This window comes from Triticum aestivum, chromosome 7B, assembly GCF_018294505.1.
Source record: "Triticum aestivum cultivar Chinese Spring chromosome 7B, IWGSC CS RefSeq v2.1, whole genome shotgun sequence".
NCBI lineage: Eukaryota > Viridiplantae > Streptophyta > Magnoliopsida > Poales > Poaceae > Triticum > Triticum aestivum.
In genome coordinates, this window is record NC_057813.1 from 682,849,634 (window position 1) to 682,921,722 (window position 72,089).

A 72,089-nucleotide genomic window follows, 5' to 3' on the forward strand; every position below is an offset into this window, starting at 1 on the left:
ATTTTACGATTTGGTTTTGCTTATTGAATGCTCATATTGGAAAAGTACTCCTACTTTGAAGGCTAAAATTAAAGAGCACTCTATGCAGAAATCTAGGAGCCCCCTCCATCATCCACGCCGTCGTGGTGGTAGCTTCTCCTTCATTCTCGTGTGCTAGACAATTTGGTGTAATAATGCACTCGGGAATAAAAGGAGGAGCTGTGTACCATCAACGATAGTCAACCCGTGATTAATAATAATGATCTAATTTAGGCTTTTTAGTACATATATTTAATTGTACAAGTTTAATATTTGAATTATGAACTTAGGCCGAAAATGTCGTACTCGGACGATGAAAACCGCCCAGGGGAGTGAGACTGGTACCACGACGACCGAGGTATGTGCGACAGGTTCATTAAGCTCGAGGAGACCTTCGATGTTCATACGGTACGCAATGACGACAATAGTTTTTTTCATAATTAAGCACGACTTCAACTATTTTAACGTGTATTTTTCATCTTTTACAATTCGACTAGCTTATCCCATGCTATGCATGACGCTATGTCTTGGAGAGGATGGGTTTTGAAGACCATGAAAGTATGGAAACCAAAACAATTTTCCTAAGGACCCATCATGGTGTGGATTTTAAAGTAAAGATGTACAATGCTGAGAGTGTAACCCATTTTGGTTGCAAAAATTGGGAAGCACTTTGCAAGATGTATGGTTTTGATGAGGGTATGCTTGTCACCATGGATCTTGGTGATCCTACAATCGAGCAAGACAATATGGACATTTGTGTCCTTGTGGTTACACCTCCAATTCTCCCCCCCATGTGAGCTTAACATAGTTATTAAGTAATTTATACTGTTTATTTCAAAATAGTTAACAACTTATTTCCATTGATAGCTTATTTTCATTCTTCAAAGAATGTGCGGAAGATGGTAGACAAAACCCACTACACCGATGGCTCCGAATTAACTTATAAGGAGAAAAATCATGTGATCGCATTTTGTACTGATCTTGAGAATTACAATGTCTACAATCGAACTACTCAACATTATGGTCAATACGTGCCATTAGTGCACGTGTTGAACTATGGTAACTTCCATGGAGATACCCTGGTAAGATTTTTTACTATTACGCATCCCTGCATCTTTTTAAATACTTCTAAAACTAGTACATCATTGCTAACTACGAAGTTATTACTATGTTTTGCAACAGATAGTCCCGAATGATTGTGTGCCTCATCTGATGTATACGCACGGTCGCCTTGATGTTTTGAACATACAACCAGGTCGTCCTACGAATGCCAACTATCCATACCGGATTTCTAAAAGAAGTGGAGACATGACAATCAAAGAATGGAAAAAATGTATGGACAGTCGTAAGGAGATTCTTGGAAGCAAAAGGAGGCGAAGCGCAAGAATTGGAGACATGATGATATCCATTCTTCATAATGGAGAGTCAGGGTCTATATTGTTTTATGCTATTTTACCTTAAGGGTGTTTAGGTCCTACCTGATACTGATGATCATGTGCTAAGAACAATTATGTAGGGTTGGGTTCGATGACTATGAGGATGATGATCGTATGACTTGTTATTAATAACGAGTAGAAGTTGTATGATGATGCATGATTAGCAAGACTTGTTATTATATATGATGATGTATGATGCGAGCATGCATGAGTTATTATATATCAGCGGGTGAAATGAGCATAGAAGTAGTGTTGGTAAACCAAGGACGAAGATATAAGAGAGGACACTTCTCTCTATTAGCTAGCTAGTAACAACCTAACATTAACCCCCAAAACCCCTAAACCAGCCACTTTTTTAAAAAAAAAAAAAAAACGTCAGCTCCAGCCAGTTGCTGACACGTGGAAGCCTTTTGGTCCTGGTTCATGTCACCAACCGGGACCAAAGGCCCCTTTTCCTGGGCAGCTCGCAGTGGCCACGTGGAGGCCCATCTGTTCCGGTTCATGTAAGCACCGGGACTAAAGGGGGGGAGGCATTAGTAATGACCCTTTAGTCCCGGTTCAAGAACCGGGACAAAAGGCCCTCACCAACCGGGACAAATGCCCTGTTTTCTACTAGTGAGATGAAATAATGGGGGCGAAAAGTAGTAGAGACTAGCTATCAAACTGGTCTCTAGGTCTAATAGGGAAATAAAGGGAAACGCAGTACAAACTCAATATTAACCCTATCTATTGGTTGAAAAAGGAAAGAAAGTGAGAACTGGGGGACAAGTCAATAGAGTAAGTCTAGCACTAGATTTGCTAGCCTCACACAGTATAAGGTGGCTATACCGAACAAAAATGAGACCAACCCAGATATCCTGTTCTGATGTTTGTTCCCCCGAGCCACTCTTATGTAATGCCACTGGTAAAATGTAGCAGCTGCACTGTTAAAAGTAAGGACACGTTAAACCAATGTTGTTTTCAATGTAATGCCTCCAGTAATATGAATCAATGGCACTTTTTTACATGTCCTGCTAAATTTCCCACTAATATAAGTTGGTTCTTTCAGTTAGAAATGAAACCGTCCTGGTCCGCCTACTCTCCCATGCCCAAAGTAATGTCTTATTTAATGGTTGTCACAGTTAATCCTAATGCCCACACTAATATCTAGCAATGCCACTACTTTAGAAATTGCTACTGTCCTTGTAGGATTGCCATTCAGATAAGGAACATGCTTCTTTTCATTTGATGCATGTTTCATCACTTGTTAGTCACCCTCCTTTCCACCTTTTTTGTGCAAACAGAGATATACATTTCACGCTCGATCTTAGTTCAACTGCACAAATGATATCCAAACTATAGTTGAGCATTCCAGGAGCTTCACAACCAACCTTGATGTTGCTCAATTTTATTGCAACTAATGAAGAAGAAGCTTTGTGGGTTTCGTTTTCTAATGGAAATGGAACCGGGGCTGGAGCCAGTTTCTTAAAAATTGAAGAAGAAGCTGCTAGATCATGGGACATTGCTTCATTTTAGGTGAACTGCACCAAAAGGTCCCATGAATTTAATCATCCATGTTGGTGACTGAAAGAGCCAGCTTCAGCATCCCAGTCTAAGCACCCTCGGCCTCCATCCTTGCAACGCATGGTACACCTCGTTTGCCACCTGCTCGACCCTAGTGTCACTGATAAAATGAAGTAATAATATAGTTAAAATAGAGCGAGTGTCATCTCTATCATTTCATGTCCAATGTAGATAAAGAAAGTGCTTCTCTTTCTTAATGTATGTTTCATCAACTAGTCCCATTGTTAATGTTTAAGCGTTTCTGCAAACTGGGGTGCTTAATTTTAGTTGATCTGTACAAAAATAGAGATTTGAATGTCTCAAGGCGCCTCCTTGTACTACCGCTATACACCGATGTTCATCACTGGCAGAAGGTGTATCTGGGAGACTTGGGATGATGTCCAGTATGAGGCGTACCGTATGAGGCGTCGCAGGGCCCATCTCGCCATCACAACATGGCATACTATGATACTATCGCAATATTTTCTTCTATTTATTTTGTGTGTTTCATCAACTAGTGCCACTATAATGTAATCACGCTTTTTCATTATCTGTGCAAACAGGGTTATTCAGCTGCATTTTGGTGGAACTGCACAAATGTACGTATGGAACCGGCATATATGCAGCGTGCGAGGTGTGCCATGTAAAAATTACCGACACCAACCATGTTGCATGCACGCATTGGCATCCACCACCACCAGTGGGATGTGTGGCACTATCTGTGGACGGATCTTTCTCGGCAGCAAATCCTCTAACCAAATACTAGTAGATTATATTGGCAGTTTTCTAGGGAGTACTCTTTTCTGAAAGAAGCACCAATCTATTTTTATTTATTTGTACATTGTGCCACAACTTTGACCCAAAGGTCCAGAGCTATTTTAGGGTGATTGGCGTAGTACTCGGAGACTGATTGTAAGCATGATTTTCATTAGCTGTCACACTGATTGTAAGCATGAGCAGGTGGAAGATTAGGTTAGTGCGAAGCTTACCTTAAACCCTACCGCCGCCATTGAAACTAGGCGAGCATCGAGGGAACCATGGAGAACGGCGGGGAAGCGACGTCGCACCATCCGGCCTCCTCTTGCGGTGGGAGAATGAATACTCATGTGGCTCCGGCTGGCTTTGCACCCTCACGAACAGCACACCATACTCGATCAATTTGTTATCCTCTGGGTGCTCGACCTTCGACCTGTACGCCCACCACCTCCGCTTGACTATCGCCTCGGGCGAATCCGTCTGTTCCATCACCCAGAGGAGACACTCGATGAACTCAGAGGACTGTGGCGTGACTGCCGCCGAGGAGTACATGTACATCGCCGCCCTCATCGCCACCGTCTTGCTCTTTCACATACATTGCCACATGGACCGCACCGTCATCGAAATCTCTCACTCATTGTCAAACCAAGTAAGGATCTCCTTCAACCTGGCTAACTTTGCCTGGTCGCCGCCGGCGATCTGCCTAATTCACTGCTGCATCCTCTCCATAGATGTCCTTCTGAGTGGTCCGGTGCTAGCTTTGGAAGATGGGAGGAGAGACGGTGGTCTTGCAATAGATAAGAGGGAGAGGCGAGACGGTGGTTTTGGAATGGACATGATGGAGAGGAGAGGAGGTGGTTTTGCAATGGAGAAGATCAGAAGAGGGAGAGGCAAGACGGTGGTTTTGGAATGGAGATGATGGAGAGGAGAGGAGGTGGTTTTGCAATGGAGAAGAGGGAGAGGAGCGTGCAGCAGCGATTTAGTATTAGACGAGAGGGCCGGTGCGCTGTGACTAGATCAAAATCAAAATCAATTTACCCTTCAATTAAGAAAGCGACCCCACATTAACTGGTCTCCCTTTTATTCTGGGTCATAATTGACCATGATTTTCGCACATAAAATATATGTTATACGTTGCAAAAATAATATAATTTGAAAGTACATTCAGATACGAACCAAATGATACAATTTTTGGTGACATAAATTCACATTTTGCTTGTCAAATACAATACGTGGTCAAACTTTGACCCAAAATACGCAAAACAACAAAAAAATACTTCCAAGACCAGCGCCACTCTTCCGCTCTTCTCCTCTTAAACCACCGCCACTCCTCTCCTGTTCCAATCTAAATCTAGCGTCGCTCCTCTCCTCTTCCATTTGAAAACCACCGCCCCTCCTCTCCTATTCCAGTCCAAAACCAGCATCGCTCCTCTCCCGTTCTAATCCAAAACCAGCACTGCTCCTCTCCTCTTCCATTCAAAAACCAACGCCGGCGAGTGAAGGTGCTGTGGAGAAGTAGATCGATGGAGGAGTATAACCGATACTTGAGGATCGCAGACGACAACACTATGAAGCTAGCTAGGATGTTGGAGATACAGTCTTGGTTTGACAACAAGGACCAACTAGCGGCGACGGCGACATCCATGGACAAATATCTGCAACAGAGTGAAAAGGCGGCAATACTCCCGGAGGGAGTCGCGCCGGAGTACATAGAGCTGCTCCTCTGGGCCATGGAGCAAACAGATTCACCGAATCTGATCATGAGGGAGCGCTGGTGGGAGTATCGATCCCAGATGGAGCATCCACTAGAGATTGAAGGATCGTGCATCTATAGGGTGCCGTTTGTGAGGGTGTCCTGCCAGAGCGAGCCGGTGGAGTCTTCATCGACCGAACCCAACTGCAAGAGGAGAAAAGCAGTTGGCCCGACGACGCTTCCCTTCCATCCTCTCCCTCACCATTCACATCGCCTCATAGGGCGGCTGTCTGCTGCCGAGGAATAGGAGGAGACTGCCCCCCCTGCCCAATAGTCGGGCAGGTTGTGAATTGTCAAGAGGAGCTTAGGGTTGTCAGTATTTGCAGGTTGTGAATTGTGTTTTGTCTTGTGTATTTTGAGAGTACTTTTAGATATGAATGTCTTTTGAATTTTAGATTTGCAGTATTGAGCATATGAAGTATTTTATGAATACTAGAGATCTATTTCTAGCACTTAAAGAAATGTAGTTTCATAGGAGTATAAAAGTGCAGACAATGTGATTCTCAGAGAAGAAACTGCAAGTTTCAGTTTCAGATAAGAAACTTCAAGTTCAGTTTCAGACAAGAAACTGCAAGTTTCAGAGGCAGAGCATTTATATTAACACGGCCTTTTCAAACAGGGTTAACATCATGTTCGAAGTTTTATTCATCGTTGAAAATGGAACTACCAGCCAGTTAACATCATGCTGATCAACACTCATGCATAGGACATCTTCATATGATGCACAATCGAAATGCCCACACAGTGTCGAGTGTGCGAAACACAGAGAAAACGAGGGACGAAGTTTTGGCAAGTGTTGGACGTGGTGTCCGTAGATGACAATGGGGACCCACATGTCAATAAAGGAAGAGGCAAAAAATTTGGAGATATCTTCCCTGCACTGGTGGAATCGAACCCGGGCGGAACAACTGTCGGGTAGTATCAATTGGCCAATAGGCTAGGTCAGTAGTTTTGTTAATAATAAGGCACTTCCTCAGGTGGTCGGATCCCCTCCTGCGCCTTTGTGTGCTCGCCGCGATGCCATTGTCTGCCGTTGTGAACATGCTGAACAAACAAGAGGAATTTGGAGAGGACTGTACGTGGAGAGGCGGACAGTTGGGACCCACCAGGTGTATGGCCGTACGCAAGCAAGTGCCTCATCAAAAAAAATACTTCCTCCTAATGCTATACTGACATTAGGGCCCATGGGTTTGTCAACATAATTACATTTTTTGAGGTGCTTCAACGTAGTTACTATAGGTGATAAATTCACAACAAAGATGGGGAGGTGGCAGGTATCATTTATTATCACTGGGGCAGCAAGTATCAGCTGGGTTTTGGGCTGCCCCGTATAGGCTTTCATTTTTAACATGCGCAGCCCACGTCCATGGATGGGAGGTCCATAGGCCTGTTTGTATTTTCTTGAGGGCCATCATGTATCGACCGGCCTATGGACCTCCCATCCGAGGTTTTATTTTTCCTGAATATCGGCAACCCAATTTATGTATTTTTTTGAAGAAAATGCACGGGTCTGTTCTGTTTTTCTATATAAGAATAGGAACGCCAGGTCCAACTTATGTTTCCCTTCTAACTATATTATATATATTTAAATTATTTTATATGTTATTGTATATTATTTTTATTTTCATCATATATTTAACAGATAATTACATATGTAAGAAAACAATATCCCACATCTTATTAACTAATAAAAATAATTGCTTAACAATAAAATCCTGGATTGTTTTGGCACGAAAATCCTAGTGATTGTGTACAAAAGCTTGGTAAGATTTAAGGACAAATGCAATAATATCACTTATTATTTAAATATATTTATAACAAAATGCTCAACCCCTTTTTGTTTTTTGATAACATTGCTGGCCCAACCCAACATTATAATTAGAATCAGCCCAGCAAAATCGTGTATTTCGAGAAAGTGCAAATGGCCTGTAATTTTTTAGGAAATAAAATAAATGGGCCGCATGGACACTACATTATCTGTTCACCCAGCCCAACTAATGGTTGTAATTCATAAAAAAAGATGAAATTGACTATAAATTATACCACGCAAAAAAAGACTGTAAATTCTGAAAAAGTGGGTTGAATACATGCCACATTTTTGGAGGCTGAAATGTGGGCCAATAGGTCGAAGCCAACGCAAGTCATTGTCAATTTAGTCAACAAATTATTCTAACATGTTAGCCGTTGGATTTACATCCAACGACCGGCATCCATCTTCAATCTATCGTCTTCTTCCTCCAACACCGTCGAGACCACCTCCCGCCTCCTGCTGCTAGCAGCTCTGCTCAGCATGCTTCTCTATGAAGCGCTACTCCACCGTTGGCCAGGCCATCCCTGCACTCCTCCACACCTCCTGTTCTTCTCCACCGACTACCGAACCACACCGCACTAGAACCAGTTAACCCTCGTACACCTCTCCATCTGCGACTCTACTCCCGCGTCTTCCCATCTTCGGCTCGTTGCTGTCCGGGGCCTCGCCGTCGTCCATCACCTTGGATGCGATCGGCGCGGCGTGGTCAACATGGTCAACGAGCGACACCATCGGAAGTAGACTGTGCATGGAGAGGCCGACAGCTGGGTCCGCGGCCGCACACAAGGAAATGTCTCTTTATTACGTGCAAAATAATGATTCCTCCACCTGACATCTGGGACCCACCGGAAGGGCCTCTGTATTTCATGAAAAAAACGTGCCCCCCGCTGACAGGTCGGACCCACCAGCTATCTTCGCATGCAAGGAAGTGCCTCCTTATTACGCACAAAAAAATGAATACTCCCCCTGCCAGCTGGAACCCAGCATAGTGGGAGGCTGACTTGTGGGCCTGCCGGGTTGACGGGGATGGAGGGCTTTGTCAACTTAGTCAGTACGAACGATTCTAGCTCCAGTTACCGTACGATGTTCATCCAACGGCCATAGTGCTTCTTCAACCTCTGGTCTTCTTGCTCCAGCCGCCCAAACCAATGACGGTCGTGCCGCGTGCTCCTGCCTCCCGTGGCCGGCTGTGATGCCATAGAAGCCTCACCACCCCCTACTACTCCCACCGCTGGCCATGCCATCCCTCTACTCACCCACACCCCCTGTTGTTCTACAGCAACAGCAGTCTCACGCCCAGCCGAACCAGTGAACCCTCGTACTCCTCTTTGCATGGGCATCCACGGCTGCGTCTTCCCTGGCTCCGCGTCGTCCCCTTCCTAGGCCTCGTCGTCGTCCACCGCCGTGGTGCTCTCAGCGCGACGCGGCGTGCTCCTGACAGCTGGGTCCACGGAAGTCGCAAGTAAGTGCCTCCTTATTACGCTAAAAATAATTATTCCTCCACCTGACAGCAGGGAACCACCGGATGGGCCACTGTATTTCACGAAAAAAATGTTTACCTCTGACTGCTGGGACCTACCAGCTACATCTTTGCATGCAAGGAAGTGCGACCATATTACGGGAAAAAAAATGATTCGCCTCCTGACTGCTAGGACCCACCAGCTACATCTTCGCACGCAAGGAAGTGCGTCTGGGCAAAAAAACAATTTGCCCCCTGACTGCTGGGACCCACCAGCTACATCTTCGCACGCAAGGAATTGCCTGACAGTCGGGACCCACCTGGTCGAAGCATACGAAGCGTTGTCATTCTGGTCGCGAACGTGTGCGTACATACTGGTCGCTGTAAAGGCGCGCACGTGTTGTAGTACACGTACGTACAACGGCCAGGGTGCAAGGAAGAAAATACAGCCACGTACGTACATACGGGCGGGGTCTCGAATGCCTACTCATGCATACGTACGGCCAGGGCTCGTGTACATGGCTGGGTCGGAACGGAGAAACCGCGTCGTCGTCGTGTTCATGGGGAGGCAACGAAATGCGTCGTGTTCATGGGGAGGCAACGGAATGCGTCGTGTTCATCTGGAGGCAACGAAACACGTGGGAGCCAACCGGCTTGGACGTAACAGGCGATGGAAACGAGGCCTGGCATACCGCAGAATGGAGGAAACGGCCTTGTGTTCGACCGGCCACGTTCGAAACGGGATCATGTTCATTGGGAGGGGTCGGGTGTATCGTAAAACAGAGGAAACAGACCTCCTACATTCGAAACGGGGATCCTGTTGATCGGGAGGGGTGTGGCGTACCGCAAAACGGATGAAACGGACTTGTGTTGGAGCACTACGGTCGAAACGGGGGTCCTGTTCATCGGGAGGGGTGTGGCGTACCGCAAAACGGGACTCCACGGGATGCTGTTCATCTCCACCGTTGACCTCCTCCAGCCTCCACGGGCTATCGTCGACCTCCTCCAGCCTCCACGGGCTCATGTTCATCCAGCCTCCACTGCGCGCTACTCCACCGGCTACTGTTCAACCACCCCTCCATGGGCACCTCTCCACCTTCTACTGTTCATCCAGCCCTGCGCGGGGTCATCCTATTCATCCAGCCATCCACGGGATCATGTTCATCCAACCCCAACCGGCTCTATCGAGGCAACGCCATGGGGTCCTGTTCATCCACCCCCACCGCTCATTGTTCATCCAACCCCCCCCCCCCCCCCCCCGCAACACTCACTGTTCATCCAGAGAGGCAGCATCGATCGGCTTCAGTTAGCAGCAATAGCGAAGGAATCGCTCGATTGGGTTCAGTTAATAGCCATCGATCGATCGCTCGGGTTTAGTAACGCGTAGCCTGCAGTGCAATCGCTCGGCTTTTGTTAGAGCCCAACGCCTCGCTCGGGTTCAGTTAGAGCCAACTCCTCGCACACACGCACGTACGTGTACGAGAGAACGTGCATCGCTCGGCCTCCGAGCACTCACCGTAACCGGGAACTCCCCGAAATTTTCCTCGCCCTCGCTTCTACCACGGTTTTTTTCCGTCATGGACGGCCGAAAGAATGTCATGTGGCTGCATCTCCGGCTCACCCAGGACGAAAAGCCCATTTTCTGTCATGATTTTTTGTCATAGAAGTAGGAGCCCACCACATCTATGATGATACCGGGTTTTGTCACAATTATCGTGCTAGAAGTGTCAAAAGTATGACATAATTTTTTTTCGTCCAACCCAAAATGTCATGGATGTTACTTTTTTTGTAGTGTATTGATGTTGCTGCCTCCGTCTATCAGCACTCGGACGAAGCGGCAATTCCTCCTCTCCGTTGCAAAGGTTGCCTCGAGCATTAGGGCGTATGAACCCGGGTTGGGCATCATAGTCTGGTAGTCAGCTTGGCTCCAAGTGATGGGCTTCTCGGACCAGTGCATGTGGGTGGGAGCTTCTGTACTGACAGCATTGACCTCTCTGTGCTACTGCCGCCTGCTGTGCCTATCGCTGGCTTGGCTCGTGAAGACGATGTAAGCGGCGTGCTCTTCAGGGAAACTCATCTTGAATGGTGTCGACTGGTCGGGCTGCCTGCTGCTGAGCAGCTGGAGTTGGAGGGCCGGCTGGCGGGGGAGGCGGGAGGGCCTTGCCCTTGGCGATCCGAGCTAACCAATTGCACTTCCGAGTGGTGTGGTTGGACGGCTTCGCGCTGCTGTGGAACTTGCATGGGGCGTCAAGGGCTTGCTCAAAGGAGAGGGCGGGAAGCCATGCTCCCTTGCCAGTTTTCTGCCTCTTGATGTTGGGCTGAACACGTGGCTGCTGATCTTCGACTGCTACTACCTGCCGTGCTGGAAGCCGGCTGCTAGGCCTTGCGCTTATTGGCGTCACCGCCGGTGTTTGGGAAGCCGGAAGGATCACCTTCCCAGACGTGTCCACTCGGAGCTCCAACTTCATGGAGGAGTCGGCCGTGGCGTACTTGTCCGCTATGATTAGTAGCTCATCAAGGGTTGCTGGCTCGTCACAGAGGAGCTTGTGTTTGAGCAAGGTGACCTCTCGGCACCCGGCCATGAAGTACTCTATGGCCTGCACCTTGTGCACCCCTTCGCAGGAGTTGCGCAGCTCGCCCCATCGTGTTAATTAATCGCGGGTGGGCTCAGTCGGGCCTAGGACACACATGGGGAGTTGGCGAGGTTTGGGGGCCGCTTGCACGGGCTGGTGAAGTTGCGGATAAACACTTCGGTGAAATCCAGCCAGCTGTTGACGCTGTACAGCTTGAGGTTGTTCAGCTATGTCCGGGCCATGCCCTAGAGCATGAGCAGAACATACTTCACGGCAACACGCTTGTTGCCGCTTGCTATGTTGACTGCGGTGGAGTAGTCCACCAACCAATCCTCCAGCTTCACGGAGCCGTTGTACTTGGGCGTATCTTGTGGGAGCGAGAACCCTTTGGGAAAGGGCTCATCGCGTATGCGGGGGCCGAGCAAGGCGGGCTGACTACATCTTCTTCTTCTATCGCCAGGGATCGAGGAAGTTGGTGAAGGAAATATGCCCTAGAGGCAATAATAAAGTTATTATTTATTTCCTTATTTCATGATAAATGTTTATTATTCATGCTAGAATTGTATTAACCGGAAACATAATACATGTGTGAATACCTAGACAAACATAGTGTCACTAGTATGCCTCTACTTGACTAGCTCGTTTATCAAAGATGATTATGTTTCCTAGCCATGGACAAAAGAGTTGTCATTTGATTAACGGGATCACATCTTTGGGAGAATGATGTGATTGACTTGACCCATTCCGTTAGCTTAGCACTTGATCGTTTAGTATGTTGCTATTGCTTTCTTCATGACTTACACATGTTCCTGTAAATATGAGATTATGCACCTCCCGTTTACCGGAGGAACACTTTGGGTGCTACCAAACGTCACAACGTAACTGGGTGATTATAAAGGAGTACTACAGGTGTCTCCAAAGGTACATGTTGGGTTGGCGTATTTCGAGATTAGGATTTGTCACTTCGATTGTCGGAGAGGTATCTCTGGGCCCTCTCGGTAATACACATCACTATAAGCCTTGCAAGCAATGTGACCAATGAGTTAGTTGCGAGATGATGTATTACGGAATGAGTAAAGAGACTTGCCGGTAATGAGATTGAACTAGGTATTGGATACCGACGATCGAATCTCGGGCAAGTAACATACCGATGACAAAGGGAACAAAGTATGTAGTTATGCGGTTTGACCGATAAAGATCTTCGTAGAATATGTAGGAGCCAATATGGGCATCCAGGTTCTGCTATTGGTTATTGACCAAGAATAGTTCTAGGTCATGTCTACATAGTTCTCGAACCCGTAGGGTACGCACGCTTAAGGTTTCGATGACAGTTGTATTATGAGTTTATGAGTTTTGATGTACCGAAGGAGTTCGGAGTCCCGGATGAGATCGGGGACATGACGAGGAGTCTCGAAATGGTCGAGACGTAAACATCGATATATTGGACGACTATATTCGGAGTTTGGAAAGGTTCCGAGTGATTCGGGTATTTTTCGGAGTACCGGAGAGTTACTGGAATTCGCCGGGGAGTACATGGGCCTTATTGGGCCGTACGGGAATAGAGGAGAGAGACCAAAAGGAAGGAGGCATGCGCCCCCCTCTGGTCCGAATTGGACAAGAGGCGCAGCCCCCCTTTCCTTCTTCCTCTCCCCCTCTTTCCCCTTCTCCTACTCCAACAAGGGAGGTGGAATCCTACTAGGACTAGGGAGTCCTAGTAGGACTCCACACTTGGCGCGCCCCCTCCTAGGGCCGGCCACCTCCCCCCTTGCTCCTTTATATACAGGGGCAGGGGGCACCCCATGACACACAAGTTGATCTACGGATCGTTCCTTAGCCGTGTGCGGTGCCCCCCTCCACCATATTCCACCTCGGTCATATCCTCGCGGAGTTTAGGCGAAGCCCTGCGCCGGAAGAACATCATCATCGTCACCACGCCGTCGTGCTGACGGAACTCATCCCCGACGCTTTGCTGGATTGGAGCCCGGGGAACGTCATCGAGCTGAACGTGTGCTGAACACGGAGGTGCCGTACGTTCGGTACTTGGATCGGTCGGATCGTGAAGACGTACGACTACATCAACCGCGTTGTCATAACGCTTCCGCTTATGGTCTACGAGGGTACGTGGACAACACTCTCCCCTCTCGTTGCTATGCCATCACCATGATCTTGCGTGTGCGTAGGAATTTTTTTGAAATTACTACGTTCCCCAACAGTGGCATCCGAGCCTGGTTTTATGCGTAGATGTCATATGCACGAGTAGAACACAAGTAAGTTGTGGGCGATACAAGTCATACTGCTTACCAGCATGTCAGACTTTGGCTCAGCGGTATTGTGAGATGAAGCGGCCCGGACCGACATTACGCGTACGCTTACGCGAGACTGGTTTCACCGTTACGAGCACTCGTGCTTAAAGGTGACTGGCGGGTGTCTGTCTCTCTCACTTTAGTTGAACCGAGTGTGGCTACGCCCGGTCCTTGCGAAGGTTAAAACAGCACCAACTTGACAAACTATCGTTGTGGTTTTGATGCGTAGGTAAGAACGGTTCTTGCTAAGCCCGTAGCAGCCACGTAAAACAGCCATGTAGTTGTCGTAGAAGCAATAGATGGCGTAACGACAATGATGCTACGATGGAGATCAAGGTGTCGTGCCGGTGACGATGGTGATCACGACGGTGCTTCAAAGATGGAGATCACAAGCACAAGATGATGATGGCCATATCATATCACTTATTTTGATTGCATATGATGTTTTACATCTTATTCTGTTTTGTTTGACGGTAGCATTTTAAGATGATCTCTCACTAATTATCATGAAGTGTTCTCCCTGAGTATGCACCGTTGCGAAAGTTCTTCGTCCTGAGACACCACGTGATGATCGGGTGTGATAGGCTCTACGTTCAAATACAACGGGTGCAAAACAGTTGCACACGCGGAATACTCAGGTTAAACTTGACGAGCCTAGCATATACAGATATGGCCTCGGAACACGGAGACCGAAAGGTCGAGCGTGAATCATATAGTAGATATGATTAACATATTGATGTTCACCGTTGAAACTACTCCATCTCACGTGATGATCGGACATGGTGTAGTTGATATGGATCACGTAATCACTTAGAGGATTAGAGGGATGTCTTTCTAAGTGGGAGTTCTTAAGTAATATGATTAATTGAACTTAAATTTATCATGAACTTAGTCCTGGTAGTATTTTGCAAATTATGTTGTAGATCAATAGCTTGCATTGTTGCTTTCATATGTTTATTTTGATATGTTCCTAGAGAAAATTGTGTTGAAAGATGTTGGTAGCAATGATGCGGATTGGATCCGTGATCTGAGGTTTATCCTCATTGCTGCACAGAAGAATTATGACCTTAATGCACCACTAGGTGACAGACCTATTGCAGGAGCAGATGCAGATGTTATGAATGTTTGGCTAGCTCAATATGATGACAACTTGATAGTTTAGTGCACCATGCTTAACGGCTTAGAATCGGGACTTCAAAGACGTTTTGAACGTCATGGACCATATGAGATGTTCCAGGAGTTGAAGTTAATAATTCAAGCAAATACCCGAGTTGAGAGATATGAAGTCTCCAACAAGTTCTATGGCTAAAAGCTGGAGGAGAATCGCTCAACTAGTGAGCATGTGCTCAGATTGTCTGGGTACTACAATCGCTTGAATCAAGTGGGAGTTAATCTTCCAGATAAGATAGTGATTGACAGAGTTCTCTAGTCACCATTTCCAAGTTAGTAGAACTTTCTGATGAACTAAAGTATGCAAGGGATGACGAAAATGATTCCCGAGCTCTTCGTGATGTCGAAATCGATGAAGGTAGAAATCAAGAAAGAGCATCAAGTATTGATGGTTGACAAGATCACTAGTTTCAAGAAAAGGGCAAAGGGAAAGAAAGTGAAACTTCAAGTAGAATGACAAGCAAGTTGTCACTCCCGCGAAGAAGCCCAAAGCTGGACCAAAGCCTGAAACTGAGTGATTATACTGCAAAGGAAATGGTCACTAGAAGCGGAAATGCCTTGAATATTTGGTGGATAAGAAGGATGGCAAAGTGAACAAGGGTATATTTGATATACATGTTATTGATGTGTACTTTACTAGTGTTTATAGTAGCCCCTGAGTATTTGATGCTTGTTCGGTTGCTAAATATTAGTAACTCGAAATAGGAGTTACAGAATAAACAGAGACTGGTTGAAGGGGAAGTGACGATGAGTGTTGGAAGTGGTTCCAAGATTGATATGATCATCATCGCACACTCCCTATACTTTCGGGATTAGTGTTAAACCTAAATAAATGTTATTTGGCGTTTGCGTTGAGCAAGAATATGATTTGATCATGTTTATTGCGATACGGTTATTCATTTAAAGTCAGAGAATAATTGTTGTTCTGTTTACATGAATAAAACCTTCGATGGTCATACACCCAATGAAAATAGTTTGTTAGATCTCGATCGTAGTAATACACATATTCATACTATTGATGCCAAAAGATGCAAAGTTGATAATGATAGTGCAACTTATTTGTGGCACTGCCGTTTGGGTCATATCGGTGTAAAGCGCATGAAGAAACTCCATAAAGATGGATTTTTGGAATCTCATGGTTATGAATCATTTGATGCTTGCAACCGTGCCTTTTGGGCAAGATGACTAAAACTCCATTCTCCGGAACAATGGAATGAGCTACTGACTTGATGGAAATAATACATACCGATGTATACGGTCCACTGAATGTTGATGCTCGTGGCGGGTATCATTATTTTTTGACCTTCACAAGATGAATTGAGCAGATATGAGTATATCTACTTAATGAAGCACAAGTCGGAAACATTTGAAAAGTTCAAAGAATTTCAGAGTGAAGTGGAGAATGATTGTAACAAGAAAATAAAGTTTCTGCAATTTGATCGCGGAGACAAATATTTGAGTTACGAGTTTGGTCTTCAATTAAAACAATGTGGAATAGTTTCACAAACTCATGCTACCTGGAACACCACAGCTTAATGGTGTGTCCGAACGTCATAGAAGTACTTTATTGGATATAGTGCAATCTATGATGTCTCTTACCGATTTACCACTATCGTTTTGGGGTTATGCATTAAAGACAGTTGCATTCACTTTAAAAAGGGCACCATCAAAATCCGTTGAGATGACGCCTTATGAACTATGGTTTGACGAGAAACCAAAGTTGTCGTTTCTTAAAGTTTGGGGCTGCGATGCTTATGTGAAAAAGTTTTCACCTGATAAGCTCGAACCCAAATCAGAGAAGTGCGTCTTCATAGAATACCCAAAGGTAACTATTGGGTACACCTTCTATCACAGATCCGAAAGCAAGATTTGTTGCTAAGATGGATCCTTTCTAGAGAAGGAGTTTCTCTCAAAAGAAGTGAGTGGGAGGAAAGTAGAACTTGATAAGGTAATTATACCTTCTCCCGAATTGGAAAGTAGTTCATCACAGAAATCAGTTCCAGTGATGCCTACACCGATTAGTGAGGAAGTTCATGATGATGATCATGAAGCTTCAGATCAAGTTACTACCGAACCTCGTAGGTCTTCCAGAATAAGATCCGCACCAAAGTGGTACGGTAATCCCGTTCTAGAAGTCATGTTACTAGACCATGATGAACCTACGAACTATGAGGAAGCGATGATGAGCCCAGATTCCGCGAAATGGCTTGAGGCCATGAAATCTGAGATAGGATCCATGTATGAGAACAAAGTATGGACTTTGATTGACTTGCTCGATGATCAGCAAGCCATGTTAAATAAATGGATCTTCAAGAGGAAGACGGACACTGTTAGTAGTGTTACTATCTACAAAGCTCGACTTGTCACAAAAAGGTTTTCGACAAGTTCAAGGTGTTGACAATAATGAGATTTTCTCAACTGTAGCGATGCTTAAGTCTGTCCGAATCATGTTAGCAATTGTCACATGTTATGAAATCTGGCAAATGGATGTCAAAACTACATTCTTTAATGGATTTATTAAAGAAGAGTTGTATATGATGCAACTAGAAGGTTTTGTTAATCCTAAAGGTACTAACAAAATGTGCAAGCTCCAACGATCCATCAATGGACTGGTGCAAGCATCTCGGAGTTGGAATATACGCTTTGATGAGTTGATCAAAGCATATGGTTTTATACAGACTTTTGGAAAGGCCTGTATTTACAAGAAAGTGAGTGGGAGCTCTGTAGCATTTCTGATATTATATGTGCAAGACATATTGTTGATTGGAAATGATATAGAATTTCTGGATAGCATAAAAGGATACTTGAATAAAAAGTTTTTCAATGAAAGACCTCAGTGAAGCTGCTTACATATTGAGCATCAAGATCTATTGGGATAGATCAAGACGCTTGATAAGATTTTCAATAAGTACATACCTTGACAAGATTTTGAAGTGGTTCAAAATGGAACAGTCAAAGAAAGAGTTCTTGCCTGTGTTGCAAAGGTGTGAAATTGAGTAAGACTCAAAGCCCGACCACGACAGAAGATAGAAAGAGAATGAAAAGCCACTCCCTATGCCTCAGTTATAGGTTCTATAAAGTATGCTATGCTGTGAACCAGACCTATTGTATACCTTGCTCTGTGTTTGGCAAAGGAATACAATTTTGATCTAAGAGTAGATCACTGGACATCGGTCAAGAATATCCTTAGTGAGGACTAAGGAGATGTTTCTCAATTATGGAGGTGATAAAAGAGTTCATCGTAAAGAGTTACATCGATGCAAGCTTTTACACCAATCCAGATGACTCTAAGTCTCAGTCTAGATATATATTGAAAGTGGGAGCAATTAGCTGGAGTAGCTCCGTGCAGAGCATTGTAGACATAGAATATTTGCAAAATACATACGACTCTGAATGTGACAGACCCGTTGACTAAACTTCTCTCACGAGCAAAACACGATCATACCTTAGTACTCTTTGGGTGTTAATCACATAGCAATGTGAACTAGATTATTTACTCTAGTAAACCCTTCGGGTGTTGGTCACATGATGATGTGAACTATGGGTGTTAATCACATAACGATATGAATATTGGTGTTGAATCACATGATGATGTGAACTAGATTATTGACTCTAGTGCAAGTAGGAGACCGAAGGAAATATGCCCTAGAGGCAATAATAAAGTTATTATTTATTTCCTTATTTCATGATAAATGTTTATTATTCATGCTAGAATTGTATTAACCGGAAACATAATACATGTGTGAGTACATAGACAAACATAGTGTCACTAGTATGCCTCTACTTGACTAGCTCGTTTATCAAAGATGGTTATGTTTCCTAGCCATGGACAAAAGAGTTGTCATTTGATTAACGGGATCACATCATTGGGAGAATGATGTGATTGACTTGACCCATTCCGTTAGCTTAGCACTTGATCGTTTAGTATGTTGCTATTGCTTTCTTCATGACTTATACATGTTCCTGTAACTATGAGATTATGCAACTCCCATTTACCGGAGGAACACTTTGGGTGCTACCAAACGTCACAACGTAACTGGGTGATTATAAAGGAGTACTACAGGTGTCTCCAAAGGTACATGTTGGGTTGGCGTATTTCGAGATTAGGATTTGTCACTTCGATTGTCGGAGAGGTATCTCTGGGCCCTCTCGGTAATACACATCACTATAAGCCTTGCCAGCAATGTGACTAATGAGTTAGTTGCAAGATGATGTATTACGGAATGAGTAAAGAGACTTGCCGGTAACGAGATTGAACTAGGTATTGGATACCGACGATCGAATCTCGGGCAAGTAACATACCGATGACAAAGGGAACAAAGTATGTTGTTATGCAGTTTGACCGATAAAGATCTTCGTAGAATATGTAGGAGCCAATATGGGAATCCAGGTTCCACTATTTGTTATTGACCAAGAATAGTTCTAGGTCATGTCTACATAGTTCTCGAACCCGTAGGGTCCGCACGCTTAAGGTTTCGATGACAGTTATATTATGAGTTTATGAGTTTTGATGTACCGAAGGAGTTCGTAGTCCTGGATGAGATCGGGGACATGACGAGGAGTCTCGAAATGGTCGAGACGTAAAGATCGATATATTGGACGACTATATTCGGAGTTCGGAAAGGTTCCGAGTGATTCGGGTATTTTTCGGAGTACCGGAGAGTTACGGGAATTCGCCGGGGAGTATATGGGCCTTATTGGGCCATATGGGAATAGAGGAGAGAGACCAAAAGGAAGGAGGCATGCGCCCCCCTCTGGTCCGAATTGGACAAGAGGCGCAGCCCCCCTTTCCTTCTTCCTCTCCCCCTCTTTCCCCTTCTCCTACTCCAACAAGGGAGGTGGAATCCTACTAGGACTAGGGAGTCCTAGTAGGACTCCACACTTGGCGCGCCCCCTCCTAGGGCTGGCCACCTCCCCCCTTGCTCCTTTATATACGGGGGCAGGGGCACCCCATGACACACAAGTTGATCTACGGATCGTTCCTTAGCCATGTGCGGTGTCCCCCTCCACCATATTCCACCTCGGTCATATCATCGTGGAGTTTAGGCGAAGCCCTGCGCCCGAAGAACATCATCATCGTCACCACGCCGTCGTGCTGACGGAACTCATCCCCGACGGTTTGCTGGATTGGAGCCCGGGGAACGTCATCGAGCTGAACGTGTGCTGAACACGGAGGTGCCGTACGTTCGGTACTTGGATCGGTCGGATCGTGAAGACGTACGACTACATCAACCACGTTGTCATAACGCTTCCGCTTACGGTCTACGAGGGTACGTGGACAACACTCTCCCCTCTCGTTGCTATGCCATCACCATGATCTTGCGTGTGAGTAGGAATTTTTTTGAAATTACTACGTTCCCCAACAATTGGTCGATCTGGTGGCGGGCATCATTCTCTCTGATTCCCTCGCTGTGACCTAGCCGGTCTCCGAGAGTCGGGTGCCCCACGGGCGTCGGGGACGCGCGCCTCTCCTTCCGCGGGGGAGGCAGGCAGGCGTTGTGCCGTTCCACCGCTCTTGGGTGGTCGTGTTAGTTGTGCTCGATCGTTAGGTGTGTGCACCGGCTGCGGCTAGCAACCGGCTACGGGTCCCCTCAGCCGCCTGTCAGGGGCCGAGAGGTCGCGCCGTGCTCTAGGCGAGGGAGGCGGGTCTCGTCTGGCATGCTGGATTCTGCTGCGCGGCGGCGGTTTCCTGCAGGAAGGCGGCCGCGTCGAGGAGCCGCTGAAGGCGCTCCTTCATGTCGCACCTCTCGTCGCCCTCTAGGTTGTCCAATTCTTCTACTGCCGCCTGGGTGGCGTGCAGGTTCTTGATGGGCGTGGCATAGACAGGGCGTTCGACCCTGAAGATGCTGGCGATGGTTGCACGTTGCGTTGCTGGACTGCGCCTAGCCGGCTGTGCTCTCGAGCAGCCGGAGTGCCGCCTATGGCGCGGTCGACCTCGCGCTAGTAGGCGTAAGCAAGGTGCTTTGCAGCGGCCAGCTGCTTGGCGCTGTCGATGAGCGAAAGGCGGTGTGCCTCCAGGGTTGCACTGTCTGCACCGTCCTCGATCGGAGTGGCGAGGGCTCACAGGGTCGAACGGATCGGATCCTGGTCCGCTCCGGCCGAGGCTCCGTCCTGACTGATGACCAGCACCTTCATGACGGTGCTGGCGCTGGTGATGTTGCCATGAGAGGAAGCGGGTTGTCGATATATCTCTACGTGGTCGGGGTAGGCATCAACATCCGCCGCGTCGGAGTTGATGACCTATTGGGGAACGCGGTAATTTCAAAAAAATTCCTACGATCACGCAAGATCTATCTAGGTGATGCATAGCAACGAGAGGGGAGAGGGTGTCCACGTACCCTCGTAGATCGAAAGTGGAAGCATTTAGTTAACGCGGTTGATGTAGTCGAACGACTTTGTGATCCAACCGATTCAAGCACCGAACGTATGGCACCTTCGCGTTCAACACACGTTCAGCTCGGAGACGTCCCTCATACTCTTGATCCAGTTGAGACCAAGGGAGAGTTTCTCCAGCACGATGGCATGGTGACGGTGATGATGAAGTTACCGGTGTACGGCTTCGCCTAAGCACTACAACGATATGACCAAGGTGTGTAACTGTGAAGGGGGCACCGCACACGGCTAAACAATTGTCAACTTGTGTGTCTAAGGGGTGCCCCCTCCCCCGTATATAAAGGAGTGGAGGAGGGGGAGGGACGGCCCTTTGTGGCGCGCCCAAGGGGGGAGTCATACTCCCAGTGGGAGTACGATTCCCCCTTCCCAAGTTTGGATTGGGCTTAGGGGCGCCCTCCACCTAGCCGCCTCCTCCTCTCTCCCACTAAGGCCCAATAAGGCCCATACACTCCCCGGGGGGTTCCAGTAACCCCCTGGTACTCCATAAATGGCCGAACTCATCCAGAACCATTCCGATGTCCAAAACTAGTCGTCCAATATATCAATCTTTATGTCTCGACCATTTCGAGACTCCTAGTCATGTCCGTGATCACATCCGGGACTCTGAACTACCTTCAGTACATCAAAACACATAAACTCATAATACCAATCATCATCGAACATTAAGCGTGCAGACCCTACGGGTTCAAGAGCTATGTAGACATGACCGATACACGTATCCGGTCAATAACAAATAGCGGAATCTGGACTCTCATATTGGTTCCTACATATTCTACGAAGATCTTTATCGGTTAAACCGCATAACAACTTACGTTGTTCCCTTTGTCATCGGTATGTTACTTGCCCGAGATTCAATCGTCGGTATCTCAATACCTAGTTCAATCTCGTTACCGGCAAGTCTCTTTACTCATTCCGTAATACTTCATCCCGAAACTAACTCATTAGTCACAATGCTTGCAAGGTATATAGTGATGAGTATTACCAAGAGGGACCAGAGATACCTCTCCGAAAGACGGAGTGACAAATCCTAATCTCGATCTATGCCAACCCAACAAACACCTAAGGAGACACCTCACTAGTAGAAAACAGGGCTTTGGTTCGGGCCTGGCCAGCCGATTAGTCCCGGTTCTTCACGAACCGGGACCCATGGGGGGCATTAGACCCGGTTCATGAGCCCAGGGAGCCGGTCGGGGACTCGTGGGCATTGGTCCCGGTTCGTCTGGACCCATTGGTCCCGGTTCGTGGCACGAACCGGGACCATTGGGCCACGCTCCTGGCCCACAGACATTGGTACCGGTTCATGCCTTGAACCGTTATAGAAGGGTTAATTTAGTCCCGGTTCAGGCCACGAACCGGGACAAATAATTTGCCTATATATACCCATCTCCGTGGCAGAGCACTCCACAATGCTCTACTTTTTCTGGCCGGCGAGGGGAGGGCAATTGGGTGCTCTAGCTCACCTCCTACGCACATGAGGTGTTCGATGAAATGCCCGAGCCACACTAGTTAAGCTTTCTCCTCTCGAAGCTCGACCTCGGAGCTCCATTTTCCCGAGATTTGTCTAGATTTAGCGATCCGTCACGCCCCGTCCCCGTTTTCACCGCCGTTGATCGCCTGCGCCAATCTCGTCGCCGACACCATTGTGGTGAGCTGCTTGTTCTTATCTTCTTTTTAATTTTCTTACTTTAGATAGATACTTGTCCAATTTTCTTACTTCAAATAGATAGTTGTATGATTTTCTTACTTTCGACAAACATAATTATATATAATGCACGCAGATGAACCGGCACTGGATGTATGGTGATAGACACACTTCCGAGTACATTAAGGGCGTGCATAATTTTCTCGAAGTGGCTGAGGCAAACAATCAGAATGGTTTTATGTGTTGTCCACGCCCTAAATGTGGGAATACGAAGTCTTACTTTGACCGGAAAATCCTTCACACCCACCAGCTTTACAAGGGTTTCATGCCACACTATAATGTTTGGACAAGGCACGGAGAAATAGGGGTTATGATGGAAGATGACGAAGAAGAAGAGGACGATGACAATTATGTGCCCCCTGAATACGGTGATGCTGCAATGGGGGGAGCTGCTGAAGATCAAGAGGAACCAGACGATGTGCCCGATGTTGCAACGAGGGAAGCTGCTGAAGATCAAGAGGAACCACACGATGTGCCTGATGATGATGCTCTCTGCCGGGTCATTGTCGATGCAAGGACGCAATGCGAAAGTCAAAAGGAGAAGCTGAAGTTCGATCGCATGTTAGAGGATCACAAAAAAGGGTTGTACCCCAATTGCAAAGATGGCAACACAAACTGGGAACCGTACTGGAATTGCTGCAATGGAAGGCCGAGAATGTTGTGCCTGGCAAAAGATTTGAGAAGCTACTGAAAATATTGAAGAAGAAGCTTCTAAAGGATAACGAATTGCTAGATAGTACGTACGCAGCAAAGAAGGTTGTATGCCCTCTAGGATTGGAGGTGCAGAAGATACAAGCATGCCCTAAGGACTGCATCCTCTGCCGCGGTGCGTACGAGGATTTGAACGCATGCCCGGTATGGGGTGCATTGCAGTATAAGATCAGACGAGATGACCCTGGTGATGTTGATGGCGAGCCCCGCGGGAAGAGGGTTCCTGCGAAGGTGATGTGGTATGCTCCTATAATACCACGGTTGAAACGACTGTTCAGAAACAGAGAGCATGCCAAGTTGATGCGATGGCACAGTGAGGACCGTAAGAAATCCTGATACTTCGAAAGAGATTGTCTGTTTTGTACATGAAGTGCATCCAATTTTTGCCGTAACCCTCTCAACTTTCTTGCACATGCTATGTGGCTGAAATGATGATACCATGCCAACTTTCAACCTTTTCAGAGTTCATTTGAAATGCTTTTCAATTTCAGGGTCTGATAGCTCAAAATAATCAGTAAATGCATGAAAAATAACAAATGAAGTCAGAAAGGGTTGAAAATTGATGATGTGGCTTTGAATGGTGCATTTTGAACACACAAAAAGTCAGGAGTTCAAATAAGTTTTATAAAATGAAATCCCTTTGTAACAGATGAGTTTCCGTATGAAATCCTGATACTTCGAAAGAGATTGTCCGTTTTGTACACAAAGTGCATCCAGTTTTTGCCGTAACCCTCTCAACTTTCTTGCACATGCTATGTCGATGAAATGATGATACCATGCCAACTTTCAACCTTTTCAGAGTTCATTTGAAATGCTTTTCAATTTCAGGGTCTTATAGCTCAAAATAATCAGTAAATGCATGAAGAATAACAAATGAAGTCATAAAGGGATGAAAATTGATGATGTATGTAGAAACCAAATAAAATAAAATAAACTTTCATAAAATATGTAAGTAGAAACAAAATAAAATAAACTTTGATAACATAAATAAAATTTATGGACCTAAAATTAACAAAGTATTTTCTGTTCAAAACATTATACGCAAAAAGAATTTTCCTGAAATAAATAAAATAGCAACAGTAAGTACTTTGTTGTAAGTACAAACAAAATAAAATAAATAAAGCAAAAAGAAAATAAAAAAACTGGGAATTTTTTTTAAAAAATGCCACCTACTAGGCCACCACGGCCTGAATACAACTAGAAACCCATCCATGGGCCAGGATTCAGGCCCGCGGAAGGCCTAGCAGGCCCACATGCATAGCAGTGCGAGATTAGGCCCAGAGGCTGCGGTTGAGAGGAGCTCAACGGAGCTGGCGGGGCAGGGCTTATAAACCGGTCGTGCCACTCCTCGGCTAGCGAGGTGGGACTAAACATCCCACCGCACCACAGCTTTGGCAGCAGGACATTGGTCCCGGTTGGTGCCACGAACCGGGACCAATGCACACCTTTGGTACCAGTTCGTGGCACCAATCGGTACCAATGCCCCCCATTTAGTCCTGGTTGGTGCCACCAACTGGGACCAAAGCCCTCTGCTTCCCGCCCTTTGGGCTGCTGAAAAGAGGCCTTTGGTCCCAGTTGGTGCCACCAACCGGGACTAAAGGGGGCATTGGTCCCGGTTGGTGCGATGAACAGGGACCAAAGCCTTTGCTATATAAGCCAGCACTTAGGAAATTTTCAGATTTCCATCGCCAGTTTCCCCCCGCCCGACGACGCCGTGAGCTCATCCATGCGCCGCCAGGCTACCCCGCTGCCGTCGCCATCTCCCGTGCCCCCGAGCCCACGCCGATGCCGTCCGCCGCCCACGCCATTGCCCGTTGCCGTCGCCCTCCCCCCCCCCCCCCGCCGTCACCCTCCGCCACGCCCCCGCCGCTGTCGCCCGCCACCGTCGCCCTCCGCCGCGCCCCCGCCTCCATCGCCGTCGCCCTCCGCCACCCACGCCGTCGCCCTCCGCCGCCCACGCCGTCGCCCTCTCCGGCCGCCCCCGATGTGAGCCACCACCGCGCCATGGCTCTGTTCATTTTTTTCATATAATTTGTACTATTTTTTGTTCATTGCATTTTTTTCATATATATAATGTATATATATGTATGTGGTAGCTATATGATGAATGGATGTGGCTATGTAAGTATGAATATAATGTTCATAGGATTTTTTTATATATGTTTTTTCATATATGTATTAATTTTTTATTTAGGTTAGTAGATATCGATTTTAGGTTAGTGCTTAGTAGTTGAACTAGTTGATTTAATAAAACTACTTTATTAAATTTTACTATATATAGGTGTAGTTTCTTTTTAGTAAGAACTACTTTATTTTATTTATTTATAGTAAGTGCTTACTAGTTGAACTAGTTGATTTAATAAAACTACTTTCTTAAATTTTACTATATATAGAAGTAGTTTATTTTTAGTAAGAACTACTTTATTTTATTTATTTATAGTAAGTGCTTAGTAGTTGAACTAGTTGATTTAATAAAACTACATTATTTTACAATATATAGAAATAGTTTATTTTTAGCTAGAAAATTAATAGCACTAGTTTATTTTTTTAGTTCAAGCAATTAATCCCGCATCGACATCGATGATGCCTATCCCACATCCTCGTCGTCGACTCAGCGGAGGAGGCCAGCTTGATCAGAGGGGCCATGTCCGGGACTGGGCTCCACCGGGCTAGTATTGGGAGGTGCTACCTTCAGGGGGACGTAGGTTGGTGAGGAGCCAACCCGTTGCTGACCCGATCCTTGTTTGGTGGCGGTCACGTGGGCCAGTGATGGTGCCGAGGCTTCCGGACACCGCGGAGGTGGTACGTCACCGTGTCAGGGAGGAGGACGAGCACGTCCGTCGCTACATGGCTGTGTTGGAGGGCAGGTTCGACAATACCTGACAGGTTCTTCAGGGATCTCACTGGAGCTATGATCCTGTGATGGTTCCTTTTCTTTGGGTGTCCACTGCCCGCGATGATACCCGTCGGGCACTACGGTTCTTGCTGTATTAGCGATGTTATATGTATGATAGTATTCGAGGAGTATTAGTGATAATATTCGATGATGTACGGACACAAGAGATGATGTAGTTTTGCTTATAATTGCATGCATGCTAATTTGAATACTACTTTATTTTACGATTTGGTTTTGCTTATTGAATGCTCAAATTGGAAAAGTACTCCTACTTTGAATGCAAAAATTGGAGAGCACTATGCAGAAATCTAGGAGCCCCCTCCATCGTCCGCGCCGTCATCCCCGTCACCGACCCCCCTCCGACCTCGAGGTGAGAACAGCCAAATCTCCATGTCAATACACTACAAGAAATATGTCAACTAGTGACCTTCTGTCAGTGACCCTGGAAGAATTGGTCATAGATCTATGACCATTTCAGACCAATTGGTCAAAAGCTGTTCGGGGGGCTCCAAACCCTAAACCATTGCGACCATTTTGGTCAGAAAGGTCGTAATTTCCTTACACGAAATGGTCACAAAGCAAACAGTGCTAGTCCGCTGCCTTATTTCTAGTTGTTAATGACCAATATAGATGGTCATAGCCTTGTAGATTGTGGTGGGTTGTGATGACTAGGCGCCATCTCATCAGTTTTGCCTATGTGTCATGTCCATGTGGCAGTTTTTTCCCTAGGTTGTGAAGCAACCTAGATTTCTGTTATTCGCAAAATTCCCAAAAAAATCTCATAAATATTTTGGATCATATCTTCATCAAATATGTCAAAAACATTCCTTGCCTAGTTCAAAAATAATTCGAAAATATTCATTTCCTTATTCTGTTCAGAGCAGCACTTTGTGAAGGAAGTACCACTTTGGCATGTCCAAATGGTATCCATTTTCTACAGTGCTTTCCTATGCCCAAATAACCATCCTCCACCAAATGCCAGCTCAATCCATTCATTATTTTGAGCCCAGCTTCAACATTCGTATTTATGTCCAGTGTGGTACTTTGTAAAGCAAGTACCACATAGGCTCCTCCTTTTGAGGTGAAAATTTGTAAAGACGGTCTTCTTAGTAACTGATCATCCTCAGCCAAAACTCACGCCCATTAGCCATGTGCATTTCCCGTACCGCAAATCAAACACTTGGCTGCTTATTCATGTTTGAGCATCGATCAGTCTCCTCGTGAGAATCTTATGTTGTGATTTTCTTCCTAGCACCTACCTGGGGAGTGCCCAACCCACTAGACATGCCTAGGCCGCCCAGAACACATGGCAATGACACGGTCACGCGGTGACCACGCGGCGGGCATGCGAGCTTACGCTCTCTAGAGTTGGGGCCCTCAGCCACCGTCCAAACCTTGATGTCTCTCTATCAAACCATGTATTTCTCATTAAATAGATACTTATTTACCTAGGTATGATTTTTGGAAAAAATAAAGAGCAAACTATGAGGCAGCTGCAGTTCAAATTTGACCCGCTTCCAATTGAATCGACGGGAATTTGTCCTTTTTACCAGAGGTGAATCAAAGCTTTTCACACCCAACCATTTTGTCAATTGTGCATTAAATATGTCCTAGTATTTTATAAAATTGATTAGGTCCAGTTTTGCAACAAATATATGGTAGGTCCTTCACAAAAAAAACTCATTTCAGGCACGGAGAAAATGGAAAATGGTTTTTTCATCCAAAGAAAATGAAAACTTCCTTAGGCAACATTGTTTGCCATTCCAATATGCACCCTTGTGCACAATATGAGATCATTTGAACAAACAATGCCATGAATGTGGCCATAAGATTGATCATTTGGCTTGAAAACCATGAATCTTCACACTTCATAGCTCATTTCTGGGAACACTTTTTAAAAATAATTACCGTATTACAAGTTTATTATTTTTCCTGGAAACTTGGTCACATATAATGACACAATGCGAAGGTTTTCCAATTTTTTGATTTTTTTTGAATTTTTTATGCCCATTTCAAAATGCGGTCAAAACGACGGGAATGACCGTTCCTACCTAGTGGTTGAATCTTATAATTTTTTTGGTGTTTCTCTGATTAAATAGATACTTATGTACCTAGAAATGATTTTTTGAAAAAATAAAGAGCAAACTATGAGGTAGCTGCAGTTCAGCTTTAACCCACTTCCAGCTGAATCGGCGGAAATTTGTCTTTTTCACCAGAGGTGGATCAAAACTTTTTACACCCAACCATTTGGTCAATTATGCATTAAATATGACCTTGTATTTTAGAAAAATGATTTGGTGCAATTTTGCAATAATTATTTGGTAGGTTCTTCACAAAAAAACATCATTTGGGGCACTCGAAAAATGATTAAAAATAGCTAGAAAGATGAGAAATGCGTACAAATTGGTCCTTATCCATAAAATGTGGTCTAACTCTAGTGAAAATTTGTGTGGTACCCTTTTGCAAAATATTTTTGATGGCTACTTCACAAAATCCCTCTAGTTTTTGTACTTGGAAACTCTTTTAAATCACTGATTTTCCGAACCAATCAGAACCATTCCCACGGATCGATGACATGGCACTCATCCATCCATCCATCCATCTCACCATACCACATCCATCCGTCCATCCACCCCACCGCAACACAAACCCTAGCTCACATCACACCCCTTCCCCCATCGCACCCTTCTCCCCCCACCTCCCGATCCAATCTCACCCCGCCGCCTCCCGATCCACCGTCGACCTCGCCGTCCTCCTCACTCACCGCCGACCTCGCCGTCCTCCTCACCCACCGCTGCTGACCTCGTCCCTCCCTCCCCTCACCATCTCTCCCTCGTCTCACCTCACCGCGAGCCCCGCAACCCAATCCATCGCTGCCTCCCTTCCAGATCCATCACGGCACCAACCACCTCCCTCCCCCCTCCCGCTGTAGCGACCAAATCCTCCCAGCCCCACCCCGCCCCCAAACCCTAGTGCGCCAATGCCCCGCTAGCCAGCCGCCTCCCACCCGACCCGATCGCCGGGGTGGCCATTGATCCGGGTGGGACGATGCTGCTGGAGGACTTCGGGCAGCGGGTGGACCTGACGCGCCGCATCCGCGAGGTGCTGGCCAACTACCCGGAGGGCACCACCGCGCTGCGGGAGCTCATCCAGAACACCGACGAGGCCAGGGCCTCGCGGGTCCGCCTCTGCCTCGACCGCCGCGCCCATGGGGCCCGCTCGCTACATGCCCCGGCCCTCGCGCATTGGCAGGGCCCTGCCCTGCTCGCCCACAATGACGCCGCCTTCACCGACGACGACTTTGCCAGCATCTCCCACATCGGCAACAGCAAGAAGGCCTCCCAGGCCTAGAAGACCGGCCGCTTCGGGTATGCGCGCTCCCTGTCCCCCCTCTCTCTCCCTCAGTAGTCGCCCCCGCCGAGCTTTGCTCCCAGCTGCCAATTACAATCTGAGCTTCCCGACTACTGGAATCGGAATTGAACCAGTGCGTGTTCATTTTCTCGTGGCAATGTGGTCGATGTGCATGATCACTGATAATTTGTAAGGGAATGTACCAATATGCTTAGCAAGATAGGTTCAGTTTGAGTTCCGCACTTGTTAATCATTTTGCTCGACAAGCTCGTGGTGCTCAAGCTCAACGGAGGCCTTGGCACCACCATGGGCTGCACCGGCCCCAAGTGAGCACCCCACCCCACCCATCCTCTTCACTACTCTAGATCAATTGATTCACCTTGCATATGTGTGGATCGTGCTACTTTCAGTTAGATTCGTCCCGACATTGTAGTCTCGCAGCTTGCACATGTGAACTCGGCTTCTTCCAAGCATATCAGTGAAATTAGTCATAAAATTGCTATTGACTATACTCATTGTTCATTCTTGTTGTGACATCCTTATTACTCTGACGTAGTCCAGTTAAACTAGTACCAGTTTCATGGAGAAATGAAATTGTGAGTGGTAGCTCCTTTGGTCCAAAAAAATAGTTCGATTAATCTGGTTCTCTGATCAATGTTATCAAACATTAAGGCTATCAGTGCTCTTTATCTTTCCGTTTACATATATTTGCTGCAATTTGACATAAATGACTGCTGCCAGCCTGCACTGCTGAATATGACCATCCACTTATTTTCTAGACTCTGTTGGTCGGTGAAACATTGATCATTTGAACATGGCATTGTGGTAGACTATGTACAGAACATGATTTACTTAGGTATTTATTTAGGTGTATGTTTGATTGAGCATGCCAATATTGGAAATATAGGGACTTGTATATTTTCGCTTCATTTTTAGGTTCTACCACCTTCAGCAGGTAATAACATAGCTCACTGCATGCAGGTCTGTCATTGAAGTTCGCAATGGGTTTACATTTCTTGACCTTATTGTGATTCAGATTGAGGTATTCTTAGTTTCTACTGATATTTTCTGTGCACTGACTTGATGTAGTGTGTAATGGTTTGTGTCTGACAAGTTTCACCTGTATGCAGTCCTTGAACAAGAAGTATGGATGCAATGTTACTTTGCTTCTAATGAACTCTTTCAATAATCATGATGACACACAGAAGGTTGATATACCACCTGCCCTGTTTATTTTCTATTGAAAAGACAACTTTCTAAATTTGGACTTACATACTTGCATAATGACCTCTGTTTTGTAGATTGTTGAGAAGTACTCCAACTCGAACATTGAAATTCACACTTTCAACCAGGTATGACATTATTAGTACTTCATCTGTTATATTTAATTGTATCACATTATACCCACTATTTGCGGTGTCAATTAACTGACACATGTTTCTCTCAGAGCCAATACCCTCGCATTGTCTCTGTTTGTGTGAACGCTGAGCGCTGGATCATGTCTATGCTGCAGATCTTGACACCATGAAGGCCCTGCTTGACAAGCTCGTGGTGCTCAAGCTCAACGGAGGCCTCGGCACCACCATGGGCTACACAGGCCCTAAGTGAGCACCCCACCCCACCCATCCTCTTCACTGCTCCAGATCAATTGATTCACCTTGCATATGTGTGGATCGTGCTACTTTCAGTTAGATTCGTCCCAACACTATAGTCTCGCAGCTTGCATATGTGTGGATCGAGCTTGCATCTGCTGGTTTCTTCGTGCGATCCTGCTGCTTATGATGGTCTCTGCCTGCTTAGTGTAGCTGTATTAGACTCACTATGAGATGTCCACTCTTGTTTTGTTAACAAACATGAACTGTTAAGTCATCTATTCATGCCTATTGCTTTTGTTCAGTATATATTTGTGCTTTCTGATTTGTATGCGTAGGTGGTTATAGGTTGCTGTGATGAATATAAATATTAACAAGTGCTCATGCATGCCGGTATACTAGAGCTAGTTGTATGTGCTCATTACCTTCCTGTTGTCACTTTGTCAGCATCAATCCAATCCAGTCCAGCCCAATGAATCTAAGCTGCTCGTTTAGTTCTCGCCATCGGTGGTAGCCAACAACTAACCGATCTTAGCTGCTGCCGGCTGTTTGGCATCCTATGTATTTTTTGCTGCTAGTCTCAGAAATAATGCATGAATGGCATCAAAACTGCTTCATGCTATCTCTCGGGCAAAGTAGATGCTAGTTTGATTATTATCTGTACATCATCAGGTCTACTTGATGCAAGTCTCTATTTTTTGTTTGTCTCTCTTTGACATATTGCTTTTTCTTTTTGAATGTGCAGGTTATTTGCATCTTGATTAGGAGATGATGGTGATCATCTTTTGTTGCGGGAACCTGTTAGATAAAGTTTATGTGATTTGAACTTGCAAGATACAGTTCTGTATAATGTTGTGTGAGATAAAAGTTGTGAACATAGGAGATAAGTTATTGATATGTGTTGGCATGTCTAATGTTATGCGAGATAAAGTTGTGTGAGAATGTTTTCTATACTTGTGTTATTACTGTTGGAAAGAAGTATTGTTACTATACTGATTTGAGAATATTGGCTGTAAATAAAAGAGGGCTTGGCCCACTATTGGATTGTAAAAAGGCCCTGTCCAAAATTTATATTGCACTCAATACCTGGGCTCTACAAAGGCCATGGCCCAAGCTATGTTGGACTTGTTTATAAAAAGAGCAACATAAATTCCAGATTCTAAAAAGGTTGAGGCCCAAAAAAATGGATTGTAAAAGACTGCATCTCAGAAAAAAGTCCTAATTGTTGGGCTAGGGCTATCTAGCTAATCAAAGCCTACGGAACAAATAAATTAAATGGGCTGAATTAATGGGCAGCGGCCCATGTAAAACACCGAATCGGACCGGGCTGAATCTTGTGCCACATCAGCTTGCCACGCTGGATGCCTACGTGGCCTGGGGAGGTTGCTAGTGACCAAAACGCCACAGTGGACATATTTTGGTCATAAACGTCTTCGACCATTCTAGAAGAAAGGTTGCTATTGTCAGTTTACGACCGCCAGCTTTTGACCTTCTCTTTTTGGTCACAAAAAGGTTGCAAATGAAAAACCATGACCTTTCAGTGACCAATATTCAAGGTCACAAGTTGACATATTTCTTGTAGTGATATGAGTGCTATAATATGAGTCCTCGGGTTGACTTTAAGTCTGTCGAGTCTCCACCTATATGAGAGGACGAAGGATCCCGACTGTTGTCGTGGGGGTAGCTTCTCCTTCGTTCCTGTGTGCTAGACACAATTTGGTGTAATGCACTCGGGAACGAAAGGATGAGCTACCATCACTGACAGTCGCAAATGTCAGAGAGGAATCAGTGAGGGAGAGTCTCCAACCATATATATATGAGAGGACGAGGAATCTTGACTGTTGTCATGGGAGTAGCTTCTCGTTCATTCCCGTGTGCTAGACAATTTGGTGTAATGCACTCGGGAATGAAAGGAGGAGCTACCATCACCGACGGTCGAATATGTACACCACATGAGCTAAGAGTTTTCAAGAAAAGGCTCGACAGACCGATAGTCAACCCGTGATGAATAATAATGATCTAATTTAGATTTTTAGTACATATATTTAATTGTACAAGTTTAATATTTGAATTATGAACATAGGAAATGTCATACTCGGACAGCGAAAACCGCCCAGGGGAGTGCGACTGGTGCCACGACGATCGAGGTATGTGCGACAGGTTCGTTGAGCTGGACGAAGATCGGCACTTCAGCATTAAGCTCGAGGAGACCTTCGATGTTGAAATAGTGCGCAATGACGACAATAGTTTTTTTTTCATAATGAAGCACGACTTCAACTATTTCAACATGTACTTTTCATCTTTTCCAATTCGACTAGCTTATCCCATGCTATGCAAGATGCTATGTCTTGGAGAGGATGGGTTTTGAAGACCACGAAAGTATGGAAACAAATAAAATTCACCTAAGGACCCATCATGGTGTGGATTTTGAAGTAAAGTTGTACAATTCTGAGAGTGTAACCCATTTTGGTTGCAAAAATTGGGAAGCACTTTGCAAGATGTATGGTTTTGATGAGGGTACATATGCTTGTCACCATGGATCTTGGTGATCCTAAAATCGAGCAAGACAATATGGACATTTGGGTCCTTGTTGATACGCTTCCAATTCTTCCCCTATTTGAGCTTCTCAAACATAGTTATAAAGTAATTTATATTGTTTATTTCAAAATAGTTAACAGCTTATTTCTATTGACAGCTTATTTTCATTCTTCAAAGAATGTGCGGAAGATGGTCGACAAAACCCACTACACCGATTGCTCCGAATTAACTTATAAGGAGAAAAATCATCTGATCGCATTTTGTACTGATCTTGAGAATTACAATATCTACAATCGAACTCCTCAACATTATGGTCAATACGTGCCACTAGTGCACGTGTTGAACTACGGTAATTACCATGGAGATACCCTGGTAAGATTTTTTACTATTACGACATTCGTGCATCTTTTGCATACTTCTAAAACTAGTACATCATTGCTAACTACGAAGTTATTACTATGTTTTTCAACAGATAATCCCGAATAATTGTGTGCCTCATCTCACTACTAGAAAAAGGGCTATAGATGGGATTGACACTAATGGCGCACCAGACAGGCGGTGCGCCATTAGTATATACTAATGGCGCACCACCTTCTGGTACGCCATTAGTGTTGAAACTACTAATGGCGCACCTGGCCCAAGGTGCGCCATTAGTATCAAAAAAAATTGAACTAGTGCGCCTGTCCAAACATACTAATGGCGCATCCAGACGAAGTGCGCCATTACTAGTTGTAACTAGTAATGGCGCATCCAGACGAAGTGCGCCATTACTAGTTGTAACTAGTAATGGCGCACCTGTCGGAAAGTGCGCCACTAATGTTGTTTTTTATTATATTTTTTATTCTTTTTTTGCAAAACTACTAATGGCGTTGTCGGTGTACTAGAGTAGGGGTACCCTAGTATCCCGAACTTGTGCACGGGCAGTTGCAGCACCCCGCGGCAAGGCTTGCCGAGTGACCGCCAAGGTCCTCCATGGTTCCTTTGGAGCCATTCAAGAACAAAGTATTCACGCCAAGGAGATAAGGCCCCGGCAAGAGGAGCTTGCCGGGAAGGCCAACCAAGGCATAAGAACAAAGTATTCAAGCCAAGGAGACAAGGCCCCGGCAAGAGGAGCTTGCCGGGAAGGCCAACGAAGGCATCTCAAGGAACTTGCCGCGACGCGCCACGCGTCCCGGCGAGGCCCAGTGAGCGACAAGCTTCCGGACGCGACAAGACAGCGACTGCGGTAAGGCGCTTGCCGCGGCAGGCTACCACTCTGTACCTGCGCTCCAGCACATCCACCAACGTGTCGCCCTGGGGCCTTTCCAGGCGCGCGTGGCAAGAGGCTGTGCAGCCAGCGGTGCGTGGTGGCAAGCGGCGCTGACAAGATTGCCATCGTGGCGAGCGGTGGCGTCCCTGACGGTCCTTTTTTGCACTATTTGGGCGACGTAGACGGGCATTTAATGCTTTTGTCCCCTGCCGTCAGGGTTAGGTATGATACACTATACAGGTTGTTGTACCAACCGCAATTCCTTTTCCATTTTTACCCTTGTCTACGTTGCCACCTGTCGGTGACCCCTTTAGCATATAAAAGGAGGCCCATGCGCAACGTAGAGGGGGTTCGAAGGGTTCGAAGCCAGAAAAACACTCATGCTCGGTCTCGTTAGCAGTTAGTGTGTACTGTAGCACACAGCGCTCCCGAGCAAGAACTCAATACACTCAAACATGCAGCAGTAGGAGTGTTATCTCTCCGGAGAGCTCCGAAGCTGGGTAAACCGCTCGTGTGCTTCGCCTCGATCTGCTCTTCATGCAATCTCTGCCCCCCGCCAAACCGAAAGGGGCTCGGTCCGCCAGTCTCATAGGTGTTCGTGGATCAGCCTCCCCGACAGGCGCACTTTTCCACCGTGCGCCATTACTAGTTTAAACTAGTAACGGTGCACTATGGAGCAGTGCGCCATTAGTATGTTTTTTTTTGCAAAACTACTAATGGCGCACCACCAAAAGGTGCGCCTTTAGTAACCTGGATTACTAATGGCGCATTTATGGTTGGTGCGCCATTAGTAAGTGGGCAGCAACAAGATATTTTGGACAACCTCTCCTACCCACACTCACTTTCTCCCCACTTCATTCTCTCCACCGCCTCCTCCTTGTCTCGGGTGCCTCCTCTTTTTCACCTCATTTCCACCATAGATTCATTCAAATTAAGGGGTTAAATTACCTTGTTTTGATAGGTAAGTAAGGGGGAAGCTATATTTATGTTGTTCTCCCTACAACAATGTGCACATGCACTTTTTATGGCCTAGCTAGATCTATGTATGTTCGTGGTGTTGCATATGTTTGTGGTGTTGCATATGTGTTTGTGTTTGGAGGTGTACCGGTATTTGAAATGCGATAGTTGCCAATATTTTGCCGGAATGTTGATTCATTTCCGTTTCGGCGAGAATTTTGGCATTAAGCATTATTTTTGGTCCTATTTTTAGGGAAAGTTATGCCAAAAAATTTCTTGGTTCTAAAATATCGTTTTTCTCTACCCCGCAGGCGAGCATGGTCCGCACGATGACCGAAGGCATCGTGAATAGGTTTTTGAGGTCCGCGAAGGCCGAGATGCTTTAAAAGAACGAGATGGAGATAAGATGTCCGTGTCGAAGATGCAAGCTGAAGAGCCTTATTGCGGACCCGGATTCCAGGCAGGTGCGGGGCCACCTGCTCTTGCGTGGTTTCATGGATGGCTATCGGTGGCAAGGTGATGAAGATGACTACGAAGTCGTCCATGGGGGCCGGGCAAGAAATGAGGAAGGGCAGCAAGATATGATGAATTGTATTCAGAGACTAATCTTCTATTGTATTCGATGAATCTGTTGTCGATGTGTGCTGTCTATATTTTGTCCAATTATACATTTTGTAACCTGTGCAAAAAACAGAAAATAAAAAAAAATAAAAAAACCTAATATTCATACTAATGGCGCATCACATCACAGTGCGCCATTAGTATGCCAAAGGATACTAATGGCGCATCATTAAACAGTGCGCCATTAGTATGCCGAAGTTACTAATGGCGCATCTTGCTGTTATGCGCCATTAGTATGCCAAAGCACCTGGGTATACATGGCCCCCTGAGAGGCATACTAATGGCGCACTGTTGTATATACTAATGGCGCATCCTGTGGTGCGCCATTAGTATACCAGATACTAATGGCGCACTAGTGGTGCGCCATTAGTAAAATATACTAATGGCATGGCACTAATGGCGCACCACTGATGCGCCATTAATGGCCAAATTAGGTGCGCCATTAGTAGGCCTTTTCCTAGTAGTGTCTAATGTATCAGCATGGTCGCCTTGATATTTTGAACATTAAACCAGGTCATCCTACGAATCTCAACTGTCCATACTGGATTTCTAAAAGAAGTGGAGGCATGACAATCAAAGAATGTAAAAAATGTATGGACAGTCGTGAGGAGGTTCTTGGAAGCAAAAGGAAGTGAAGCGCAAGAATTGGAGACATGATGATCTCCATTCTCCATAATGGAGAGTCAGGGTCTATATTGTTTTATGCTATTTTACCTTAAGGGTATTTAGGTCCTACCTCATACTGATGATCATGTGCTAAGAATAATTAAGTAGGGTTGGTTCGATGACTATGAGGATGATCATCGTATGACTTGTTATTAATAACGAGTAGAAGTTGTACGATGATGCATGATTAGTAGGACTTGTTATTATATATGATGATGCATGATGCGAGCATGAAGAGTTATTATATATGATGATGAATGATGCGAGCATGAAGAGTTATTATATATCAGCGGGTGAAACCAAGCACGGAGATATAAGAGCGGACACTTATCTCTATTAGCTAGCTAATAACAACCTAAATTAACCCCCAAAACCCCTAAACCAGCCCCTTTATGTCACCAACCAGGACCAAAGGCCCCCCTGCCCGGGCTGGCCGTAGCGGCCAGGTGGAGGCCCATCTATCCCGGTTTGTGTAAGAACCGAGACTAAAGGCCAAGGGCATTAGTACCAACCTTTTAGTCCCGGTTCCTAAACCGGGACAGAAGGCCCTTACGAACCGGGACAAATGGCCCTTTTTCTACTAGTGCCTGTAGAGCACCTTTATAATCACCCATTTATATAGTGATGTTTGGTAGCACACAAAGTGTTCCTCCGGTATTCGAGAGCTGCATAATCTCATAGTCTGAGGAACTTGTATAAACATGGAGAAAGTAGTAGCAATGAAACTAACACGATCATAATGCTAAGCTAATGAATGGGTCATGTCCATCACATCATTCTCCTAATATGTGGTCTCGTTCATCAAATGACAACACATGTCTATGGTTAGGAAACATAACCATATTTGATTAACGAGCTAGTCAAGCAGATGCATACTAGGGACTATATGTTTTGTCTATGTATTCACACATGTACTAAGTTTTCAGTTAATACAATTCTAGCATTAATAATAAACATTTATCATGAATTAAGGAAATAAATAACAACTTTATTATTGCCTCTAGGGCATATTTCCTTTAGTCTCCCACTTCCACTAGAGTCAATAATCTAGATTACATAGTAATGATTCTAACACCCATGGAGCTTTGGTGCTGATCATGTTTTGCTCGTGGAAGAGGCTTAGTCAACGGGTCTGCAACATTCAGATCCATGTGTATCTTGCAAATATCTATGTCCCCTTCCGACACTTGATGACGGATGGAATTGAAGCATCTCTTGATGTGCTTGGTTCCCTTCTGAAATCTGGATTCCTTTGCCAAGGCGATTGCACCAGTATTGTCACAAAAGATTTTCATTAGACCCGATGCACTAGGTATGACACCTAGATCGGATATGAACTCCTTCATCCAAACTCCTTCGTTTGCTGCCTCCGAAGCAGCAATGTACTCTGCTTCACACGTAGATCCCGCCACGACTCTCTGCTTGGAACTGCACCAACTGATAGCTCCTCCATTCAATAAAAATACTTATCCGGTTTGCGACTTAGAGTCATCCACATCAGTGTCAAATCTTGCATCCATGTAACCGTTTACGACGAGCTCTTTTTCACCTACATAAATGAGAAACATATCCTTAGTTCTTTTCAGGTATTTCAAGATGTGCTTGACCGTTGTCCAGTGCTCCACTCCGGGACTACTTTGGTACCTCCCTGCTATGCTTATAGCAAGACATACATCAGGTTTGCTACACAGCATTGCATACATGATAGAACCTATGGCTGAAGCATAGGGAATGACTTTCATTTACTCTCTATCTTCTGCGGTGGTCGGGCTTTGAGTCTGATTCAACTTCACACCTTGTAACACAGGCAATAACCCTTTCTTTGACTGATCCATTTTGAACTTCTTCAAAACTTTATCAAGGTATGTGCTTTGTGAAAGTCCAATTAAGAATCTTGATCTATCTCTATAGAACTTAATGCCCAATATGTAAGCAGCTTCTCCGAGGTCTTTCATAGAAAAACTCTTATTCAGGTATCCCTTTATGCTATCCAGAAATTCTATATCACTTCCAATCAACAATATGTCATCTACATATTAGATTACAAATGCTACAGAGCTCCCACTCACTTTCTTGTAAATACAGGCTTCTCAAAAGTCTGTATAGAACCATATGCTTTGATCACACTATCAAAACGTTTATTCCACCTCCGAGAGGCTTGCACCAGTCCATAAATGGATCGCTGGAGCTTGCACACTTTGTTAGCACCCTTTGGATCGACAAAACCTTCCGGTTGCATCATATACAACTCTTATTCCAGAAATCCATTCAGGAATGCAGTTTTGACATCCATTTGCCAAATTTCATAATCATAAAATGCAGCAATTGCTAACATGATTCGGACAGACTTAATCATCGATACGGGTGAGAAAGTCTCATCGTAGTCAACTCCTTGAACTTGTCGAAAACCTTTCGCAACAAGTCGAGCTTTGTAAACAGTAACATTACCGTCTACATCAGTCTTCTTCTTAAAGATCCATTTATTTTCTATGGCCTGCCGATCATCGAGCAAGTCCACCAAAGTCCACACTTTGTTCTCATACATGGATCACATCTCAGATTTCATGGCCTCAAGCCATTTCACAGAATCTGGGCTCATCATCGCTTCCTCTTAGTTCATAGGTTCATCATGGTCTATTAACATGACTTCCAGAACAGGATTATCGTACGACTCTGCTGTGGAGCTTACTTTGGAATACCTACGAGGTTCGGTAGTAACTTGATCTGAAGCTTCATGATCATCATCATTAGCTTCCTCACTAATTGGTGTAGGAATCACGGGAACTATTTTCTATGATGAACTACTTTGCAATAAGGGAGAAGGTACAGTTACCTCATGAAGTTCTACTTTCCTCCCACTCACTTTTTTTGAGAGAAACTCCTTCTCTAGAAAGGATCTATTCTTAGCAACAAAGATTTTGCCTTAGGATCTGTGATAGAAGGTCTACCCAACAGTTTCCTTTGGGTATCCTATGAAGACGCATTTCTCCGATTTGGGTTCAAGCTTATCAGGTTGAAGCTTTTTCACATAAGCATCACATCCCCAAACTTTAAGAAATGACAACATTGGTTTCTTGCCAAACCATAGTTCATAAGGCGTCGTCTCAGCGGATTTTGATGGTGCCCTATTTAAAGTGAATGCAGCTGTCTCTAAAGCATAACCTCAAAACGATAGCGGTAAATCAGTAGGAGACATCATAGATCGCACCATATCTAATAAAGTACGGTTACGACGTTCAGACACACCATTTCACTGTGGTGTTCCAGGTGGCGTTAATTGTGAAACTATCCCATGTTGTTTCAAATGAAAACCAAACTCGTAACTCAAATATTCTCCTCCACGATCAGATGATAGAAACTTTATTTTCTTGTACGATGATTTTCCACTTTACTCTGAAGTTCTTTGAAGTTTTCAAATGTTTCAGACTTATGCTTCATTAAGTAGATATATCCGTATTTGCTCAAATCATCTGTGAAGGTAAGAAAATAATGATACCCACCACAAGCATCAATACTCATTGGACCGCATACATCAATGTGTATTATTTCCAACAAGTCAGTAGCTCGTTCCATTGTTCCGGAGAACGGAGTTTTAGTCATCTTTCCCATAAGGCACGGTTCGCAAGCACCAAGTGATTCATAATCAAATGATTCCAAAAGTCCATCAGCATGGAGTTTCTTCATGCGTTTTACACCGATATGACCTAAACGGCAGTGCCACAAATAAGTTGCACTATCATTATTAAACTTCAATCTTTTGTCTTCAACACTATGAATATGTGTATCACTACTATCAAGATTCAACAAAAATAGACCACCCAGCAGTGGTGCATGACCATAAAAGATATTACTCATATAAATAGAACAACCATTATTCTCTTATTTAAATGAATAACCGTCTCGCATCAAACAAGATCCAGATATAATGTTCATGCTCAACGCTGGCACCAAATAACAATTATTCAGGTCTAACACTAATCCCTATGGTAGATGTAGAGGTAGCATGTCGACCGCGATTACATCAACTTTGGAACCATTTCCCACGCGCATCGTCACCTCGTCCTTACTCAGTCTTCGCTTAATCCGTAGCCCCTGTTTCGGGTTGCAAGTATGAGCAACAGAACCAATATCAAATACCCAGGTGCTACTGCGAGCATTAATTAAGTACACATTAATAACATGTATATCAAAGATACCTTTCACTTTGCCATCCTTCTTATCCGCAAAATACTTGGGGCTGTTCCGCTTCAAGTGACTAGTCCCTTTGTAGTAGAAGCACTCAGTTTCAGGCTTAGGTCTAGACTTGGGTTTCTTCTCTTGAGAAGCAACCTTTTTGCCGTTCTTCTTGAAGTTCCCTTTCATCCCTTTATCCTTTTTCTTGAAACTAGTGGTCTCACTAACCATCAACACTTGATGCTCCTTTTTGATTTCTACCTCTGCGGCCTTTACTTTCACGAAGAGGTCGGGAATAGTCTTGTTCGTCCCTTGCATATTGTAGTTCATCACAAAGCCTTTATAGCTTGGTTGTAGTGATTGAAGAACTATGTCAATGACACAATCAACTGGAAGATCAACTCCCAGCCGAGTCAAGTGATTATGATACCCAGACATTTTGAGTATGTGTTCACTAACAGAACTATTCTCCTCCATCTTGCAGCTGTAGAACTTATTGGAGACTTCATATCTCTCAACTCGGGCATTTGCTTGAAATATTAACTTCAACTCTTGGAACATCTCATATGCTCCACGATGTTCAAAACATCTTTGAAGTCCCGATTCTAAGCCGTAAAGCATGGCACACTGAACTATCGAGTAGTCATCAGCTTTGCTCTACCAGAGGTTCTTAACGTCATCAGTAGCATCTGTAGCAGGCCTGGCACACATCGGTGCTTCCAAGATGCAATTCTTCTGTGCAGCAGTGAGGATAATCCTCAAGTTATAGACCCAGTCCGTGTAGTTGCTTCCATCATCTTTCAACTTAGCTTTCTCTAGGAATGCAATAAAATTCAAAGGAACGGTAGCACGGGCCATTGATCTACAACAACATAGACATGCAAAATACTATCAGGTACTAAGTTCATGATAAATTAAAGTTCAATTAATCATATTACTTAAGTACTCCCACTTAGATAGACATCCCTCTAATCATCTAAGTGATCATGTGATCCAAATCAACTAAACCATGTCCGATCATCACGTGAGATGGAGTAGTTTTCAATGGTGAACATCACTATGTTGATCATATCTACTATATGATTCACGTTTGACCTTTCGGTCTTAGTGTTCCGAGGCCATATCTGCATATGCTAGGCTCGTCAAGTTTAACCCGAGTATTCTGCGTGTGCAAAACTGGCTTGCACCCGTTGTATGTGAACGTAGAGCTTATCACACCCAATCATCACGTGGTGTCTCGGCACGACGAACTGTAGCAACGATGCATACTCAGGGAGAACACTTGTACCTTGAAATTTAGTAAGGGGTCGTCTTATAATGCTACCGACGTTCTAAGCAAAATAAGATGCATAAAGTATAAACATCACATGCAATCAAAATATGTGACATGATATGGCCATCATCATCTTGTGCTCATGATCTCCATCACCGAAGCATCATCATGATCTCCAACGTCACCGGCGCGACACCTTGATCTCCATCGTAGCATCGTTGTCGTTTCGCCACCTATTGTTACTATGACTATCGCTACTGCTTAGTGATAAAGTAAAACAATTACATGGCGATTGCATTGCATACAATAAAGCAACAACCATATGGCTCCTACCAGTTGCTGATAACTTTGTTACAAAACATGATCATCTCATACAACAATTTATAACACATCATGCTTGACCATATCATATCACAGAAAGCCCTGCAAAAACAAGTTAGACGTCCTCTACTTCGTTGTTCCAAGTTTTACGTGGCTGCTACGGGCATCTAGCAAGAACCGTTCTTACCTACGCATCAAAACCACAACGAGTTTTCATCAAGTGCGTTGTTTTAACCCTCAACAAGGACCGGGCATAGCGACATTCGATTCAACTAAAGTTGGAGAAACAGATACTCACCAGCCACCTATGTGTAAAGCACGTCGGTAGAACCAGTCTCGCATAAGCGTACGCGTATTGTCGGTCTGAGCCGCTTCATCCGACAATACCGCCGAATCAAAGTATTACATGCTGGTAAGCAGTATGTTTTTTTTGAAACGGGCAAAAAAGCTTTTGCCTTATATTGATATAGGAGAAGCAAACGGGGTATGGCAAGAGCCAAAAACAACAAAAAAACGAGGAAGGGGGCGAACACCGCCCCTGACACAGGTGGAAAGAGGATCAGCCTACAAGTTCCGCCAGATTTTTTGCACCGGCGAGGATCCAGTCCTTCCCCTCTTCCCTAATCTTATGCATGACAACCGATGGCAGGGAGGACTTATTGTTGAAAACTCGTTCGTTCCTCTCTTTCCAGATCTCCCAAGTGATGAGCGTGATAGCTGAGCGCAAGCCATTTGGGGAGGAGGTGGTGGACTTCGAAACGGCCAGCCAATAGTCCACGACTTTAGGCCTACCCTCCCCGATGCTGCTGATGAGGTCTGTACAAGACAGCCAAGAGGCCGCGGCCGTCCAGATACGTCTGGAGAAGCGGCACTCGAAAAGAATGTGCCGTGCCGTCTCAGGGGAGGTACGGCAGAGCTGGCAAGTAGGTTGGTGCGGCCATCCGCGTTTCGCCAAGCGATCAGCGGTCCATAAGCGGTTCTGGACAGCGAGCCAGGCGAAGAAACGGCACTTTGGAGGGGCCCAGGTCTTCCACACGATATTCCCGAACTGGCAGGCCAAAGAGGCAAGGAACTGGACCTTGTAGGCGGAGCTGGCCGAGTAGCACTCATTAGGGGTCAAGGACCAGGTAATGGAGTCCTCAGTGTCAGGATGAAGCTGGATATCCGACAAGAGCTCCCAGAGGCGGACATATTGTTCCATGTGCTCGGCAGTGAACGCATCCACCGCAATGTCCGAGATCCAGTTGTTATTCACGAGAGCGTCCTGGACCGTCCGATTCTTCCTCTTGGAAGCCTTGAAAATAAGGGGAGCCAGGTCTTTTGGCGGGGCACCATTGAGCCATGAAGACGACCAGAAGGAGGCCTTGGCGCCGTTTCCGATGGTGACACGAGTAGCCGCATTGAAGAGGTCAAGGTCGGAGGCGTCGTTGGGTGTTTCAGAGCCCACCCATGGCTTCTCAGGAGCCTTCCACTCATACCATAACTAGCGAAGCCTCAGGGCCCGGGAGAACCTCTCCAGGTCCAAAACCCCCAAACCACCGAGCTCCTTGGGGCGGCAGACCTTTTGCCAGTTGACTTTGCATTTCCCTCCACTAACCGCCTCCTTACAGGCCCAGAGCATGCCACGACTGATCTTCGCAAAGGCCTTGAGGATGCCTTTGTCAGCCTTTAAAGCCGTCAGCAGGAAGATTGGCATGGAGGAGAGCACAGACTTAACCAGAGCAGTGCACCCGGCACGGTTCAGGAACTTTCCTTTCCACGGGCTAAGACGAGCCACCGCTTTGTCGATGTAGGGTTGAAGGTCCACACGCCTAAGTCTTCCGAGGGAGAGGGGCAACCCCAGATACTTAATGGGGAAGGGGGTTGTAGTCGCTGGGAAGTTCGCCAGAATCTCCTCCAAGTTAATGTTGGCGCATTGGATGGGGGCGATGGAGCTCTTGGTCACATTTGTCACGAGGCCAGAGACTACCCCAAAACTCTGTAGAATGCTAGCAAGGCCTTCCACATCATGTGCCGTGGGGGATAGAAAAATGGCAGCGTCGTCCGCATATAGGGAGACCCTGGGGCCCTGAATACCTCCAGGCATAGCAGACAGCAAGCCGGATTCCGTAGCCTTTTCCAGAAGTCTCTGAAGTGGGTCGATGGCGATGTCGAACAGAAGGGGCGAGATGGGATCGCCCTGACGAAAACCCCGTCCATGCATGATGTCCCTCCCAGGGATTCCGTTGAGGAAAACCCTAGAGGAGGCCGTGGTGAAGAGAGTCGTCAGGAGGGCCCGCCATCTTTGAGGAAAGCCGAGGCATTGCAAAAGATCCAGCATGTAATCCCAGCGAACAGAGTCGAAGGCCTTGGCGATGTCCAATTTGATCAGAAGTGATGGAGTTTTGCAGCGGTGTAACCGGCGGGCGGTGTTCCTGACGTACAAGAAATTGTCGTGGATAGTTCTAGACTTGATGAAAGCGCTCTGACTGCGGGAAACAATGTCGTTCATCTTCGGGCTGAGACGTCGTGCCATAGCTTTGACGATGATCTTCGGAACCACATGGATGAGACTGATGGGCCTGAAATCCGATATGGACTCCGCACCGTCCTTTTTAGGCAGAAGCACGACATTGGCTGTGTTGATGATGTGGAAATTGGACGCAGAAAGCTCGGAAAAGGCATTGATGACGGTCATAAGGTCATCCTTGATTATATCCCAGCAAGAGCGAAAGAAGGCGATAGTAAAACCGTCAGGGCCCGGAGCCTTGTCCGCGGGCATGTCATCAATAGCCTCCTTTATCTCCTCCTCAGAGAAAGGCAGGCCCAGATCCTCCAAAGGGTGGGTGGTGAGGTTCAGGGCGTCCCAGTTGAAGTCCAGCGTACGAGGAGGAGGCCAACCTAGAGCGCGGGAGAAGTGGTCGAAGATCAGCCCGGCTTTATCATCGTGAGTCACAGCCCAGCCAGTGTTATGCTTGAGTCTCAAGATGTGATTTTTGCGCTTCCTCGCATTAACTCGTAGATGGAAAAATTTGGTGTTGGCATCTCCCTCGCGGAGGTAGCAAATCCCGGAGGCTTGACGTTTGCGGGATCTTTCCAGAACAGCGAGACCTTTAACCCGACGTTTCAGGTTAGCACGGAGCCATCTTTCTTGCTGGGAGAGTACGCGGGACTCTTGAGCAATATCCAGCTGCAGAATGACATCCAGGGCCATGAGGAGTTGTAGATTGCCATCAGAGAAGAGGCCTTTGCTCCAAGATTTGAGCCCTTGCACCGTGGCCTTGAGCTTGTGATTGATGACATGGACCGGTTGGGAGTGCGAGGAGGGCGCAGACCAAGCTTGTTGGACCACCTCCTTGAACCCCGGCATTTTGGTCCAGAAGGACTCGAAGCGAAAGACAGGCGGTTTCCGCGGGCCACTCTGGTTGGAAAGGAGGAGGGGGCAGTGGTCCGAGAGGGATGAGGACAGGGCATGTAGCACATGATTCTCAAACATGAGCAGTATGACTATTGTAGCCCACAACTCTTTGTGTTCTACTCGCGTATATAACATCTACGCATAGACCTGGCTCGGATGCCACTGTTGGGGAACGCGGTAATTTCCAAAAAAATCCTATGATCATGCAAGTTCTATCTAGGTGATGCATAGCAACAAGAGGGGAGAGTGTGTCCACGTACCCTCGTAGACCGAAAGCGGAAGCATTTAGTTAACGTGGTTGATGTAGTCGAACGTCTTTGCGATCCAACCGATCCAAGCACCGAACGTAGAGCACCTCCATGTTCAGCACACGTTCAGCTCAGAGACGTCCCTCGTACTCTTGATCCAGTTGAGGCCGAGGGAGAGTTTCGTCAGCACGACGGCATGGTGACGGTGATGATGAAGTTATTGGCGCAGGGCTTCGCCTAAGCACTACGATGATATGACCGAGGTGTGTAACTGTGGAGGGGGGAACTGCACACGGCTAAACAATTGTCAACTTGTGTGTCTAAGGAGTGCCCCCGACCCCCGTATATAAAGGGGTGGAGGATGGGGAGGGGCGGCCCTCTATGGCGCTCCCAAGGGTGGACTCCTACTCCCAGCGGGAGTAGGATTCCCCCCTCACAAGTTGGAGTAGGAGAGGAAGGAAGGGGGAGAGAGAGGGAAGGAAAGGGGGGGTGGCCCCCCACCCAATTCGAATTGGGATTGGGGGGGGCCCTCCACCTGGCCGCCTCCTCCTCTCTCCCACTAAGGCCCAATAAGGCCCATACACTCCTAGGGGGCTTCTGGTAACCCCACGATACTCCGGTAAATGCCCGAACTCATCTGAAACCGTTTCGGTGTCCAAACAATGTCGTCCAATATATCAATCTTTATGCATCGACCATTTCGAGACTCCTCATCATGTCTGTGATCACATCCGGGACTCCGAACTACCTTCGGTATATCAAAACACATAAACTCATAATACCAATCGTCATCGAATGTTAAGCGTGCGGACCCTACGGGTTCGAGAAGTATGTAGACATGACCGAGACACATCTCTGGTCAATAACCAATAGTGGAACCTGGATGCTCATATTGGTTCCTACATATTCTACGAAGATCTTTATGGGTCAAACCGCATAACGACATACATTGTTCCCTTTGTCATTGGTATGTTACTTGCCTGAGATTCGATCATCGGTATCTCAATCACTACAAGAAATATGTCAACTTGTGACCACCACTATTGGTCATTGAAAGGTCATGGTTTTTCATTTGCGACCTTTTTGTGAACAAAAAGAGAAGGTCAAAAGCTGGCGGTCGTTAACTGACTATAGCAACCTTCTTTGTGATATGTAAAAGGTTGTTGGTTCCATGACCAAATTTTTGGTCACAAGCAACCTCCCCAGACCACATAGGCATCCAGCATGGCAAGCTGATGTGGCACAAGAATCAGCCTGGTCCGATTCAGTGTTTTACATGGGCCGAGCCCAACAATTCAGCCTATTTGTGCTTTTTTCTGTCTGTCAATTTTTGGTTGGGTTCATGGGCCAATCCCAATATTACAGCCTTTTTATTTTCTAGGTGTTCGGCCTTTTTGCTTCCATTTCTTATTTGGGCCTTTTTACAATCCATTTTGGACCAGGTCCCAGGTCATCCAATTAGGTCTCACTTAACAGTTTTCTTTTGTTTCTTTCCTAATTTAAAGGATCCACTAGTGAAATAGGACCAGGTGTGTTGTTTAGGTGCCACACGTCAATTCTCTATTTGTGCAACAACCAATAACTTGATTCAAACAAAGCCAATAACACATAAATTTTCAAACGACGGCCAAATCATGGCAGGCACTTTACAATCACAACAGTACAAATCAGGTATTGAAATATAAAATACAGCCAATAACACATAAAATCTAGGGAGCTAAAACACATTTTGGGTGCAAGTTTTCTTTAGGATTCTTCTCCTGTAGTTCCTTGTACAACAACTTTTGACAAATTAAGGCCAAAATCTGCGAGTTATAAATCAGAAAAGTTAGGAATATAATCAAGTGAAGCAGTGCATATAACACTCTCCTAACAATGAAAAATAGCTGCAGAATTTGAGATCTAATAAGAAACCATGCATATAGCATTCTCATAACAGCAAAACTGAGATATATTTGGGAAGGGAAAATGACAAGTATCAACCCAATGCAAGATAACAGAGCAACTATGTCAAAGTTATTCAGATTTCATGATGTGTGAGTCACATTATACATGCATTAAGCATCAGGCGACGAAGCAAACTATTCTGGAATAGATATAAAACAAGCATGTACTGACCATCCTACTGGTAGCAAGTACATAAAGGTAAACTATGTAGTAGACAACAGTGCATATAACATTCGCTTTTTGTTAAACTGACGAGACTAAACAACTAGCATGATTTCAGAAATGATCAAACTGTGTAGTAGACAGACATATCATGTGACTGTTGCAGACTAAACCTTTTTTTATACACACATGGCTGCTTGAATACAAGCACAAGCAGGACCGAACAGAGATAATAGAGACAATATGAATATGCATGGCACAAGTGCAGGTCCTGGTTACTGGCTACACATGTAACACCAATAAAATGGATAGAACAATAACACGAACAACTCCAGATTACACACAAAGCTCTATCCATAGTGCTAGCAATGGATAAAATCATGCACACAGTATAATTCTGACTATAATATAACCATAGAACTAAAGATTCTACATACTTAGAACTCAACTAATAAGTGAGAATGATCTGATTGTATGCAAACAATCTTTTTTTATTTGTTTATATTACAAAAACAGACATATCTTCCTTTATGTGAAGAAGTCTGCTTCCTTCTTTAGTTAGTAGTAATCGTTCCATGCAAATCAACCATGTGTGTGTGCTTGATCATGGTGTGGAGATTACAAGCATAGAGGAACAGAATCCTAAACAAAATAGTATCAAAAAGCGGTGGGTGCTCAACCTATTTACCATACAGAAGCAACACTTAAATCATAGCATGTGCATATACTTGTGTCACATCAGGGGGTTCAGAATGTACTCAACATAACCTGGATGTGCTACCTGTTGCTGCGGTGGTGCCTCTTGGTGGTCGTGCTTGAGCTCCTCCTGAAGCTGCTCACTAACCGGCAAGACAAACAAGACCATGGGTGAGCTGCAGCATAGGCGCATACATTAAGTGAAGATAAGGAGAAGAACCTGGAAGAAGAGAGGTGCTCTGTCCTCCGTCCGTGCCCATCCTCCTCCTCCGTGCCGATGTCAAACAACCTTCACTCGTCGCTTGCGAGCACCATGCGCCTTGGTTAGCCATGACGCCCTTGTCCTCTGCTGCACAGATGAAAACCAAAGAATTAGTACAGCTACACTGGCACATAATACAGACATGGTTCAGTTGAGATCTACTAAACTACATCATCATAGGAACGACGAGCAGTTTTAGATCTTAAAAACTAATGTTCCATGCATAGTCTTAGTGCTCCATCAGAGAATCAACTAAATTTGCTCTCAAGCATACAAACAAAGTTTAGGGAAAACCAAACATGAATAAGCACTTATTGTGCAGGACACATAGCTATTTCATAAGCACTCAGTGTGGATATGTGTGCTAAATGTATTGTGCACAAAAAGGTGAGGCTCCCAACAGCCCAATATTATGACTACTACAGTCCAGATTTTGATAATAAAACTGACACGTGTAATCATATAGCTAATAAAATACATGGCACAATATGAGCACATATCCAAACAACTAATAAATCCCATAGTACCATAAGGACATGCACTGCAGTATATCTTGCAATGCAGGTTTTTGACTTAACATTAACCAAGGAATTAATAAATTAGAATAGATATTCTAAAACTAAGAATTTCAGATTGAAATAATTTTCCAGAATAAGATTGCAAAGCTAAAAAAGCAAGGACATCAGAGAATATTTGATTGCAACATTCCACACGATTGAAAAGCAGCTCGACATGTTTCTCAGACAAGATCAGACACGGACACTTCTATGGAGAGTAAATTGTTAAATAGAGGGGAAACAGCTCAAAAGAGAAATTAATAATGAACTATCTTGCCTACATTGAAACATCCGCAGAGCAGAATGCAAGGCATGCTGAAAAGAAACATTTTCTCAACTTGAGACAATTTTGAGTATTAGGAGCCATCACCAAATTCTAAAGACTGGTGTGAACTAAAGAATAAGACAGCTTCAGTCCTTTGGATTCTGTCAATGCTATGATAAACAAAGTAATGGAATGCACATATACCGATTATTTGGACTGACAACTGCGGTATTTAACATAACTCAGAATTGTTCAAGTTGCCTCTCACAAAGCAACTACCGATGATAGCCAGCATAAAAAATCAAACAGCATGTTGTCAAGACGAACCTCTGCACGAATAATCATCGCCTCCATAGGTCGCTTGCCATTTATATAACATGTATAACGGGTACTGAGGCAGAACCTACCTAGCATCGTTTGGTACAGAACCACGCATCCCCTGCTAAATTTCGCAAACATTGCCACACGGGACAAAACACCACAGGATGCAGAATGGGAGAGGAAACCCCACAGCCCTCGTCGCGCAAACGCGGCGGCAGGCACAAGGTTGGCCCCTAAGCGGAGGTAGGAAATTTGGGGTTTAAGTGGGGAGGGAGGGTTTTACCTCGTAGATGAAGTTGAGGATGATCTATGCACAGGAAACCTAGACAAGGTTGTCAGGAACATGATGGCCGGATACAGCCACAAGACCGAGCTTAGGGTTGGTGGAATTGGGGGCGGAATCGAGCAGGGGGAGGTCAAATCGGGAGTGGATAGGGTTGGCAAGAACGGCATACGTACCTTGGTGGCTAGGTCCCGCTGGAGATGCGCCATTGTCAACGACCACCGCAGTAGCAAGCTCCGGTGTGGTGTGGTGTGCCGCGCCACACCAATCCGGCCGGCCTCCATCACGCAGGTGGATCCCGATGCGCCCGACCTCCATTGCACAGGCGGGTGCGGATCCGGCGCCACCATCGCCAGAACTGGTGTGCCCCATCCATCCATCCATCCATGGGTGGGCGTGGGTGTGTGGGTGGATCTGTGGAACAGGGGGTTTCCATGGGTGGATGGACGAGATGAGGAGGGAGGTCGGTCGGCGATGGGGTGGGGATGGGGGGAGGGCGGAGGGGGACGGGGAGACGAGGTCGCTGATGGGGGTGGGGATCGACGGCGGCGGCGGAGATTGAAGAGGAATCGAGGGTTGGGAAGGGGAGCAGTTTGTGGGCAGCTCGACGGGGCTTCACTCGTGAGTCTGGGCATGGGCTCGATCTAGGGTCGGCCTCGACCTCGTCTACGGTGAGGGTCGTCGACGGTGGCGGTTGGGTGGGTTGGGGTGGCGGCGGCGGATCGAGATCTGAGGGAGGGAGATGGTTGGGGGCGGCGGCTGTGAGTGCGTAGGATAGACTGAGAGAGGGTGAGGGGGGAGGCGGGTTGTCTTAGGGTTAAGCGGGTGAGACGTGTGGGGGTGAAGGCAGCCGTTGGATCCTGGACAATCGGACGGTGTTCGATGATCGATCCGCGTGAGATGTATATGGACCAATCAGAACGCAACAAACAATGTGAAGACCTTATGACCATCTAAATTGGTCGTAATCAAACATAAGTTCTTCATGAAAAATCATTTTCATTTTTCAATGCTCAAAATGAGTTTTTTTTGGAAAAGACCAACCAAATATTTGTTCAAATGATACCATATTTTGCACAAGTTTACATCTTAGATTAGCAAATAATATTGACAAAGGGAGTTTTTATTTTCTTTGCACGAAAAATCAATTTTTTATTTTTTGAGTGCCCAAAATGAGTTTTTTTGTGAAGGACCTACCAAATAATTTTTGCAAAATTGTACCAGATAAATTTTCTAAAATACTTGGCCATATATAATGCATAATGACAAAATGGTTGGGTGTCAAAAGTTTTGATCCACCTCTGGTGAAAAAGAAAAATTTCCGTCGATTCAGTTGGAAGCGGGTCAAATTTGAACTGCAGGTGCCTCATAGTTTGCTCTTTATTTTTTCCAAAAATCATTTCTAGGTAAATAAGTATCTATTTAATCAGAGAAACACCAAAAAAAATTACAAGATTCAACCACTAGCTAGGAACAGTCATTCCCGACGTTTTGACCGCATTTTGAAATGGGCATAAAAAAAATCAAGAAAATCAAAAAATTGGAAAACCTTCGCATTGTGTCATTATATGTGACCAAGTTTACAGGAAAAATAATAAACTTGTAATATGGCAATTCTTTTAAAAAAGTGTTCTCAGAAACGAGCTATCATGCATGAAGATTCATGGCTTTCAAGCCAAATGATCAATCTTATGGCCACATTCATGGCACAGTTTGTTCAAATGATCACATATTGTGCACAAGGGTGCATCTTGGAATTCCAAACAATGTTGCCTAAGGGAGTTTTTATTTTCTTTTCACGGAAAATACATTTTCCATTTTCCGAGTGCTCGAAATGAGTTTTTTTTGTGAAGGACCTACCATATATTTGTTGCAAAATTGGAGCTAATCAATTTTATAAAATACTAGGCCATATTTAATGCATAAATAACCAAATGGTTGGGTGTCAAAAGATTTTATCCACATTTGGTAAAAAAGACAAATTTCCGCTGATCCAGTTGGAAGCGGGTCAAATTTGAATTGTAGCTGCCTCATAGTTTGCTATTTATTTTTTCCAAAAATCATTTCTAGGTACATAAGTATCTATTTAATAAGAGAAACATCAAAAGTTTTCCAAGATTCAACCACTAGCTAGGAACGGTCAAGCCCGTCGTTTTGACTGCATTTTGAAACGGGCATAAAAAATTCAAAAAAAATCAAAAAATTGGAAAACCTTCGCATTGTGTCATTATATGTGACCAAGTTTACAGGAAAAATAATAAACTTGTAATACGGCAATTCTTTTAAAAAAGTGTTCTCAGAAATGAGCTATCATGCATGAAGGTTCATGGCTTTCAAGCCAAATGATCAATCTTATGGCCACATTCATGGCATAGTTTGTTCAAATGATCTCATATTGTGCACAAGGGTGCATCTTGGAATTCCAAACAATGTTGCGAAAGGGAGTTTTCATTTTCTTTTCACGGAAAATACATTTTCCATTTTCGGAGTGCCCGAAATGAGTTTTTTTTGTCAAGGACCTACCATATATTTGTTGCAAAATTGGAGCTAATAAATTTTATAAAATACTAGGCCATATTTAATGCACGAATGACCAAATGGTTGGGTGTCAAAAGATTGTATCCACCTTTGGTAAAAAAGACAAATTTTCGCTGATCCAGTTGGAAGCGGGTCAAATTTGAACTGTAGCTGCCTCATAGTTTGCTATTTACTTTTTCCAAAAATCATATCTAGGTACATAAGTATCTATTTAATAAGAGAAACATCAAAAGTTTGCCAAGATTCAACCACTAGTTAGGAACGGTCAAGCCCGTCGTTTTGACCGCATTTTGAAACGGGCATAAAAATTCAAAAAAAATCAAGAAAATTGGAAAACCTTCGCATTGTGTCATTATATGTGACCAAGTTTACAGGAAAAATAATAAACTTGTAATACGGCAATTCTTTTAAAAAAGTGTTCTCAGAAACGAGCTATCATGCATGATGATTCATGGATTTCAAGCCAAATTATCAATCTTATGGCCACAGTCATGGCATAGTTTGTTCAAATGATCTCATATTGTGCACAAGGGTGCATATTGGAATTCCAATAAATGTTGCCTAAGGGAGTTTTCATTTTGTTTTCATGGAAAATACATTTTCCATTTTCCGAGTACCCGAAATGAGTTTTTTTGTGAAGGACCTACCATATATTTGTTGCAAAATTGGAGCTAATAAATTTTATAAAATACTAGGCCATATTTAATGCACAAATTACCAAATGGTTGGGTGTCAAAAGATTTTATCCACCTTTGGTAAAAAAGACAAATTTCCGCTGATCCAGCTGGAAGCGGGTCAAATTTGAACTGCAGGTGCCTCGTAGTTTGCTCTTTATTTTTTCCAAAAATCATTTCTAGGTAAATAAGTATATATTTAATCAGAAATACATGGTTTGATGGCGAGACGTCGAGGTTTGGACGGTGTCCGAGGGCCCCAACTCTAGAGCGCATAAGCTCGCATGCCCGCCGCGTGGTCACCATGTGACCGTGGCGTTGCCATGCATTCTGGGCGGCCTAGGCATGTCTAGTGGGTTGGGCACTCCCCAGGTAGGTGCTAGGAAGAAAATTATAACATAAGATTCTCATGAGGAGACCGAACTATGCTCAAACATGAATTAGCAGCCAAGTGTTTGATTAGCGGTACGGGAAATGCACATGGCCAATGGGCGTGAGTTTTGGCTGAGGATGATCATATAGTAAGAAGAATGTCTTCACAAATTTTTAGGGAAATCAAGAATATATAAATAACACTTCCTTCACAAAGTGCTACTCCGAACAGAATAGGAAAATGAATATTGCTGAGTTATTTTTGAACTAGGCAAGGAAGGTTTTTGACATATATGATGAAGATATGATCCAAACAATTTATGAGAATTTTTTGGGAATTTTTGGAATAACATAAATATAGGTTGCTTCACAACCTAGGGAAAAAATTGACACATGGACATGACACATAGGCAAAACTGATGAGGTGGCGCCTAGTCATAGCAATAAGTACTAATGCATCCACGTTCACAACCTCATGACCATTTATATTGGTCGTAATCAGGTAGAAATAAGGTCATGGACCACTCTTGTCTGCTTTTATGACCATTTGGTCTAAGGCAATTCAGGGTTTGAGCCCTTCCAAGCAAAATGGCCGTGGATTTACGACCAATTCAGCTAGGATCACTAAGAGAAGGTCACTAGTTGACATATTTCTTGTAGTGAATACCTAGTTCAATCTTGTTACCGGCAAGTCTCTTTACTCGTTCTGTAATACTTCATCCTGCAACTAACTCATTAGTCACAATGCTTGCAAGGCTTATAGTGATAAGTATTACCGAGAGGGCCCAGAGATACCTCTCCGAAAGATGGAGTGACAAATCCTAATCTCGATCTATGCCAACCCAACAAACACCTTCAGAGACACCTATAGAGCACCTTTATATTCACCCATTTACATTGTGACGTTTGGTAGCACAAAAAGTATTCCTCCGATATTCGGGTGTTGCATAATCTCATAGTCTGAGGAACTTGCATAAGTCATGGAGAAAGCAGTAGCAATGAAACTAACATGATCATAATGCTAAGCTAATGAATGGGTCATGTCCATCACATCATTCTCCTAATGATGTGATCCCGTTCATCAAATGACAGCACATGTCTATGGTTAGGAAACATAACCATCTTTGATTAATGAGCTAGTCAACTAGAGGCATACTAGGGAGTTTTTGTTTTGTCTATGTATTCACACATGTACTCAGTTTCCAGTTAATACAATTCTAGCATGAATAATAAACATTTATCATGAATTAAGGAAATAAATAATAACTTTATTATTGCCTCTAGGGCATATTTCCTTCATGACCATCTCGACGGGCGGATCAGTGGAGCCAACGGACTCCAGGTCGGAGGCGGGCTCGTCGGCGATGTGGAGCTTGCTGATGAGGTCGACGAGGCTGCTCTTGGATCTGGTGAAACCCACATCAGGGGCAGGCTTGTCGGTGAGGTGGATACCGCCGCGGAGATTAGCGAGGGAGCTCGCAGCGCAGGTAGCCTCCACACCGCGCAGAGCATCGGCGCAAGCGCCATCGGGCGAGCCGGGCTGGTCGCGCTCACGGGGAAGGAAACGGGTTCCCGTCAAGAACGTGTCTCCGGACAACGGTGCACCTTGCCCCACGGTGGACGCGAAATGTCGTGGTATTTCCTTGACATATGCCAATGGGTGGCTAATCATGTAGGGGGTCAATAGAACGTTGTCGGGCTCTAGAAGCGGGAGTAGGCGAGACCTCAAACGACGCCGGGCTTACCCAGGTTCGGGGCTCTCCGTGGAGATAACACCCCTAATCCCGCTCTGCGGGGTCTCCGCATCGCTATGATCAATAGCAAGTACAAGGTTGCTCCTTGAGCTGTTCAGGCTAGAGGAGGAAGAAGGCAGCTAGCTCTACTTCTCCTTAGCTATGTGGGAGTGAGATGATCTAGGGGTTGAACCCTTTGCATAGGTGTGCCTGGGGGGTTTATATAGACCTACCCCCTAGGGGTACAATGGTAACCTGGCTGGTCTTGGGACCTAGCCGTCAGTGCCTCTGGGCTCCGGTTTCTCTACCGACAGCTGGGGCCCGCCACCTGGTGGGTCTCATCGGCTGCCGTGAACTCGGATGACATGTAGGGCCCGCCGCCTATGGGCCAGGGGGGTCAGGCTGTACTGTAAGCCCTTCCCCTGATGACGATGGCTTGGTCGGGGGCGCATGGCTACAATGCTGCCGCCTGGCGAGCGATCACTGTAGCCACACCCTGTCACCTCTGGTTAATTGTGCACAAACTCCAAGGGAAGGGGCTGCCACCTGCTAGGAGTCGGCCCCCCTAGAGGCTGCCTGCTCTGGCCCTGTCGTCTTCTGAGGATACGCATGCTGGTGGGGCCCGCCGCCTACGGGCCACACTGATGACCCACAAGTATAGGGGATCTATCGTAGTCCTTTCGATAAGTAAGAGTGTCGAACCCAACGAGGAGCAGACGAAAATGACAAGCGGTTTTCAGTAAGGTATTCTCTGCAAGCACTGAAATTGTAGGTAACAAATAGTTTTGTGATAAGATAATTTGTAACGGGTAACAAGCAATGAAAGTAAATAAAGTGCAGCAAGGTGGCCCAATCCTTTTTGTAGCAAAGGACAAGCCTAGACAATTTCTTATAATGAGAAAAGCGCTCCCGAGGACACATGGGAATTATCGTCAAGCTAGTTTCATCACACTCATATGATTCACGTTCAGTACTTTGATAATTTGATATGTGGGTGGACCGGTGCTTGGGTACTGCCCTTTCTTGCACAAGCATCCCACTTATGATTAACCCCTATTTCAAGCATCCGCAACTACAAAAGAAGTATTAAGGTAAACCTAACCATAGCATGAAACTAGTGGATCCAAATTAGCCCCTTACGAAGCAACGCATAAACTAGGGTTTAAGCTTCTGTCACTCTAGCAACCCATCATCTACTTATTACTTTCCAATGCCTTCCTCTAGGCCCAAATAATGGTGAAGTGCCATGTAGTCTACGTTCACATATAACCACTAGAGGACAGACAACATACATCTCATCAAAATATCGAACGAATACGAAATTCACATGACTACTAATAGCAAGACTTCACCCATGTCCTCAGGAACAAACGTAACTCCTCACAAAGCATATTCATGTTCATGCTCAGAGGAGTATTAATATGCATTAAGGATCTGAACATATGATCTTCCACCAAGTAAACCAATTAGCATCAACTACAAGGAGTAATCAACACTACTAGCAACCCACAGGTACCAAATTGTGGTTTTGATACAAGATTGGATACACGATATGAACTAGGGTTTTGAGAGGAGATGGTGTTGGTGAAGATGTTGATGGAGATTGACCCCCTCCTGATGAGAGGATCGTTGGTGATGACGATGATGATGATTTCCCCCTCCCGGAGGGAAGTTTCCTCGGCAGAACAGCTCTGCCGGAGCCCTAGATTGGTTCCGTCAAGGTTCCGCCTTGTGGCGGTGGAGTTTCGTCCTGTAAGCTTGCTTATGATTTTTTCCAGGGTAAAAGCCTTCAGATAGCAGAAGATAGGCACCGGAGGGCCACAAGGGGGCCCAGTAGACAGGGGGTGCGCCCAGTAGGGGGGGGGGTGATACGTCTACAACGTATCTAGTTTTTCAAACACTTTTGCCCTTGTTTTGGACTCTAACTTGCAAGATTTGAATGAAACTAACCCGGACTAACGCTGTTTTCAGCAGAATTGCCATGGTGTTGTTTATTGTGCAGAAAACAGAAGTTCTCGGAATGACCTGAAAATTCATGGAGATAACTTTTGGAAAATATAAAAAATACTAGCGAAAGAATCAAGGCCAGGGGGCCCACACCCTATCCACGAGGGTGGGGGGCGTGCCCCCTCCCCCTGGGCGCGCACCCCTGTCTCGTGGGCCCCCTGATGCTCCACCGACCTCAACTCCAACTCCATATATTCCGTTTCGCGGAGAGAAAAATCAGAGAGAAAGTTTCATCGCGTTTTACATTATGGAGCCGCCGCCAAGCCCTAATCTCTCTCGGGAGGGCTGATCTGGAGTTCGTTCGGGGCTCCGGAGAGGGGGATTCGTAGCCGTCATCATCATCAACCATCCTCCATCACCAATTTCATGATGCTCACTGCCATGCGTGAGTAATACCGTCATAGGCTTGCTGGACGGTGATGGGTTGGATGAGATTTACCATGTAATCAAGTTAGTTTTGTTAGGGTTTGATCCCTAGTATCCACTATGTTCTGAGATTGATGTTACTATGACTTTGCTATTCTTAATGCTTGTCACTAGGGCCCGAGTGCCATGATTTCAGATCTGAACCTATTATATTTTCATGAATATATGTGAGTTCTTTATCCTATCTTGCAAGTCTATAGTCACCTATTATGTGTTATGATCTGACAACCCCGAAGTGACAATAATCGGGATACTTCTCGGTGATGACCGTAGTTTGAGGAGTTCATGTATTCACTATGTGTTAATGCTTTGGTCCGATACTCTAATAAAAGGAGGCCTTAATATCCCTTAGTTTCCATTAAGACCCCGCTGCCACGGGAGGGTAGGACAAAAGATGTCATGCAAGTTCTTTTCCATAAGCACGTATGACTATATTTGGAATACATGCCTACATTACATTGATGAACTAGAGCTAGTTCTGTGTCACCCTATGTTATAACTATTACATGAGGAATCGCATCCGACATAATTATCCATCATTGATCCAATGCCTACGAGCTTTTCACATATTGTGCTTTGCTTATTTACTTTACCGTTGCTACTGTTACAACTACTACAAAACTGCTATCTTTACTTTTTTCCACTGTTACCATTACTTCCATACTACCTTGCTACTAAATACTTTGCTGCAGATAATAAGTTATCCATGTGTGGTTTAATTGACAACTCAACTGCTAATAGTTGAGAATATTCTTTGGCTCCCCTTGTGTCGAATCAATAAATTTGGGTTGAATAGTCTACCCTCAAAAGTTGTTGCGATCCCCTACACTTGTGGGTTATCAAGACTAATTTCTGGCGCCGTTGCCGGGGAGCATAGCTATATTATTTGAGTCAATTGGGATTTATATCTACTGGTCACTATGAGGAACTTGAAAGACGAAAGAACTAAGATTTTTCCCTCAACTACGAGGGGAGGTAAGGAACTGCCATCTAGCTCTGCACTAGATTCTCCTTCTGTTTTGAGTAAGCTTGCGACACCTAAACCTGCTACTGCTATGAATTTCGATATGTCGCCTGTTAATGATGATGCCACTTCTGCTATGCATGATACTGATACATCTCTAACGTATCTACTTTTCCAAACACTTTTGCCCTTGTTTTGGACTCTAACTTGCATGATTTGAATGAAACTAACCCGGACTGACGTTGTTTTCAGCAGAACTGCCATGATGTTGTTTTATTTGTAGAAAACAAAAGTTCTCGGAATGTCCCAAAAATCCTCGGAGGCACTTTTTGGAAAATATAAAAAATACTAGAGAAAGAATCAAGACCAGGGGGGCACACCCTGTCCACGAGGGTGGGGGCATGCCCTCCCCCCTGGGCGCTCCCCTATCTTGTGGGCCCCCTAAGGCTCCGCCGACCTCAACTCCAACTCCATATATTCCGTCTTGCGGAGAAAAAAATCAGAGAGGAAGTTTCATCGCGTTTTACGATACAGAGCCGCCGCCAAGCCCTAATCTCTCTCAGGAGGGCTGATCTGGAGTCCGTTTGGGGCTCCGGAGAGGGGGATTCGTCGCTGTCGTCATCATCAACCATCCTCCATCACCAATTTCATGATGCTCAGCGCCGTGCGTGAGTAATTCCATTGTAGGCTTGCTAGACATTGATTGGTTGGATGAGATTTACCATGTAATCAAGTTAGTTTTACTAGGGTTTGATCCCTAGTATCCACTATGTTCTGAGATTGATGTTGCTATGACTTTGCTATGCTTAATGCTTGTCACTAGGGCCCAAGTGCCATGATTTCAGATCTGAACCTATTATGTTTTCATGAATATATGTGTGTTCTTGATCCTATCTTGCAAGTCTATAGTCACCTATTATGTGTTATGATCCGACAACCCCGAAGTGACAATAATCGGGATACTTCTCGGTGATGACCGTACTTTGAGGAATTCATGTATTCACTATGTGCTAATGCTTTGTTCTAGCGCTCTATTAAAAGGAGGCCTTAATATCCCTTAGTTTCCGCTAGGACCCCACTGCCATGGGAGGGTAGGACAAAAGATGTCATGCAAGTTCTTTTCCATTAGCACGTATGACTATTTACAGCATACATGCCTACATTACATTGATGAATTGGAGATAATTCTGTGTCACCCTATGTTATAGCTATTACATGAATCGTATCCGACATAATCATCCATCACTGATCCAATGCCTACGAGCTTTTCATATCTTATGTTTCTCTTATTTACTTTTCCGTTGCTACTATTACAATCACTACAAAACCCAAAAATATTACTCTTGCTACCGTTACCTTTATTATCATACTACTTTGCTACTAAATACTTTGCTGCAGATACTAAGTTATCCAGGTGTGGTTTAATTGACAACTCAACTGCTAATACTCAAGAATATTCTTTGGCTCCCCTTGTGTCGAATCAATAAATTTGGGTTGAATACTTTACCCTCAAAAGCTGTTGCGATCCCCTACACTTGTGTGGGTAATCAAGACTAATTTCTGGCGCCGTTGCTGGGGAACATAGCTCTATTCTCTGAGTCACTTGGAATTTATATCTGGTGATCACTATGAAGAACTTGAAAGATGAAAGAACCAAGATTTTGCCCTCAACTACAAGGGGAGGTAAGGAACTGCCATCTAGCTCTGCACTAGATTCTCCTTCTGTTATTAATAAACTTGTGACACCTAAACCTGCTACTGCTATGAACTCTGATATGTCGCATGTTATTGATGATGCCACTTCTGCTTTGCATGATACTTATGATGAAACTATTTCTGTGCGTGATACTACTCTGCCATTAGGTGAATTTCTTGATGAACAACTTGCTAGGGCTAGAGAGAATGAAATTATTGAAGATGCTATTATTGATGATAGTGATGATGAAAATTCTCCAAATGATTATGAATTGCATGTTGTTCCTGAGGGTTATGTTATGAATGTAGAAGCTGCTAGAGCTATCTTTGCTTGCAATAATAGATATGATCTTAAAAAGTTATTAGCTAAATGGAAGCAGCGGTCTCTTAATGCTAGAATGAAACCTGACCCTGCTTTTGCTACTTCACCTATCTATGTTACTGATAAGGATTATGAATTTTCTGTTGATCCTGAAATTATTACTTTGGTAGAATCTGATCCTTTTTATGGCCTTGAATCTGAAACTGTTGTGGCACATCTTACCAAGTTGAATGATATAGCTACCCTGTTTACTCATGATGATAAATCTCGTTATTATTATATCCTTAAGATATTTTCGTTCTCATTAAAGTGTGATGCTAAGACTTGGTATAATTCTCTTGCTCCTGGTTGTGTGCGTAGTCCCCAGGATATGATTTATTACTTCTCTGCTAAATATTTCCCTGCTCATAAGAAACAAGCTGCCTTGCGGGAAATATATAATTTTGTGCAAATCAAAGAAGAGAGTCTCCCACAAGCTTGGGGGAGTCTTCTCCGATTACTTAATGCTTTGCCTGATCATCCTCTTAAGAAAAATGAGATACTCGATATCTTTTATAGTGGACTAACCGATGCTTCCAAGGACTACTTGGATAGTTGTGTTGGTTGTGTTTTCAGGGAAAGAACAGTCAGCGAAGTTGAATTACTATTGAATAATATGTTGACTAATGAAAATAATTGGACTCTTCCTGAGCCAATTCCCGAGGCAATTCATGAACCAATTGAGCCAACTCCTGAGCCTATTCCTAAACCCACTCCGGAGAAGAGAGGTGTTTTATTTCTCAGTCCTGAAGATATGCAAGAGGCAAAGAAATCAATGAAAGAAACGGGTATAAAAGCTGAAGATGTTAAGAATTTACCACCTATTGAAGAAATACATGGTCTTAATATACCGCCTGTTGAAGAACCACATTGTCTTGATAACCCGACACAGGTAGTAAAGGTAAATTCTCTCTATAGATATGATAAAGTCGAAATCCCCTCTACTAAATTTCAAATCCTATGCCTAGATGAATTTGATGACTTTATGGCTAGACAAGAAAGTTTTAATGCTTATGTTGGTAGAGAGTTAAAGAATAATGCTTTCGAGATAGGACGCGTGAGCGATAATATGGCTAGAGTTAAAGGTGAACTTAAACTCATTAGCAAATTTGGTTCTATGGTTGCTACTCAAGTTGAGCAAGTACTTAAAGCTCAAAATGATTTGCTTGATGAATTAAATAATAAAAATGACTTTGCTGTTAGAGTGGCTACTAGAACTGGTAGAATGACTCTGGAACCTTTGTATCCTAAAGGCCACCCTAAGAGAATCGAGCAAGATTCTCAGAGAAATAATTTAGAGGCACCTAGTTCTTCCAAAAAGAAGAAAAAGAAAAACGATAGGACTTTGCATGCTTCTAGTGAACCTGCTGTAGACACACCTGAGAATCCCCAATGATATTTCTATCTCTGATGGTGATGAACATGAACCTAGTGATAATGTTAATGATAATGTTCATGTTGATGCTCAACCTAGCAAAAACAATGATGTAGAGATTGAACCTGCTGTTGATCTTGATAACCCACAATCAAAGAATCAACATTATGATAAGAGAGATTTTGTTGCTAGGAAGCACGGTAAAGAAAGAGAACCATCGGTTCAGAAACCCATGCCCTTTCCTCCTAAACCATCCAAGACAAAGGATGATGAGTATTTTGAGCGCTTTGCTGAAATGATTAGACCTATCTTCTTATGTATGCACTTAACTGATATGCTTAAAGTAAACCCTTATGCTAAATATATGAAAGATATCATTACAAACAAAAGAAAGATACCAAAAGCTAAAATTTCCACCATAGTTGCTAATTACACTTTTAAGGGTGGAATACCAGAGAAACTTGGAGATCCCGAGGTACCAACTATACAATGCTCCATTAAAAGAAATTATGTTAGAACTGCTTTATGTGATTTTGGAGCCGGTATTAGTGTTATGCCTCTCTCTTTATATCATAGACTTGAATTGAATAAGTTGACACCTACCGAAATATCTTTGCAAATGGCCGATCAATCAACTGCTATACCTGTCGGTATTTGTGAGGATGTGCCTGTTGTGGTTGCAAATGTCACTATCTTAACGGACTTTGTTATTCTTGATATTCCCGAGGACGATAGTATGTCGATTATCCTTGGTAGACCCTTTTTGAATACTGCAGGGGCTGTTATTGATTGCAACAAAGGCAATGTCACTTTTCATGTTAATGGTAATGAGCATACGGTACACTTTCCGAGGAAACAATCTCAAGTTCATAGCGTTAATTCTATTGGAAAAGTTCCAACTATCATTATTGGAGGTTTTGAAATTCCTCTCCCTACTGTCAAGAAAAAGTATGATATTATTATTATTGGGGATGTTCATATCCCCATTGAGGTAAATTAGTGTTATTCGAAATTTCTTCGGTTCCGTGTCATTCGGAATGAGTTTGTTAACAAGACTTGATCAACCTAGTTAGTGGATTCATTTTGATGATCATGAGATGGATGAAACTAGAAGGCACAACCTTTTGTACCCTCTTTTTATTTCCTGTTATTTAGAATAAATAAAGCAAAAATAGTATTATTTGTTTGTTTTCTGAATTATCCGTACAATAAAAAAGTATCACGAAAATAAAAGTGCTCCAAATGCCCTGCAAATTTAGTATGATTTTTTATGGAATATTTGAGGATTTTAGGCACTGAAATCACTTCAGGAGGGGAAAGCACCAGGCCACAAGAGTGGAGGGTGCGCCCACACCCCCTGGGCGCGCCCCCTGTCTCATGGGCCCCTGGTGGCCCCCCTCCACTTATACCAGCACCCACACACTCCATCTTCTACCCAAAAAAATCCCCATCCAGATCAAGCACGAGTTCTAGCTCATTTTGCTGCGATTTTCGATCTCCTTGCTCCAAGCTCCATTCACAAAACTGCTTCGGGAGATCGCTGCTTGGTATGTGACTCCTCCATTGGTCCAAATAGTTTTTGTTCTAGTGCTTTATTCATTGCAAATTTTTGCTCCATAGGTGACCATGTTCTTGAGTTTGCATGTTAAACTTATGAGGTCCCAAGCCATTCTAATGCATGATATAGGCTCTAGGCACTTGTAGGAGTAGTTGTTACCAATCTTGTTTAGTTTTATTCACTTTTATTTTGAAGTTACTAAAATTTCAGAAATTTTTCAGAAAAAGAATTATGTCTAGGAGATTGTACCAAGGTGGTTCCTCGGTAAAGAAAGGACCCAGGATTGCTATGCGTGAGCAAGATGTTGAATTACCAAGGGACGCGGATGTACGAGCTTGTGAGTGGCCATCCAATGATTTTATGGTCGAAGCAGGCTTTAAGAAGGAATTTGACGCGTATGTGCGTAATGCTGAGCTGGAGGAATTCTTACAAGATAAGTGTCCTCAGTACTATCAATTGACTGATTCCTTTGTGAGGAGGTTTAAATATAACTGTACGCGTAGTTATCCTAGTGTCCTATTTGATATTTATGATACATCTTACACCATGGACTTAGAGGATTTTACAACTGCTTGCAAACTTCCGTGGTGGGGTAATATTAATCATCCCCATAAATCTGAATTTAGAGATTTCCTTGCTAGTATTACTGTGGGAGAATCCAGGGACATAGCACAAGCTACCATAGGGAGCATTCATTTTCCTACTATACATTATTTCGCTCTCTTCATTGTTAGATGCATTAACGGTAAAGATGAAGCATGTCATATGTGTGTCCCTAATCTTTGTGTCCTCAAGAGTGTTGCGTTAGGTTATAAAGGTTATAACTTGGGGGCAATAGTTGCACGTAGGTTGCAGAATAATGGTAGAGCTGGAGATTTATTTGGAGGAATTTATGCAACCCGTGTGGCTAATTATCTTGGTATAGCCCCACGAGAGGGGGATATGATGATACCTCCTGCTTATTTAGATTATGACGCTATGGTCAATCATCATTTTCTCAGGAGGAATGACCAATTCCTACATTATTGACTAATCTATAACAGACGCAACGTCGTCCATGTTACTCTTCCTGCTCCTCTCCTTTTTTATTATCGGGCGAAAGGAAGATATGTTGTTACCAGGGAGGAAGCAGACGAACACGAGGGGGGAGCGGAGGTAATTCACCAACATGTCGCAGCTCAGGAGGCGGTTGCTGCTGCATCTCAGTACGACCCCAGCTACAACTATGGATATCAGCCAGGCGGTCCTTGGTACTAGACCAACTTAGGTCAAAAGCCTAAGCTTGGGGAGTACGTATTTCTCACCGACTTTACATTCATGTTCACACACTAGTCGTCGATGCTCATACTCTTTCATTGTATTATCCATGTTAGTTTAATTTTCTTTTTTGCTTTCTTCTTGTGTGTTTGGTAAATCTTAAGAAAAACAAAAAAAATAGTTAGTTTAATTTCCATGGTTGTAGTAGAACTAAAATGAAAATCCAAAAATATTTCTCGTTCTTCTTCTTACTTGTTGGGAGCTTTCCCGTGTAAATAGTTTTATTTTATTTTCTTTCCTTTGGGGGTCGAGAAGACCAAATTGAAAATGCATAGTGGCTCTCATATGCATGATTGTTTATTTAATTTAGAGCCCATATTACCCTATCTTCTCTCTTGAGTTGAATGCTTGCAGATTCCAGCTTAGTCCAATGCACGTGCACTATTATTATTATACACATCGTTCGGTTGTGCAAGTGAAAGGCAATAATGACGATATATGATGGACTTACTCGGATAAGAAAAGCTAGTATGAACTTGACCTCTCTTGTTTTTGTAAATATGATGAGTTCATCGTTCCTGATTCAGCTTATTATGAAGTAAACGTATTTGCAATGACATTTAGAGATTATAGTTACTTGTGCCATGCTTGATTAGCTATGAGTTATAATGGTTTACCTTGCATGCCAACATGCTATTAAAATGATTATGATGTGGTATGATGGGATGGTATCCTCCTTTGAATGAATTGAGTGACTTGACTTGGCACATGTTCACGCATGTAGTTGAAACAAATCGACATAGACTTCATGATATTTATGTTCATGGTAGATTATATCCTACTCATGCTTGTACTCGGTGTGAATTAATTTTAATGCATATTTATGACTGTTGTCGCTCTCTCAGTTGGTCGCTTCCCAGTCTTTTGCTAGCCTTCACATGTACTAAGAGGGAATACTGCTTGTGCATCCAAACTCCTTAAACCCCAAAGTTGTTCCATATGAGTCCACCATACCTACCTATATGCCGTATTTACCTGCCGTTCCAAGTAAATTTGTATGTGCCAAACTCCAAACCTTCAAATGAAATTCTGTTTTGTATTCTCGAGCAGCTCATGTTTCAACTAGGGCTGCCTATATCTTCCATGCTCGGTTGGTTATTCTCAAGAGGAGTAGACTCCGCTCATCATTCAAGAGAAAGGGCCGGTAACCAGGATGCCATGTCCCATGATCCAAAAAGATCAAAGCAAATCAAAATAATTAAAAAAACTCCCCCAGGGCTGTTGTTAGTTGGAGGCACTCGTTGTTTCGAGCAAGCCATGGATTGATGCTTGTTGGTGGTTGGCGGAGTATAAACCTTTACCATTCTGTTTGGGAACTGCCTATAATGCATGTAGTATGGAAGATACAACCATCTCATAGTTGTTGCGTTGACAGCGAAAGTATGCCACTCAAAATGTTATTCAATCTCTATTTTAAAATCGAGCTCTGGCACCTCTACAAATCCCTGCTTCCCTCTGTGAAGGGCTTATCTATTTACTTTCATGTTGAGTCATCACTTTTTTATCAAAAAGCACCCGCTGGAGAGCACACTGTCATTTGCATTCATTATTATTGGTTTATATTGGGTATGACTTGACTGGATCTCTTTTACCATGAATTACAATGTTTAGTCAGTCCTTGATCCTTAAAGGTGCTCTGCATTTATGTTTTGCGGTCTCAGAAATGGTTAGCGAGATACCATGTTGTTATATCATGTTATGATTGTTTTGAGAAAGTGTTGTCATCCGAGTTTTATTATTATGGCTCGCTAGCTGATTATGCTATTGATATGAGTAATTGTGAGACCTAAGTGTTATTGTGAGTATGGTTAGTTCATAATATTGCTGAAACCTGAATGATGGCTTTGCATGTTTACAACAACAAGAGCAAACAGAGTTTGTAAAAGTTTTTCTTTATCACTTTCAGTTTATCAACTAAATTGCTTGAGGACAAGAAAGGTTTAAGCTTGGGGGAGTTGATACATCTCCAACGTATCTACTTTTCCAAACACTTTTGCCCTTGTTTTGGACTCTATCTTGTATGATTTGAATGAAACTAACCCGGACTGACGCTGTTTTCAGCAGAACTACCATGATGTTGTTTTATATGTAGAAAACAAAAGTTCTCGGAATGTCCTGAAAATCCTCGGAGGCACTTTTTGGAAAATATAAGAAATATTGGAGAAAGAATCAAGACCAGGGGGACCACACCCTGTCCACGAGGGTGGGGGCGCGCCCTCCCCCTGGGCGCCCCCCCTGTCTCGTGGGCCCCCTGAGGCTCCGCCGACCTCAACTCCAACTCCATATATTCCGTCTCACGGAGAAAAAAACAGAGAGAAAGTTTTATCACGTTTTACGATACGCAGCCGCCGCCAAGCCCTAATATCTCTCGGGAGGGCTGATCTGGAGTCTGTTCGGGGCTCCGGAGAGGGGGATTCATCGCCGTCGTCATCATCAACCATCCTCCATCACTACAGGAATCAGCTAATTCGCCGTCTGTGGGGGTCTTTGCCGTCAGCTTTTTGTCGTGCCTGACGGCAAAGACAACTTTTGTCGTCAGCTGCTGACGGCAAAGAATGATTGACGACAAAGAGTACTTTGCCGTCTATGAAAAGAAACACAGTCGACAAAGACCTTAGTTTGCCGTCTGCCCATAAAAAAACAGACGGCAAAAAATCTTTGCCGTGTGTGTTTTTATCCACAGACGGCAAAGAATCTTTGCCGTCTCTTTTTTTATTGGCATACGGCAAACTGGACCCATCGCCGTCTGTGTTTTTTTTACAGACGGCAAAGAAGAAGCACAGCACACGGATTGATCTCCCGGATCAATGACATGGCAATATCTCAGCCGCACCAGCCCATAACGCACGGACCCATCCCACCCCTCCTGTCGGACGCACTTATCCACCCACGATGCACGCACCCCCACGTCGCACGCGCCCTCTCCTTCTCGTTCTCCCTCCTCTCTCCTCGTCCCCTCTTCGTCCCAAGCAGTCGCGCGGAGCCGTCCTCGGCAATCCCCATCGCCCGATCAGCCGCCGCCGGCCCCGGCCCTCCCCTATCGTCCTGGGCAGCCGCCGCCGGCCCCGGCCCTCCCCCATCGCCCTGAGCAGCCGCCGCCGGCCCTGGCCCTCCATCACCGCCCTGAGCAGCCGCCGCCGGCCCCGGCCTTCCATCGTTGCCCCGAGCAGCCGGAGGCGGCCGGCCATGGCGCCGCCGGCCCTGGCCTCCCTCGCCACCCCGAGCAGCCGCAGGAGGCCCGCCATGGCGCCGCTGGCCCCGACCCTCCACCGTCGCCCGAGCAGCAGCACGCGGCCGGCCATGGCGCCGCCGACCCCAGCCCTCCCTCGTCGCCTAGAGCAGCCTCACGTGGCGGGCCCTGCTCCCGGGCGGTGCCGGCCCCGACCCCTTCCTTCCTTTGCCCCGGCCATCGTCGCCCCGAGCAGCCGCACGCCGCCATCCCCGTCCCCCGGCGCCGCGAGCTTTTCCACCTCCCTCCAAGAACGCCATTGCCCCGACCACGGCACTTAATTTGTGGCTCTTGGTAACTGTTATTAATTGCTATGTGCGTGTACCGGCAGAAATTTGATGCTCAGTGCCTATGCGTGTAGTTGCATTGATATTTCACGAATTCCACTTTTTGATTCATGTTTTTGTACATTGTGCCGCGAATTTATGTGTGAAAAGTGGGTCGGTTTTGCAAAACTACGACTGTGGTGGGTTTGCTAGCGCTGGTGATTTATTTTTTTAATCATGAAAAAGCAATTTGCCGTCTGTGATGATTTTGGGTGACGGCAAACATGGAGTCTGGCTGACGGCAGAGACCCTGTTCTTTGCCGTCTGTTATTGTTTTACTGATGGCAAAATCTCTTTGTTGTCTGCCCGATAAAAAGCTGACGGCAAAGTACTCTTTGCCGACTTTGGCTTTGCCGACTACGTTTGCCGTCAGCGGCTGTACTTGCCTGACGGCAAACTTCCTGATTCCTGTAGTGCATCACTAATTTCATGATGCTCACCGCCGTGCGTGAGTAATTCCATCGTAGGCTTGCTGGACGGTGATGAGTTGGATGAGATTTACCATGTAATCAAGTTAGTTTTGTTAGGGTTTGATCCCTAGTATCCACTATGTTCTGAGATTGATGTTGCTATGACATTGCTATGCTTAATGCTTGTCACTAGCGTCCGAGTGCCATGATTTCAGAACTGAACCTATTATGTTTTCATAAATATATGTGTGTTCTCGATCCTATCTTGCAAGTCTATAGTCACCTATTATGTGTTATGATCCAATGACCCCGAAGTGACAATAATCGGGATACCTCTCGGTGATGACCGTAGTTTGCGGAATTCATGTATTCATTATGTGCTAATGCTATGTTCCGGTTCTCTATTGAAAGGAGGCCTTAATATCCCTTAGTTTCTGCTAGGACCCCGCTGCCACGGGAGGGTAGGACAAAAGATGCCATGCAAGTTCTTTTCCATTAGCACGTATGACTATTTACGGAATACATGCCTACATTACATTGATGAATTGGAGCTAGTTCTGAATCACCCTATGTTATAGCTATTACATGAGGAATCGTATCTGACATAATCATCCATCACTAATCCAATGCCTACGAGCTTTTCACATCTTGTGTTTCGCTTATTTACTTTTCCGTTGCTACTATTACAATCACTACAAAACCCAAAAATATTACTCTTGCTACCGTTACCTTTATTATCATACTACTTTGCTACTAAATACTTTGTTGCAGATAATAAGTTATCCAGTTGTGGTTGAATTGACAACTCAACTGCTAATAATCAAGAATATTATTTGGCTCCCCTTGTGTCGAATCAATAAATTTGGGTTGAATACTTTACCCTCGAAAGCTGTTGCGATCCCCTACACTTGTGGGTTATCAGATACTTATGATGAAACTACTTCTGTGCATGATACTACTGTGCCAGTAGGTGAATTTCTTGATGAACAACTTGCTAGGGTTAGAGATAATGAAATTATTGATGATAGTGATGATGAAGGTTCTCCCCCTGATTATGAATTGCATGTTGTTCCTGAGGGTTATGTTATGGATGAAGAAGCTGCTAGAGCTATTTTTGCTTGCAATGATAGATATGATCTTAAGAAGTTATTAGCTAAATGGAAGCAGCAATCCCTTAATGCTAGAATGAAACATGACCCTGCTTTTACTACTTCACCTATCTGTGTTACTCATAAGTATTATGAATTCTCTGTTTAACCTGAGACTATTACTTTGGTTGAATCTAATCCTTTTTATGGCTATGAATCTGAAACTGTTGTGGCACATCTTAGCAAGTTAAATAATATAGCCACCCTGTTTACTAATGATGAGAAGTCCCGCTATTATTATATCCTTAAGATATTTCTGTTCTCATTAAAGGGTGATGCTAAAACTTGGGTTAATTCTCTTGATCCTGGTTGTGTGCGTAGTCCCCAGGATATGATTTATTACTTCTATGCTAAATATTTCCTTGCTCATAAGAAACAAGCTGCCTTGCGGGAAATATATAATTTTGTGCAAATCAAAGAAAAGAGTCTCCCACAAGGTTGGGGGAGGCTTCTCCGATTATTTAATTCTTTGCCTGATCATCCTCTTAAAAAAATGCCATACTTGATATCTTTTATAATGGACTAACTGATGCTTCCAAGGACTACTTGGATAGT

At 44.6% G+C, this 72,089-nt stretch overlaps 1 pseudogene; it reads left to right on the plus strand.

The window, feature by feature from the left end:
• Positions 1-26,582: 26,582 nt before the first annotated feature.
• LOC123158444 (sacsin-like) lies at positions 26,583-31,401 on the plus strand (annotated as a pseudogene).
• The last annotated feature ends 40,688 nt before the right edge of the window (positions 31,402-72,089 follow it).